The sequence below is a fragment of the Zingiber officinale genome, chromosome 1A (assembly GCF_018446385.1).
Source record: "Zingiber officinale cultivar Zhangliang chromosome 1A, Zo_v1.1, whole genome shotgun sequence".
Lineage (NCBI taxonomy): Eukaryota > Viridiplantae > Streptophyta > Magnoliopsida > Zingiberales > Zingiberaceae > Zingiber > Zingiber officinale.
This window is the reverse complement of record NC_055987.1, coordinates 160,180,155-160,252,243: the sequence shown is the minus strand read 5'-3', so window position 1 is coordinate 160,252,243 and position 72,089 is coordinate 160,180,155.

Genomic DNA, 72,089 nt, shown 5'->3' with positions numbered 1-72,089 from the left:
TTTAAAAATTATTCACATATTGTAAAATTAAAATTATGGAAATTTCTTTTTATCAACCATGAAGAGATTTTGAAGAGAAATTTTAATTTAAAAATTTCTGGAAACAAATTAGGAAGTTTTAATTGTTGATTGAAATTTGTCTAATTTGATTTCATGATGTGGCCGGCCATTAGAATTTAATTGGGAAAATTTTATTTTATTTTTCTCAATTAAATCATGTCAAGGAAATTAAGGAAATTTTATTGTAATTAAATTTTCTAATTTGCTTAGGCCAAGGAATATAAAAGAAGGGGTGAGGGTGCCTTCATGAGACACAACTCTCTATTATTTCTCTCCCTCTTTTGTTCCTTGGTGTGGCCAGCCATCATCATCATCCTCTCCCTCTCTTCCTCTTGTGGTGGCCGAACCTCTCTCTCCCCTTGGAGCTCTTGCGGTGGGCGGATACTACTTGGAGAAGAAGAAGAAGAAGGAGAGAAAGCTTGCATCTCTTGGAGCTTGGTTGGTGTTTTGTTCTTCATCCTTGGTAAAGCTTCTTTGTGGCCGAACCTAGCTAGGAGGAGAAGAAGGTGGTTGGTGGTTTCTCATCTCGGAAGATCGTTGCCCACACAACGTCCGAGGTTAGAAGAGGAATACGGTAGAAGATCAAGAGGTCTTTCTAGAAGGTATAACTAGTAGTTTTTCCTTTTCCGCATCATGCTAGTTATTTATGGAAATAATACCAAATACAAGAGGCTTACGATTCTAGTATTTCGAATATGTTTTTCGATGTTGTGTTCTTTTGTTTTATTTTTCCTTGTGATTTGATTGTTCTTTTCGGTCAACCTAAAGTTATTTTAGGAAATTAAATATTAGCTTTCTATAAAAGGTTTTGTCTAGTCGGTGGTGGTTGCTCCCATATCCAAGAAGGTCATGTGCCTCGCCACGTCAGTACTGGGAACCAATTATGAAAATTAATATTTAATGGAATTAATAACTTAAGGTGATTTGGGTCGAACGTGTTAAGTTCCGCAGGAGACCCAAGTCAAAACCTAAAAGAACGAATAGATTAAGTTTTCGATCAAACGTGTTAAGTTCCGCAGGTGATCCAAAATTTAATTTAAAAGAACACATGGTAGCTAGGAAAAGATTCAGACCTTTGTACAAAATTTTTGTACAGTGGAACCTCTAGGTTTTCCGAGTAGCAACCAACATTACATGGACCTGCACACCACGTGACCACTGCATGGGTAGTGGCACAGCACACAGGGTGTGTAGGTTCTCGGTGGTACTCCGCTGGGGTGCTCATGGGTAGTACGATGACAGCGTGGTAGCACGCCGGGGTCCCTCCCCGTCATCGTGTATCGGGAAATGAGAGCATTACGCGCCCTCACTATATTTGAGGTAGGAGGATAGGTGTACTCCGACAGCATCCCGTCCACTCGGTCACTCATCAGGGGTAGTGACGGCAGAGTGCATGGTGTCACAGCCCTACCCACTCGGTCTTACCATCGCGTGTGAGATGGTTAACTGGCGTAAGGGGTGACCATATCATATTTGCATCATATGCACAGATTGCATTATTTGTGATTGATGCATTTTGGTGATTGCATATGATTGACATGCATACAGGTTATATACTTTTTCTCTTACTATTTTTATTTGTGTATGTTCATAGACAGTTGCAAAAGCCTCGCAGGTGAGTACAGTTTATTTCAGTTATGCTTTTCTTATTATTCTTGCAGTAGATTGTATTACATTCTTAGTGGTGGTTACTGCTGTTTATTCAGTTATGCATACCTGTTATACTGTTAGTGTTGGTGCAATCGACCTCCAAGGTTTTAATGTCAGACAAATATGTTTAAGTATGTTTAAGTATGAAGCTTGATCTAGGGCAGTCCTAGTTGTAGGCTAGGCAAGGGAAGTCCTAGTTGGAGGCTAGGCAAGAAGAGAAATATCAGTATATCGTGGAAGCCAGGTGGATAGGTCTGGAGGACTTGATCCCTGGGTAGCCGAATACTGAGTCCTAATTGTAAGCTAGGTAAGGGAAATCTCTGTATGTCGTGGAAGCCAGGTGGATAGGTCTGGAGGTCTTGATCCTTGGGTAGCCGAATACTGAGTCTTGGTGAGTGAAGCCAAGTGGAGAAAATCCTAGGGGGGGGGGGTAACCTTAGGTAATGAGAAGTCTTGGAGGAGTGAACTCTAAGTAAGGTTGATCGGATGGTTTCCGGTTGACCGCGCGCGGTCGACCGGACCAGCGGATTTCGGTAAATCTAGGTTTAGGTTTACCATTGTTTTCTGTATTACTATTATTGTTGTTGGCTAATCTGGTATTGCAGGAAAAGTCTTAGTGGATCAGGCGATCAGACACTGAGCAGACAAAAGACCAAACATGTCTGGAGGATTATGTTTGGAAGGTAAGTTGAGGTATGCAACTGGAAGAGCGACAGTGAGGTCGAGTTCCTAAAGGGAACAACCTAAGGTCGTTGATCCAACTAAAAAAACCGGGAAGGTTTCCAAGTTGAGATCAAGACAGTCCTAACTGTCATACTCATGCATTATATATTACTGTACTAACCTTTGTGTTGCCGGGATACTTTGCTTAATACTGTGTTGCAGGTTTGGCCGGATCGGTCGACCGAACTAGAGGATCGGTCGACTGAACCAAGATGACTCAGCACATATCAGTTTAATCAGCAATGATTAGATGCAGAAGGAAAATACACTGATCGATCGACCGAATCATCAATATTAAAGGCACAGTAAATGCAGATCACAACAAATCTCAACGAATAGGGAAGGAGCCTGTTCGGTCGACCGAACAGAGGGATCGGTCGACCGAACTATTGAAGTCCAGTTAATGCTGAATATCGAGCCAACGTCAGACTCCAGCTGGAAGGGATCGGAGCTGGTTCAGTCGACCGAACAGAGGGATCGATCGACCGAACATCCATCATACCTATAAATTGAGGCTCGAAGTCAGAGGCCAGGGAGCATTTTTTGATCAATTCTTGTGCTACTCTGCAAGCTTCTCACGCTACTCATCTTCATCAGGTCAGCAAGCAACATCATCCGGAGTGCCGACCTAAGCTTCATCTGCAATTCATTTGTCGGTATATTTTAATTTAAGCTTGCACTGTAATTTTATTTAAGCAAGATAGTAGGGTGTTACTATCTTGCTCCATTGTACGATTCACTTCTTTCTGAGGATTTCGGAAAGAAGGATTATAGTGCTTTGCCCATCGGTGTGGTCAAAGACCGCGGGCCTTCGAGTAGGAGTCGAGCTAGGCTCCGAACGAAGTAACCGAATTGTGTCTCTTTCTTATTTCCACTGCACGACTTTGATTTCAAAAGGTTAAAAGAAAAAGTTTTAAACGCGCGATATTCACCCCCCCTCTATCGCTCCAAACGATCTATCAATTGGTATTAGAGCCTCGTTAGCTCTGAAATAACTTAACCGTTTTTCAAAGCATTTTAAAACTTTTTTCTTTTAGTATATTCTTTTTTCTTCTTATCTTTATCTTTCAAGCACTACTAATCCCAATGCGAAAGTCTTGGAAATATTTTTTTTTAAATCTTTTCTTACAAGAATGTCGATATCATATCAAGAAGGACGAAGTATCTACGACCCTCCACCGTACGATCAAGTCTACTTCAATTCCTGGAGGCAAATGATGGAATGCTTCGTTGGAAGCAACAATTTCGACAACTGGATCACACTAAGACAACCTTCTCGAAACTCAGAATCGAACACAAAGGTAATGAATATGTTGATAGATATTTTGCCTAATGAAGTCTTGTGTTAATTAGAAGGTTACAAGAACGCATTCGAGATGTGGACCAAATTGATCAAGCTTCACGAGACTCCGTCGAGGCTAGAAGATCAAGACGAAAGTGAGTTCGAATCCGAGTCTGAATCCGCAGAGCTATCCTCAGAGCCAGATCTAGAAGAACAAGACCAAATCAACTTTATCGCACTAGTGGCTGAGGAGGAGGCTAATGGATCCGAACTCGAGTCAAAACAAGTGTCCAAACCTGAACCTAAGCCTAACCAAATGTTCGAGCCTAAATCCGAAGTGGCAATGATTAAGGGGGAGAATCCTAATGAGGATTCAAAAGGTAATATTTTAAATTCAAAATTTAAAGAACACATAACATGTTTCAAGTGCAGAGAAAAATGACACTACAAAAATAAATGCCCGATGAGTCGATCTGCACAACTAAAGGTAAAGGAGGAACTGATGCCTAGAGTCTGGAAAAGGAAGGATCACATCGAATGTTTCAAGTGCAAAAAGATGGGACACTACAAATCTCAATGCCCGGAGAGAAGACCCAAGGATTCAGGGGGAGCTAGTATGGTAAATAAATTTAAATTATATGAAAATTTGCATGCTTTAGATTCTTCTTGTTTGAATTGTAATATGAAATTCAAAATGCATGAAAATCTAACATTAAAATTACTTAACAAAAATAATCTAACTAATAAAAACTTAATTAATTCAAATATAACTAAAATTGACCAAATAAACCAAAAAATTAATCAAGACCCCGATTCAGTTAATCAAAGTTTATTTATTCAAGATAATTTGAATTTAAATCAAAATAATAATTATCTAGAATTAAATAACAATAAACATAATTTAACAAAAAATTTAAATAAAAATAAGAAACTAAACTATAAATCAAAGTTTAGAAAATTAGAAAAACAAAATTAATATATTATAAAACATTATTAATATTCTAGATTTAAGTTATAAATCAAAACCAAATCTAAAACAAAATTTCCACAAACCTAATTATAATCATGTACCTATTAATTATGGAACATAATAATAATAATAATAATAACAATAATAATAACAATAATAAAAACAAAACAACAACAACAACAACAATAATAATAACAATAACAATAACTTAATAAAAATAATAATATACAACAACAACATCAACAACACAAACAATTTGTATTATGCATGATTTGTTTGAATTGTATGACTTGCCATGTTCATGCATACTTATCTATTATTTAACATGTCATGTATCTTTTCTTAATTTAGAATGGTTAGATTAAAAAGGTTTACCAAACCCTAACAACATAGCACCGGAATGGATTGGGATGATAGTACGTCAAGGAAACTTTGTCGAAAGCATGTCTAGGCTGAATATGGAATTCTACCTGGTGCACTAGACTTAGTGGATCTGACCGAAGCTACCCCAGTCAAACATGGGCTAGTTAGATCAAAATTTAGTATTAAGTTTTTTGGACGGAAACAGTTTGGAAAGCCTTCAGCAATTGGCCTAATGATATCCAAGTAGGTCGTATGCCTCACCACTGAACTGAAAGCTTATCCTTAGGAAGTCTGCTTGATTAACCCAAAGCTAAGTTTGAATCTAACATGAGTTCAATAATCTTTCTCGAATAATTAAATCAAAACTTTAATTCAAAATTAATTATCAAACCTAATTCAAACTTTATTTCAAAATTAATTATATCAAACCTAATTCAAAATTAATTATCAAACCTAATTCAAACTTTAATACAAAATTAATTATATCAAACCTAATTCAAACTTTAATTCAAACTTTAATTCAAAATTAATTATCAAACCTAATTCAAACCTAATTAAATTAAATTATTAAAAACTTATTAAAAAATAATTTTAAAACTTAATCAAAATTATTTTTAAATTTAATTAAAACTTAAAATTAATCAAAATTATTTTTAAACATAAAATTAATCAAAATTATTTTTAAACATAAAATTAATCAAAATTATTTTAAATTAAAAAAAACTTAATTATTTTAAACTTAATTAAAAATCTTTTTAAACTTAATTAAAACTTTTTAAAACTTAATTAAAAATTATTTTATATTTTTTTAAAAAAACTTAATTAAAACTTATTTTAAAACTTTTAAAAACTTACTTATTTAAAAAAAAAACTTAATTAATATTATTTAAAGCTTAAATTATTAAATAATCTAAATTGATTAATTAACCCTAATCATTAACCCGTTTAACTTAAATAAATTAACTTAATACACTTAATTAATTCTTAATAAGTCTCAACTTGAAATCTTCACCTTAATCAACAAATAAAGTACTTTAACCTTAAACAAAATTAAATTTTTTAACTAATCCTAAAATCTTTACCTAATTTATTCCTAAGAAATTAATAATAATTCATAATCAATTAATTCGTAACTATTAATGATGAAACTTTAATCAACAATTTTTAACCTAATTAATAATAATACTAAATTAAATTGAAACTAACTTTTAAATTATGTTTAAACCAATCAATAATCTAGCAATCAACCTATAACCATAGCTATTAAAAACAATTCTTAACCAAATCCACTTAATAACTTTACAATTTCTAAATTAACATTAATTCAATTAATTCCCAAAATAAATATTACCAACTATTTAACTTACAATAATCAAAGTTTAACTAAAATTCAATTTAAGTTCCAACAAATTCAAAATCAATAAAGTCATCTCACACAATTATAGAATTACCATACTTGAAAATTTAGAATGGGTGAGATGCTAAGAAAATTAAAATTTAAAATATTTTTAAACATGTTTTGAAAATTTATATATCTTCTTAAGAAATATTTTTCAAATTTTGATTGATGATTGATTGGGTATATTATATAAAGTATTGTTATTCACTGTCTAAGTCTTTAAAACCTTAAGTCAATCGTGACCCTTAGACATACATAGAAAAGTTTTCCTTATGGGTAACAAAGATATCTAAAAATAGTGTCTGGTTAAGGAGGAGAGACTTGTTTGAAGGACATATTTTTTATTCAAAATCATGCTTTTGAAAATATATTCTGAAAAATATTTCAAAACACTCTTTGAAAAATACTTGATAATACTTCTTTGCAAATCTTTTTGAAATTATTTTTAAAATCTCTTAATCAAATACTTTTTGAAAATTACTTTTACAAACTTATTTAAAGAATTCTAGTTTTGACATTAACTTAAAATTTTTTTGAAAAATTGCTTACAAAACTCAAAATCATATTCTTCAAACTCATAGTTTTTAAAAAAAACTTTTAGAAAATACATTTTTTAAAATTTATTTGAAAATATTTTGAGCTCAACTTTGAAATAATCTTTGAAAGCTTAAAAAAAAAACTATTTTCAAATATTTTTGAATATATTCCTGAAAGGCATTACTTAGTGCATTTGACATTTACTCAAATCATGGACTGATGCTTTTTCAAAATATCTATGAATCATTTTTGAAAAGCCAAATATACATCTTATTGTTATCTTTCAAAAGGGTGAGGGAATACCTTAGGAATTTCTTGAAAATATTTACAAGTATTACATCATTGTTGGTGCAACACTTAGGGATCTTAGCAATGGAAGCCATTTATAAAGAGTTCTTTTTGTTGTACGACAAAAGGGGGAGAAGAAGGGTTTAAGTTATAAATCTAAATCTTTTTGAATTGACCTAACTTAAACATATTTGTCAAACATCAAAAAGGGAGAGATTGTTGGTGTAATCGACCTCCAAGGTTTTAATGTCAGACAAATATGTTTAAGTATGAAGCTTGATCTAGGGAAGTCCTAGTTGTAGGCTAGGCAAGGGAAGTCCTAGTTGGAGGCTAGGCAAGGAGAGAAATCTCGGTATATCGTGGAAGCCAGGTGGATAGGTCTGGAGGACTTGATCCCTGGGTAGTCGAATACTGAGTCCTAGTTGTAGGCTAGGTAAGGGAAATCTCTGTATGTCGTGGAAGCCAGGGGATAGGTCTGGAGGACTTGATCCCTAGGTAGCCGAATACTGAGTCTTGGTGAGTGAAGCCAAGTGGAGAAAATCCTAGGGGGTGGTAACATTAGGTAATGAGAAGTCTTGGAGGAGTGAACTCCAAGCAAGGTTGATCGGATGGTTTCCAGTTGACCGCGCGTGGTCAACCGGACCAGCGGATCTCGGTAAATCTAGGTTTAGGTTTACTATTATTTTCTGTATTACTATTATTACTGTTGGCTAATATGGTATTGCAGGAAAAGTCTTAGTCGATTAGGCGATCAGACACTGAGCAGACAAAAGACCAAACATGTCTGGAGGATCATGTTTGGCAGGTAAGTTGAGGTATGCAACTGGAAGAGTGACAGTGAGGTCGGGTTCCTAAAGGGAACAACCTAAGGTCGCTGATCCAACTAAAGAAACCGGGAAGGTTTCCAAGTTGAGATCAAGACAGTCCTAACTGTCATACTCATGCATTATATATTACTGTGCTAACCTTTGTGTTGCAGGGATACTTTGCTTAATACTGTGTTGCAGGTTTGGCTGGATCGGTCGATCGAACCAGAGGATCGGTCGACCAAACCAAGATAACTCAGCACAGATCAGTTAATCAGCAATGATCAGATGCAGAAGGAAAATACACTGATCGGTCGACCGAACCCGAGGATCAGTCAACCAAACCATCAATATTAAAAGCAAAGTAAATACAGATCACGACAAATCTCGATGAACAGGGAAGGAGCCTGTTTGGTCGACTGAACAGAGGGATTGGTCTGTTGGAATGTATACTGAAAGCCTAAGCTTTGTAAACATTTATTATGAATAAAGAATCACATTTGGTCTAATTGTCTACATTTGTTTGTTGTTGTTCATTTAATTTATATTGTAGATAACATAGTATGTGGTGTCACATACAGAAGATGATGTTATCAGTACCTTATAAATTATAAACAGTAGCTCACGACCAAAATGGAAAAGGAACAAACCATTAGAAGGTCGTAGTGTAATTAGGTATTAGTATATCTTGACTATATAATTACACTAGTACACTCAGAGTGTATTGAGTAGGACCATTTGAGGTCGTTTCTTTTATACTGACTTTATAAAGGAACAAAGACCTCAATTATTATGGAAGTGTGTGCTCTTAATCCTAATATAATAACAAGCACATATATTTGATATTTATTTCTTTAATTTATCAATGGGTGAGATTTAGTTCGTTGAATCAATAAACCCGATAAGTTGGGAAATGGTATCACTTTTAGTGTGTGTTGTTGATTATAGAAGGAAACTGTGTCCTAGAGATATTAGGTTGATAATGTCCTCAAGAGGAGCTCATAAAGATTGCCATGTTAAACCCTGCAGGTGGACTTAGTCCGACATGACAATAAGGTTGAGTGGTACTACTCTTGGACTTAGATATTAATTAAATGAGTTGTCAGTAACTCACTTAATTAGTGGACATTCGATATCTTAAACACAGGGAGACTAACACACTCATAATAAGAAGGAGCCCAAAAATGTAATTGGTGCGGTAGTTCAATGATAGTTCTCTAGTGGAATGAATTATCATTGATAAAATTAAGTTGTGTGTTCGGGGCGAACACGGGATGCTTAATTTTATCGGGAGACCAAAACCAATTCCTCCTCTCGGTCCCTATCGTAGCCTCTTATTTATAGAGTTCTATACCCACCTATACCCACCTTCTATACCTACCAATAAGGGGCCGGCCAAGCTAGCTTGGGAACCAAGCTAGGGCCGGCCTAGGTATATTATTGGGTGGCCGGCCCTAGCTTGAACCCAAGCTAGTGGGGGCCGGCCAAATTAAATTAAAAAGGGATTTTAATTTTAATTTTTATTATTATGTGGAAGATATAATTTAAAGAGAATTAAAATTAAAATATCTCTCTTGTAAAGGATCTACAAAAGATTAAAGAAAGAGATTAGATCTCTTTCCTTATTTGTAGATTGGAGAGATGTTTTATTTTTTCTTTAATTATTCACATGTTGATAAAATTAAAATTATAGAAATTTCCTTTTATCAACCATGAAGAGATTTTAAAGAGAAATTTTATTTTTTAAAATTTCCGGAAACAAATTAGGAAGTTTTAATTGTTGATTAAAACTTGTCCAATTTGTTCTCCAATGATGTGGCCGGCCATTGAAGATTGATTTGGAAAATTTATTTTATTTTTCTAAATTAAATCATGTCAAGGAAATTGAGGAAATTTTATTGTAATTAAATTTCCTAATTTGCCTAGGCCAAGGAATATAAAAGAAGGGGTGAGGGTGCCTTCATTAGATACAACCTCTATTGTTTTCTCTCCCTTTTTTCCTTGGTGTTGTGGCCGGCCATCATCCTCTCCCTCTCTTCCTCTTGTGGTGGCCGAATACTTCATCTCTCTTGGAGTTCTTGTGGTGGCCGGATACTACTTGGAGAAGAAGAAGAAGAAGGAGAGAAAGCTAGCATCTCTTGGAGCTTGGTTAGTATTTTGGTTTTCTTCTTTGGTGAAGTTCTTCCTTTGTGGCCGAACCTTGCTTGGAGGAGAAGAAGGTGGTTGGTGGTTTCTCATCTCGGTAGATCGTTGCCCACACAACGTCCGAGGTTAGAAGAGGAATACGGTAGAAGATCAAGAGGTTTTTCTACAAGGTATAACTAGTAATTTTTATTTCCGCATCATGCTAGTTATTTATGGAAATAATACCAAATACAAGAGGCTTACGTTCTAGTATTTCGAATATATTTTTTGATGTTGTGTTCTTTTGTTTTCTTTCTTTTCCTTGTGATTTGATTGTTCTCTTTGGTTAACCTAAAGTTATTTTAGGAAATTAAATATTAGCTTTCTATTAAAGGTTTTGTCTAGTCGGTGGTGGTTGCTCCCATATCCAAGAAGGCCATGTGCCTCGCCACGTCAGTACTGGGAACCTTTTATGGAAATTAATATTTAATGGAATTAATAACTTAAGGAGACTTGGGTCGAACGTGTTAAGTTCTGCAGGAGATCCAAGTCAAAACCTAAAAGAACAAATAGATTAAGTTTTGGATCAAACGTGTTAAGTTCCGCAGGCGATCCAAAATTTAATTTAAAAGAACACATGGTAGCTAGGAAAAGGTTCAGACCTTTGTACAAAATTTTTGTACAGTGGAACCTCTAGGTTTTCCGAGTAGCAACCAACATGGTCGACCGAACTATTGAAGTCCAGTTAATGCAGAATATCGAGCCAGCGTCAGACTCCAGCTGGAATGGATCGGAGCTGGTTCGGTCGACCGAACAGAGCGATCGGTCGACCGAACATCCATCATACCTATAAATCGAGGCTCGAAGTCAGAGGCTAGGGAGCATTTTCTGATCAATTCTTGTGCTACTCATCTTCATCAGCTCAGCAAGCAACATCATCCGGAGTGTGACCTAAGCTTCATCTGCAATTCATTTGTCGGTATATTTTAATTTAAGCTTGCACTGTAATTTTATTTAAGCAAGAAAGTAGGGTGTTACTATCTTGCTCCATTGTACGATTCACTTCTTTCCGAGGATTTCGGAAAGAAGGATTATAGTGCTTTGCCCATCGGCGCGGTCAAGGACCGCGGGCCTTCGAATAGGAGTCGAGCTAGTCTCCAAACGAAGTAACCGAATTGTGTCTCTTTCTTTTTTTGGCTGTACGACTTTGATTTCGAAAGGTTAAAAGAAAAAGTTTTAAACACACGATATTCACCCCCCCCCTCTATCGCTCCAAATGATCTATCAGTTAGGAGACTGTACTATATGTTATACTGTTAGGATACTGTATCATAGGATTGTTGCTGATAGTTATATGTTGTTGTACATATCTATTGGATTACATGCTGAGTTCTTTGGACTCACACCGTTATATTACTACCTTTCAGGTTGATGCCATCGGGAGATATTCCAGTCGCTAGCCCCCTTGTCGCGAGGATTTCTAGTTGTCGATTTCTGTTTTCGCCTCTATGTATATACCGGTGTTGTGGGTTTTGTATTGTGGACTTTATGTTGAATATTTGGGTTTGCTACTTTTGTTTTCCGCTGCGGATATTTTCATTACTTTGTGAATATATTTTCTTCGTTGTAGTGGAGTAGGATGTTATACATATATCTGCAATGATTTTTATATTGGCTTTTCTTTATATTAAACTGCGTGGATTGTTCATATTAAACTGTGTGGAATGTTGATATAAACTACGTGGTTTGGTTATTATTTGTAAAGTATTGTTCTGGCCGTGTGGGCCGATGTATGTATATATGTATTCTGGATTCATATTATCACCTGTACAGGGGAGATGCTGCGGAAATTTCTTCTTCTAGGGACTACCTGGGGCGTGACAATTTATTTGGTATCAGAGTTTATCGGATACTAGTTCTTACGAGTTTTATGAGTTTATCTGGGTGTTTTCGGATTGTACGGATTTCCGTCGATTTTTCTCGTTTCGGAATTCCGAGGTATATTTTGACGAGGTTCTATTTGGGGGACTAAGCATTGACAAGATATCTCCAGATGGCAAATAGGTAAATGAGGTAATTTTATAGTTTTCATACTTGTAGTGATATCTGGGTAACATTTTGTTTACAAATATGACACATACACGTGTTCCGGTACCGAGACATGGGCGTCCACATAAGAGGCCGATAGATTCTCCTGAGACAGAGTCTTCAGAGAGGTCTGCTAGGGTTGAGCCTGCCCGTCAAGGGCAGGCTCCTCAGGACATTGTGGGTACGTCTGCTATCAGACCCCGATAGTTCCGACGTCAGAGGTACATACCTCGACTGTACCACTAGTGGTATCACCTTCAGTATACCCGACACCCCCTCTAATCGTGCCTGCTACTACGTCCTTGGTACCACAGATACATGTGCCGGTTACTACATACCCGACACCAGTACCAGCAGTATCGGTTGCTCCTTATCTGGTATCACCCACTGTACCTTCAGTCGCCCCTACTCATGCATACTCAGTAGTTCCACCAGCAATACCCACCCCAGTTTATGCGGCAGCACCAATGGTACCCCTTCCGACCTATCCCTTAGTACCACCCATAGGATTAGCTCCGATGGTTCTACCCAGTTCCTCGGCGATTCCCATGGATATAGTTGCAGCACGAGCACGGATTCCAGCATTGGAAGAGTCGGTGACGAGCCGATTGACATTGTTCCATGGGGAGACTGATCCAAGCATAGGTTAGTCCTGGATAGAGACTATGGAGTGGATATTCTTTTATATGGCCTGCTCCGAGTGGGAGAAGGCTGAGCTGGCTGCTTACCACTTACGAGACGGGGCAGAGATTTGGTGGGACACACAGCACTCCATTATAGGTGAACAACATATTACATGGGTGAGATTTAGGGAGGCATTCGAGAGTCAGTATTTTCCCCAGGCGTATCAGATGACACGTCCACAGGATTTTCTGTGTCTTCGATAGAATAACCGCTCAGTGATGGAGTATAATGCCGAATTTAATCGGTTGGCCAGATTCTATCCTGAGTTGGTTGTCGATGACAGATCTCGTATGCTTCAGTTTGTCCAGGGGCAGGATGGACATCTTAAGGTGAAGATTGTCGATCTTGGTATAGTATCATACACAGAGGCACTGGATAGAGCTCTTATAATTGAGTCTGCTCATCAGAGAGTGAATGCAGACAAGAAGAGGAAGCAGACTGATCAGACTTCCGGACAGATCTAGCAGCCATAGGTTATCGGACAACAGCAGAGCAGTCATACTCAAACGGGTCAGGTACTTCTAGGTCATCTGGTTGACCCCAGAAGTCAGGACGATCTTCATCTGGACGTTCCCGGTCTTCTCAGCAGAATCGTGAATAGTCCACTGGTGACTCTCACTACACCCGATGTGGATCTTGAGATCACATCACCTCTGCCTGCACCCTGGGACAGTCAATTTGCTATTATTACAAACTTCCTGGGCACTTGAGCTGAGACTGTTCGTTGAAGGCTCAGCATGTAGCTTCCGAGATTTCTGTTCCGGGAGGATGGTTTGGTCAGTCCGGGACTCAGCGAGGTGGGCCAAAAGCCCAATCTTCGCAGCGTAGGCAGAGGATAACTCCTCCTGCAGAAGCTGCATATGGCATGCACGGACAAGAGCATTCCTGTGTCCTTGTGGAGAACCCCACGGTATTCTGCCTTAGGGTTCTCCTGTACTATTCGTCAAGAAGAAGGATGGTACTTTGAGGTTGTGCATCGATTATAGGCAGCTGAATGCAGTGACTATCAGAAATAAGTACCCCTTACCATGGATTGAGGATTTATTTGATTAGCTCAGAGATACATCAGTGTATTCTAAGATTGATCTGCGGTCTGGATATCATCAGCTGAGAGTTAGAGATTCTGATATTCAGAAGACAACATTTCGCAGCAGATACGGACATTACGAGTTTTTGGTAATGCCATTTGGGCTTACCAATGCTCCTACAGTATTTATGGATCTGATGAACCGTATCTTTCTGAAGTACCTAGATCAGTTTGTTGTTGTGTTTATCGATGATATATTGATCTATTCGCGTTCTGAGGAGGAGCACGCGCAACATCTTCGCATAGTCTTGGAGACTCTGCGACGACATCATCTGTATGCGAAGTTCAGTAAGTGTGTATTTTGGCTATCTTCAGTTGGTTTTCTGGGACACGTGGTGTCAAGCCGAGGTATTTCAGTTGTAACGACCCACCTTCTACTAACTAGGCTGTAAGGCTGATCGTCACATTAATCTGTGCTAACTATTCCCTGACCACCACTAAATCTAGATGCGGAAGCTGTACTAATTAAAATTTTGCTAAGCTGTTATCATTTCTTGGTTCTATACATGCTAAGGTAGGTAAACTAACTATTCATGACATGTTTTACCTTCCCCATGGTCAAGGAACTGAACTTAGACATTTTCCCGCTGATATCAGACCTCCCAATCGATCCATTGATCGATTGGAACGTCGGATCGATCCAGTGATCGATTCATAAGGCTACTGTATGCAAGACATAGGTTGGATCGATCCAGCGATCGATCCAGCACGCTACTGTGCTCGGGGCAATAATTTGGATCGATCGGCTGATCGATCCAGGCTGGTCAATCGATCCAGTGATCGATCCAAGAGCCCTCTGTTCGCGATGGAAATGGCTGGATCGATCGGCTGATCGATCCAGAGGCCTACTGTTTGCGGAACAGATTGCCCAATCGATCAGCTGATCGATTGGGAACCCTCGAATCGATCAGCTGATCGATTCGAGTTACTGATTTCGTGCCAAATGTCTGATTTCAGCACTGTTTCGTGCCTCAACCACATTACTAGTTCTAAAATGACTAGGAGACACTCTACCAATAACAAATAACATCCTAACATCATAAAGGAAGTGTTCTAAGCATAATAGAGTGCATAGTTACCTAATTCATGACAACTAACATACTAAAGTGCAAATGATAAAAACACTGAAAAGTTCTAATGTTTGAAACAAAGCCTGTTAAGGTTCCCTCTGATCTCTATTCCAAGTTCCTGCCCACACACATCTTCGTAGCATTGCCCTCCAGCCTCCGCTAATCCATCTTTCCTTTACCTTTATCTGCAGTATAAGGAAAAGAAAGTATCTATAAGCTTTCGCTTAGTAAGAAACCATCTACTCCCAAAAACATGCATATGATAAGTTCATGCTTTGAAAGATGCTGATTGAAAACATGATGGAGAGTGCTAGGCATGGCATACTATCATACAAGACATAAAAACCAAGAGCTACTCGTGGCAATAACTGAAGTATCAACAAGAAAGAACTAAACTGAAACATAACTGAGTTAACTAAAGCTGAACTAAAACTGATTTCAAACATAATCATATAACTGATTGTGAGTTTGGAAAGGTATTACCATAATAGATCAAAATACATAATCATACTGCTAATGGGCCCGGCAACTGTACATGCTATACGCGCATCCTTAACTAGACCCGAGGTTGCAAGTCCCGAATTTAGTAAGGTTTACTAGGTTATCTAAACCTAGGGATTGACTATGGGAGCCCAGCCCAATGGATATCTAATCCTGTACAGTGCCCCTACTGAAAGTAAAATACTGGATCATAGCTAACTAATTTATCTTTCTTTTACTAGGTTATCTGAACCTAGAGGCGACTATGGGTGCCCACCCATTGGACCGTAGTCCCATATATGCTGTAGCAAGACTAACTAAGCTATTTTAAATGCTTCTATTGCATTTACTGAGTTATTAAAAATGCCTACTGTAGCACTTTACTGAGCTAAGCATTTTATCGAACACTTAGTGTGCTCCAACTCTCCCCTCTATTAGGGAGGTCACCTCTAGGCACCCGACATCGTCTAGAATCTCCAACTGAAAGGAGAAAACGTGTCTGGCCCATCTAGAGGTGCTCAACTAGATCCCTAAATATGTGAGGAGGGTTAAATACACACTATGCGTCGAAAAATCTACGTATGGCTAAATTAAAAGCATTCTATCGTAAGAAAAGCTACTTATACTGCAGGTGAGTGGTTTCTTACCTCCTATTCGAAGTTTCTTACGATTCTAATCGCTAGATTTCCGGAGGAGACGATCCTTTCGACGACCTTCTCGCGTCTATGCGTTCTTCTCGCGGAGGGGAGCGTCCACGTGTCAAAGTCGTCATTGGAATTGCCCTTGGAATGGAACCCTTGCTTGTTCTTGTGGTTGGCGCCGAGAGGGGAAGAGAAGGGAGAGGGTCGGCGGAAACTAGGGTGAGGAGGAGCAAGTCACGTTAAAGAGAAAAATAACTCTTCACCCATTAATTCCCTATTTATATCAAGTGGGTATTTCGGCCCAACATAAACTTAAATATAAATGTTTCCCTTTCCTTTCAGCATGCCCCTGCTGGGTTCACTTGGTTACTATGGTTCACCATAAGGCATAGGACCCAATAGGTCTCGGGTTCAATCCCCGCTTAAGCTATTTCGTTTTCTATTTATTTTTGCTACTTCCGCTATTCTAAAAATTCCATAAAAATATCCTAAAATCCCAAAAAAATAGTAGAATATTTCTAAAATAAATTTTGAGAATTTTCGGGTGTTACATCAGTAGATCCTCAGAAGATCGAGGCTATCACTAGTTGGGAGCAGCCGAAGTCAGTCCAGGAGATCCACAGTTTCTTGGGACTGGCTAGATATTACAGACGATTCGTTGAGGGTTTCTCCAGTATTGCTATGCCATTGACACGTCTGACTAGGAAAGGCGTGAAGTTCACGTGGTCAGAGGCTTGCGAGACCAGCTTCCAGGAGCTGAAGCGGAGATTAGTATCAGCACCATTTTTGATTTTACCTTCTGGTGATGACAGATTCATACTTTACACAGACGCATCTCTTCAGGGTTTGAGCGCTGTTTTGATGTAGCATGATAGGGTAGTCTCCTATGCTTCTCATCAATTAAAGGAGCATGAGAAGAACTACCCAGTACATGATTTAGAGCTAGCCGCTATTATCTTTGCTTTGAAGATTTGGCGACATCATCTTTATGGTATTACTTTTGAGATTCTTACTGATCATAAGAGTCTCAAATATATTTTCACACAGAAGGAACTCAATCTCTGACAGAGGAGATGGATGGAGTTCCTGAAGGATTATGATTGTACTATTAGCTACCATTCGGGTAAAGCTAATGTGGTTGCTGATGCACTTAGCAGGAAGTCCAGAGGGACTTTAGCTTGTCACCGAGTTTTAGTCAAAGACTTGATTCAGGGATTCTCCGAGTTGGGCCTTGAGGAGCAGGGACGGACAAAGTAGGGTATTCTTGTTACCATGGTTGCTCAGTCGTCGATCAGGATGAGGATTTGAGAGGCCCAGGCCGGAGATCAACATTTACAGTTCATTGGCAGCCAGATAGCTTCCGGACAGCATACCGAGTTTACATGAGATGACGAGGGTATTATTTATTTCCGAGACAGATTATGTGTACCTCAGTCTCACCCGGTCATGGAGAAGTTACTTCAGGAGGCTCATCGTTCTAGATTTGCTATCCACCCAGGTGGGACCCGTATGTATCGTGATTTGAGGCATTCATATTGGTGGAACGGTATGAAGAAAGACATCACATATTTTGTAGCTAGATGTCTTGTCTGTCAGAAGGTGAAGGCTGAGCACCAGAGACCTACTGGTTTACTTCAGAGGATCCCTATCCCAGAGTGGAAGTGGGAGCATATTACTCTGGATTTTGTGGTAGGATTGCCTAGGACTCGACAAGGCCATGATGCGATTTGGGTAATCGTTGATCGATTAACCAAATCCACACACTTTTTAGCGATCCGAAAGACTGATTCTCTGGATCGATTAGCAAAGTTATACTGTCGAGAGATTATCAGATTGCATGGTGTTCCATTGAGCATTATATCGAATAGAGACCCACGGTTTACGTCCCGATTCTGGCAGAGTCTGCAGTAGGCCTTAGGTACGTAGCTCCGTTTCAGTACGGCATTCCATCCGCAGACAGATGGACAGTCAGAGCGGACCATTCAGACTTTGGAGGACTTACTGAGGTCTTGCGTTATGGATTTAAGAGGTAGTTAGGAGGACCACCTGCCATTGGTGGAGTTCGCCTACAACAACAACTATCATTCGGTTATCCAGATGGCACCGTTTTAGGCATTGTATGGTAGACCTTGTTGGACACCCACCCTCTGGGAAGAGGTTGGGGAGGCCCAGTTGGTAGGACCTCAGAGAGCTCAGCAAGAGGCAGAGTTAATTCGTACTATCAGACGGAGGATGTCAGAGGCTCAGGACTGTCAGAAGAGTTATGCTGATCGACGACGGAGACCCCTTGAGTTCTCTACTGGTGATCATGTATTTTTGAGAGCTTCACCTATGAAAGGGGTGAAGAGATTTGGTCTATGAGGTAAGTTAGCTCCACGATATATTGTGTCATTCTAGATCTTGGAGAGGATTGGAGCAGTAGCTTACCGTCTGGCGCTACCACCATCTCTAGTCGGCATTCACGATGTATTCCATGTATCTATGCTGAGGAGATACGTATCCGACCCAGTACATGTTCTGTCAAATATATCAGTTCTCATTCAGCCTGACGTTACTTATGAGGAGGTTCCGGTACAGATTCTGGACCATAGAGAGCGTCAGCTGCGGAACAAGACGGTCCTACTGGTTAAAGTCCGATGGCAGCATCATTCTGACGAGGAGGCTACTTGGGAGCTGGAGGATACGATCCTAGCTCGATACCCTCATCTTTTTACTTGAGGTATCTGTGTTAGAGTTTCTTTTAGCATTTTTACTGTTTGGTTATATTCTAGTGCTTGCTGTTGGTTATAGCAAAATTTGGGGACTAAATTTTTATTAGTAGGGGAGAATGAGAGATATCAAAAAATTTAAATAAATAGGGTTATTTGAGAAATAGCCTTATAAAATTTTTCCAAAATTTTTAGAAATTTTCTGAGAATTTTTCGGAGCTCGTACGGAGAGTTTTGAGGGGATTAATTTCGGGTTCGGATAAAGCCTGTTTGGGATACCCGTTAAGTGAGAAAATGTTTAATTATAAATTTCGTTTTCTTATTTCATTTTTCCCATATACGCCACCCGACTCCTCCTTCCCCGATCCCCTCTGCTCACGCTGCCTCTCGCTCGCGGACGAATCGACGCCGACAGGAACGGAGCTTCGACCTCCGGCGATCTTCTCCTGCCGGCATCGACGCCTAATAAGCCCAGATCCAGCCGAGGCCCTTCTTCTTTCTCCGATCTCTTCTCCTTGCCACTGGTTCTCTCACGGGGACGAACCGACGCTACTGGATCGAGCCAGATCCACTCGATCGCCGATATGGAGGAGGCAGTTAGGGCTCCGGTGGTAAGTAACCGATCATTCCTCTTTTCTTTTCTCTGATTTGTGCCCTAGATCGAGTCTTTTTCCCGATTCTTGCTCGTTTCCTCTCTGATTGTTGGCGATCCCAGATTAGGTCTTGGATCCCTTCTCGTTATTGCTGATTGAGGCCTCGGTCAAGTAGGGAAGGATTTTAGCAGGGAGGTCTTGCTGTGGTGTTGTGCAATCCAGCAATGTCTCCTTCCGGTAGCATCTATCCAGGTTGAGGTAAGATGAGTAGAGTTAGTGTTGGATTCTAATCTTGATCAGCTTAATTAATTCTTATTGATTCACAGATAAGTTCTCTGTTCTGGATTAGGAGGGAGATGTAGGATCCAATTGCTTGATGTGATCCCTAGATCAGTACTTGGACGTTCCATTTCTTTGCTGTGATTGAGGTCTCTGTTGAAGTGAGGAAGAATTTCAAGAGAGTTGCTGTGGTTTCTCTGATCCAGCAAGAAAATCTCCTCTCATTGTGCTGTTGACAAGGTTTTGGATTAGAGAGGTAAGTTCTATTCTTTGTGAGCTACTTGGTTGTGGATTTTGGTTAGATTTGATTAATTTAGATGGTGATACATGTTGTGATTAGTTGTTGAATTGTGATTAGGTTTATTTGCTTAGATTTAACCTAATGGAATGATTAGGGTTAAGACAATTAACCCTAATCAACCGTTGGATTTCTAATCTAATTGGTGATTAGGGATTAGATAACTAACCCTAATCCATTAGATTTAGTTAGGTAAGTTATGATTATGGTGATTAGGGGTTTTTGCCCTAATTTAGTTTTAGGAATTTCATTTAGCTATTTCATTTGGATTTAGCTAAATAAAATATATATATTATTTGTCACAGGACTCTGATTCGAGACAGGCGTCTTGACGTTGGATTTGGCGTGATTGTACCTTCTATTTAAGGCGGGTACCCTTTGACTTATCTCTTGATAGTGTCTTATGATATGTGCAGTTTATATATACTTACTAGTGTTGGTAGTTAGTACTTCCCTGGTTTATTTTAGTTGATACCTGATATATGCTTCTACTGATAGCTGCTATACCTTAGTCTAGAATGTTTTTCTTTCTGGCTATGTTTATCTGTGTTCATAGAGATAGAGGTGTTTATTGTGCTTTCCTCTATACTGGATTAGTTGATAGATATGTTGGATATGTGTTGTAGGATTCATGTTGTTTGTTATCCTTGTTATATATGTGTTTATCTTTTTGGCACCTACACATATGGAGGAGGATATGTTCAAGTATGACATACTGTAGTCGCATGCACCATATTGCATGATTGCATGTTGGGCGATTGATGACTCCATTATTGTTGAGGTCGTCGTCTGGTTACATGGACCTGCACACCACGTGACCACTGCATGGGTAGTGGCACAGAGCACAGGGTGTGTAGGTTGCTCTGTGGCGCTCCGCTGGGGTGCTCATGGGTAGTACGATGACAGCGTGGTAGCATGCCGGGTCCCTCCCCGTCATCGTGTACCGGGAGATGAGAGCGTTACACTCCCTTACTATGTTTGAGGTAGGATGATAGGTGTACTCCGACAGTATTTCGTCTACTCGGTCACTCATCAGGGGTTAGTGACGGCAGAGTGCATGGTGTCACAGCCCTACCCACTCGGTCTCACTATCGCATGTGAGATGGCTGACTGGCGTCAGGGGTGACCATGTCATATTTGTATCATATGCACAGATTGCATTATTTGTGATTGATGTATTTTGGTGATTGTGTCACGCCCCAGAGGAGTCCCTGTCCGAGAAAATTTCGGCAGCATCTCCCCTGTACGGTGGACAATCTGAAACTTTTCTACATCCTCATATACCTCAGCCACAGGCGGCTGGAATAATAACAATAAATAAAATCAATCACCACGTAGTTTATATAGATATTCAGCCTCTGGCTGTCACAACCTCGCAGTTAATAATAGTAATCATGAACAATAGTACTCTGACTCGAAATCCACCCTACTCAACTACACTCGTAAAGCTCAAATCCGATGAACTCACCTCTTCTGCCGTCCAGGCAGGCATGTAGTAGAATAAATCGAATAGAACATCTATCAATATCAAAAGAAAAACATACGATGTCCAAGTATCCAAATAACCAAGTACACACATAAGCAAATAAAAACCAAACCAAATGGTAAATAAATCCTCGAGGTCTGCAGGGATCTAACACTACGTGCAGTGAGGACTAGCGACTGGAACTCCCTCCAGACAGCATCAACCTGAAAATAACAACAATGGAGGCGGGGTGAGTCCAACACTCAGCAGGTACAATTGATATGCAAAGTAAAGAAATAACACCTAACACTAATCATGCGTACAGTCTCCTGATATAAGAAAGATAAAAATATGCATCTGAAGTAAACAGGAGAGGAACTGTACTAACCATAAGGACAAACAGTCCGAGTGGTATAGGAATCCTGTATGCATGTCAAACATAGGTATCCAAACAATATGCAGCATATAAATGCAGCAAGCACAAACACAAGCAATAAATGCATCATGCATATGATGCCAATGATGCGTCCTGGTCACCCCTGACGTCAGTCGAACATCTCACACACAATAGTGAGGCCGAGTGGGTAAGGCTGTGACAACCGTGCACTCTGTCGTCACTACTCCTGATGAGTGACCGAGTGGACGGGATGCTGTCAGAGTACACCTATCCTCCTACCCCAAATCATAAATGGGGGAGCGCAATGCTCTCATCTCTCGGTACTCAAAGACGGGGAGGAATCCCTGTCGGATAACACGTTGTGTCACACTACACATGAGCGGACCAACGGTGCCTAACAGAGTCCCTGCTGCAACACACTCAGCCTGAATCGACCACTAACCCATGAGTGGTGGTGTGTGCAGATCCATGTAACTGGCGATGTGCTCAACAATAATGGAGCGGACTATCGCACAGCATGCAATCATGCAAATGGTGCATGGCACTAACCACAAAATATCCTGACCTAATCCACATGTATATAAAAATGCATCATAAGTCAACGAATCAAAACAATCTAAAGTTACACAGAAGGTATAAAACCTAGGTCCTGAACATGGTAAAGCATGGTATATCACTACCCCTATAAGCATGTATAAACAGGTAAAATATACATGAGATGCAAACCAATCAATCAATCAAGCATGTACCAAGATTTGGGTAGTGATTAACCGAAACAGGTAAGAAACACAATTAATGCAACATGTTAATTTCATTACTAAGCATATCAAAGACAAAAAGTCAAAAGTACCCGCCTTCGGTAAAAGAAAGGTCCAATACCGACTCCAAGATACTCGTTTCGCGTCAAAGTCCTGCGGTATCAAACAAAATGTCTATTTTAGCTAATTCTATAATATAACAATTAGCCAAACTAATTTCTAATCCCACTAATCAATTAGGGTTAATTTCATTAACCCTAATTACACAATTAAATAAATTCTAAACCTTACCTCAAATTTACCGTCGTTACAAGAACCAATAGCCACTGTATGGAGTGACTGTCCAACCACAGCACAAAACTTCACCTCAAAGCTGGGATCACTGATGAAATCGGACTGATCAGAAAAAGGATCAATCAGTGGAGATCACAAATCCTACACAACCCAACTCACCTTATCTGCTCGGATTTAGGGCACAATGCAAGAACAGGGAGTCGACAGCACTCGGCAGAGAAGTTGTCGACTTGATCGGCACTGCTCAGGATGTGGCCGACGGCGGTTTCGGGACTAAGGTACGTGACTGGAGTTACCCAATCCAGGGTCGGCAGCAGCGCAGAGGGAAGGGAGAGCGTCAGTGTCGAAGAGGAGACCGGCTGGTGGCACTGTTTCGTGCGACGCCGGATACTAGCTAGGGCACAGCGGACAGAAGAGGGGATAGGCTCGGTGTCGGCAGTGCTCGGTCACAAGGGAAACACCGGCGGTGGTACTCAAGTGCCGGCGAGAAGGAAAACTAGGCTACGGTCAGCGCTGGGTCGAGAGGCGGTAGCGTCGGCAGGCACAATGGTGGTAGTCGGCGTTGGCTGTGATCGGCGGCGGAAGAAGGTGCGGCCAAGACAAAATCGCTGGGAAGAAGTAGAAGGAGGAGAAGAAATAGAGATCGGCTCACAAGAGGAGAGGAGAAGTGGCCCAGGGATTGTAGGTTCGGCGAAGATGAAAATCGCAGTGTAACGGCTAGGGCACGGGATCGCGACAAGGAAGAAGGGTGAGTGGGGGGGGGGGGAGGGTGTTCGGCGTCGAGGGAAACCGGAGAAAAAGAAAAAGAAGAAAAAAAAAGAAAAAGGGAAAAAAAATAAAATTTTTCCTCTTTAAAACAGGGTAGTCTAAACAGGCTTTTTCCCGGAACCCCGTTTTATCCCCGTTAACTCGTCCATACGAGCTCCGAAAAATTCCCGAAAAATTTCCAAAATTTTCGGAAAATTTCCCATATTCATATTCGCCTATTTCCGGTATTTTACATTCTCCCCGACTTATAATAATTTGGTCCCCAAATTTCATTATCTACCATCAGCAAGTACTAACAACAGATATAGAGTATAAATGCTGAACGGTAAATAAATCACATACCTCAAGTGAAAAGATGGGGATATCGAGCTCGGATCGTATCCTTGAGCTCACAAGTAGCCTCCTCGTCTGAATGATGCTGTCATCCGACTTTAACCAGCCGGATAGTCTTGTTCCGCAACTGACGCTCTTTCCGGTCGAGAATCTGTACCGGAACCTCCTTATATGTAATGTCAGGTTGAACTGGAACTGGAATATCTGCCAGCACATGCGTCGGATCAGGCACGTATCTCCTCAGCATCGATACGTGAAATACATCGTGAACGCCTGACAGGGACGGTGGTAGTGCCAGCCGGTAAGCTACCGCTCCGATCCTCTCCAAGATCTCAAAAGGACCAATATACCGCGGAGCTAGCTTACTCCTGAGACCAAATCTCTTCACCCCTTTCGTGGGTGAAACTCTCAGAAATACATGTTCGCCAACAGAGAACTCTAGTGGTCTGCGTCTCCGATCAGCATAACTCTTCTGACGGTCCTGCGCCTCTGACATCCTCCGTCTGATAGTACGGACCAACTTTGCATCCTGCTGAACTCTATGAGGTCCCAACAACTGGGCCTCTCCAACCTCATCTCAAAGGACGGGTGTCCGACAAGGTCTACCATACAACGCCTCAAACGGTGCCATCTGGATAGCCGAATGGAAGCTGTTGTTGTAAGCAAACTCTACTAACGACAGATGGTCCTCCCAACTGCCTCCGAAATCCATAACACATGACCTCAGCAGATCCTCTAAAGTCTGGATGGTCTGCTCTGACTGTCCATCTGTCTGTGGATGGAAAGCTGTACTAAAACGGAGCTGTGTGCCCAAGGCTTGCTGCAGACTCAACGGAAACGAGACGTGAACCGTGGATCTCTATCCGAAATGATACTCAACGGAACACCATGTAGCCTGATGATCTCCCGACAATACAGATCTGCCAATCGATCCAGGGGATCAGTCCTCCGAATCGCTAAGAAGTGCGCGGATTTGGTTAATCGATCAACGATTACCCAAATCGCGTCATGACCTCGTCGTGTCCTCGGCAACCCTACCACAAAGTCCATGGTAATGTGATCCCACTTCCACTCAGGAATAGGAATCCGCTGAAGTAATCCTGCAGGTCTCTGGTGTTCAGCCTTCACCTGCTGACAGACAAGACATCTAGCTACGAAATCCGCGATGTCTTTCTTCATACCGTTCCACCAATAGGAACGCCTCAAATCCTGATACATACGGGTCCCGCCTGGATGGATCGTAAATCGAGAACGGTGTGCCTCCTGGAGTAGCTCCTGTCTGACCGGATGAGACTGAGGTATGCATAACCTGCCTCGGAAGTATATAATACCCTCCTCATCTCGCGTGAACTCGGTCTGCAGCCCGGAAGCTATCTGACTGCTGATGAACTGCAAATGCTGATCACCAGCCTGTGCCTCTCGGATCCTCGTCCTGATAGACGACTGAGCAACCATGGTAACCAGAATACCCTGCTCTGTCGGTCCCTGCTCCTCAAGATCTAACTCAGAAAAACCCTGAATCAAATCCGTAACTGAAGTCCGTTGGCAAGCCAAAGTCCCTCTGGACTTCCTGCTGAGTGCATCGGCAACCACATTAGCTTTCCCCGGGTGGTAGCTAATGGTACAATCATAATCCTTTAGGAACTCCATCCATCTCCTCTGTCGGAGATTAAGCTCCTTCTGAGTGAAAATATATTTGAGACTCTTATGATCAGTGAGAATCTCAAATGTAATACCGTATAAATGATGCCGCCAAAGCTTCAGAGCAAAGATGATGGCAGCTAACTCCAAGTCATGAACTGGGTAGTTCTTCTCATGCTCCTTCAACTGACGAGAAGCATAAGAGACTACTCTGCCATGCAGCATCAGAACAGCGCCCAAACCCTGTAGAGACGCGTCGGTGTAGAGTACAAATCCATCCTCTCCAGAAGGTAAAACCAAAACTGGAGCCGACACTAATCTCCGCTTCAGCTCCTGAAAGTTGATCTCGCAATCCTCGGACCATATGAACTTCATGCCTTTCCTGGTAAGACATGTCAGCGGCATAGCAATACGCGAGAAACCCTCGACAAAACGTCGGTAATATCCGGCCAATCCCAGAAAACTACGGATCTCCTGAACTGACTTCGGCTGCTCCCAACCGGTGACAGCCTCGATCTTCTGAGGATCAACTGAAATACCCCTGCTAGAAACCACGTGTCCCAGAAAACCGACTGAGGATAGCCAGAATGCACACTTGCTGAACTTCGCGTATAGCTGATGTCGTCTAAGAATCTCCAAGACTATACGAAGATGTTGTGCATGCTCCTCCTCGGAATGTGAGTAGACCAATATGTCATCAATGAAAACGATAACAAACTGATCCAGATACTCAAGAAAAATGCGCTTCATCAAGTCCATAAACACCGCTGGAGCATTGGTAAGCCCAAATGGCATTACCAAAAACTCATAATGACCATATCTGGTACGGAAAGCTGTCTTCTGGATATCTGAGTCTCTGACCCTCAACTGATGATATCCGGATCGCAGATCAATCTTAGAATACACTGATGTACCTCTGAGCTGATCAAACAAATCCTTGATCCGTGGTAAAGGATATTTATTTCTGACGGTCACTGTATTTAGCTGTCTGTAGTCAATACATAACCTCATGGTGCCGTCTTTTTTCTTGACAAATAATACTAGAGAACCCCATGGTGAAACACTAGGGCGTATAAATCCCCTATCCAAAAGCTCCTGGAGTTGAACCTTCATCTCGTTCAACTCTTTCAGTGCCATACGATACAGAGCTTTCGATGTCGCTGAAGTTCCCGGAATCAGCTCAATAGTGAACTCCACTGGCCTTCTGGGAGGCAAACCAGGAAGCTCCTCAGGGAATACATCTGGATACTCTCGGACTACAGAAACGTCAGAGAGCTGTGAACTGCTGCTGTCCTCAGTACTGATCAAAGATAACAGAAAACCATGACAGCCGTGAGACAGCAGCTTCTGCGCCTGAATCGCTGAAATAATCGAGATGCCGTCGTCTCTAATGCCAGTGAAACTCCACGAGGGTTGGTTCGGAGGCTGGAAGGTGACCACCCTCGTCTGGCAATCAACGGTAGCATGATATACTGACAGCCAATCCATGCCAAGTATGATATCAAACTCGATCATCTCCAATACTAGAAGATCTACCGTAAGTATCATGTTGCCAAAGTCTAACGGGCAACCTCTGATCTCCTGGGTGACGTCTAATGTATCACCGGACGGTAGGGAGACAGTCAATCGCTGCAATCTAACAGTAGGTAATCTACCAATCTCCCGCATAAAGGTACGGGATATAAAAGAGTGCGAGCTACCAATATCAATCAATATATCAGCGGAAAATGCATAAATAGAAATCATACTGCGGAAAATGGATCCGTCGGCCCGCTGAGCATCCTCCCTGGTAATCGCATGAACGTAACGCTGCCAGCGGCTGCTGCGGCTGGGCAGAAGCCTGCCACTGAGGTGCTGCTGGACTATGTGCCAGATAAGACTGAGAGGATGGTGACTGATACTGTGCAGCTAGTTGGGACTGAGTCTGGTACTGCCCCTGAGTCGGATAATAAGGTCCTGGAACAAAACTCTGGGGTGCTATAGAAGCACTGGAGTACTCCTGTCCAAGCATGCCAAATGATGCTGCTGAGGGAGCTGCTCCCTGCTGACGCTGTGAGGAATGGGCTTTCTGCCCTCCTCGATATGCCCCTGACTGACTAGACTGTCCCCTCTGACCTAACCCTCCGGAAGCCGTGTGCTGAGCCTTCAGCTGACAATCTCGGCTCTGGTGCCCGGGCAATTTGCAATTAAAGCAAACTGGCTATCTCAGAGAGCAAGCTGAGGTGAGGTGATCTCTGGATCCACATCTGAAACAATGAGTATCATCGGAAGCTGGTTGCCGGTTCTGCTGAGAAAACCGAGAACGTCCTGAAGAAGACCGCCCTGACTTCTGAGGCCTACGAGACGCCCCAGAAGTACTCTGACCTGACCGTCTGTGACTACTCTGATGCTGTCCTGTCGCCTGTGACTGCTGGATCTGCCCTGATGTCTGACCCGTATACTTTCTTTTCCTGTCCGGATATGTTGTCTGCTGAGCTAACTCTATCATCAAAGCTCGAGCCAGTGCATCAGAGTAAGATGTGATCCCTAAATCGGCAAGCCGTACATGTAGATAACCATCCAGTCCCTGAATAAATTGCATCATGCGAGTTCTGTCCTCCGCAACTAGCTCTGGACAAAACTGAGCCAACCGGAGGAATTCAGTATTATACTCGGTCACTGAGCGGTTATTCTGCCTCAGACTCATAAAATCCTGTCGGCGAGCCATCTGATAAGACAGTGGAAAGAAGCGGCTCTCAAAAGCCTCTCTGAACCTAGTCCACGTGACATTGCGCTCACCAATAATAGAACGCTGAGTAATCCACCAGGCATTAGCTTCATCCCGTAAATGATAGGCAGCCAGCTCTGCTTTCTCCCACTCGGAGCAAGCCATATAGAAGAAAGTCTGCTCCATAGTCTCTATCCATGACAGAGCCATACTCGGATCGAGATCTCCGCGGAAAAGAGTGAAACGAGTCTTCATCGACTCAGCCAATGCTGGAATCCTAGCCCGTGCAGCGACAATATCAGTGAGCTGTGTCGGGACGGCTGCAGGAACTGGCGGAAACACTGGAGCTGATACTACAGGTGGTACCGCGGAATAAACCGGAGGAGGAACTCCCGGTGCTGCTGTATATACTGGAGCATAAGCCGTCGGTGGTACTGCTGGGGGAATAAAAGTGGCCACAGCTGGAGGTACGGTAGGTAATGGTACCGGATGCGGAGAAGCCGGTATCCCTAATGCAGGTGCTGCTGGGTACACCGTATGTACTGGGGGCACAGGGGCTGCTGGTGCCGGATACACTGTAGATCCAAGTGGCGGTGGTACTGAATACGCTGTAGGCTGCGCTGGAGCAGATGTCGGGTACGTCAATGGTACCCCTGATGGTACCGGAACTACTGTAGGAATAGGTACGCTCGGCACAACCGAGGTGGGTACCTCTATAGGAGCCTTCGGGGTCTGAAAGCCCAACGTGCCCGCAGCATGCTGAGTCAGTCCCTGACTGACAGACTCACTAATAGTGGGCATCTCTGGCATATCCAGAGATCCCGTGGTCCTCCCACGTGGTCGTCCAGCACCACGTCTCGCAGCAATACGAGTAGATCGTCTCATATCTGTTAAATTAAATTACAGATATTACTACAAGTATAAAAATCATAAAAATAAACATCATACCTATTTGCTGTCTGGAGATGTTCCGTCGCTGTCTAGTCCCCAACTTTTGACCTCAAATTCCAAACGAGAATATCGTCGGAAATCCAAATAAATCCGAAACGGAAATCCGAAACATAACCATATCGAAAATCCGAAAATGCCTAGTTTGACTCGCAAACCTGGCTAACCAAATACCCAGAATACCAACAACAGGTATCCGATAAATCTCCAGAACACCAAAAGCAGGTATCATAACCCGCTCTGATACCAATAAATTGGTATCAGATAAATCTTGAAAATCCATAATACAAAAATCCAACAAGTATCGCAAAACTTAGCGCACTGATACCAAGTAAATAAATTGGTATCAGGTTATCCCAAACATCCAAAATACGAAAATAAAAGATCGTATAACTGTGCTCTGATACCACTAAATTGTCACGCCCCATCTCCCCTGTACGGTGGACAATCTGAAACTTTTCTACATCGTCATATACCTCAGCCACAGGCGGCTGGAATAATAACAATAAATAAAATCAATCACCACGCAGTTTATAAGGATATTCAGCCTCTGGCTGTCACAACCACGTAGTTAATAATAGTAATCACGAATAATAGTACTCTGACTCGAAATCCACCCTACTCAACTACACTCGTAAAGCTCAAATCCGATGAACTCACCTCTTCTGCCGTCCAGGCAGGCATGTAGTAGAATAAATCGAATAGAAGATCCATCAATATGAAAAGAAAAACATTATGTCCAAGTATCCAAATAACCAAGTACACACATAAGCAAATAAAAACCAAACCAAATGGTAAATAAATCCTCGAGGTCTGCAGGGATCTAACACTACGTGCAGTGAGGACTAGCGACTGGAACTCCCTCCGGACAGCATCAACCTGAAAATAACAACAAAGGAGGCGGGGTGAGTCCAACACTCAGCAGGTACAATTGATATGCAAAGTAAAGAAATAACACCTAACACTAATCATGCGTACAGTCTCCTGATATAAGAAAGATAAAAATATGCATCTGAAGTAAATAGGAGAGGAACTGTACTAACCAGGACCTGAGTATAAGGATAAACAGTTCGAGTGGTATAGGAATCCTGTATGCATGTCAAACATAGGTATCCAAACAATATGCAGCATATAAATGCAGCAAGCATAAACACAAGCAATAAATGCATCATGCAAATGATGCCAATGATGCGTCCTGGTCACCCCTGACGCCAGTCGATCATCTCACACACAATAGTGAGGCCGAGTGGGTAGGGCTGTGACAACCGTGCACTCTGTCGTCACTACTCCTGATGAGTGACCGAGTGGACGGGATGCTGTCGGAGTACACCTATCCTCCTACCCCAAATCATAAATGGGGGAGCGCAATGCTCTCATCTCCCGGTACTCAAAGACGGGGAGGAATCCCTGCCGGATAACACGTTGTGTCACACTACACATGAGCGGACCAACGGTGCCTAACAGAGTCCCTGCTGCAACACACTCAGCCTGAATCGACCACTAACCCATGAGTGGTGGTGTGTGCAGATCCATGTAACTGGCGATGTGCTCAACAATAATGGAGCGGACTATCGCACAGCATGCAATCATGCAAATGGTGCATGGCACTAACCACAAAATATCCTGACCTAATCCACATGTATATAAAAATGCATCATAGGTCAACGAACCAAAACAATCTAAAGGTACACAGAAGGTATAAAACCTAGGTCCTGAACATGGTAAAGCATGGTATATCACTACCCCTATAAGCATGTATAAACAGGTAAAATATACATGAGATGTAAACTAATCAATCAATCAAGCATGTACCAAGATTTGGGTAGTGATTAACCGAAACAGGTAAGAAACACAATTAATGCAACATGTTAATTTCATTACTAAGCATATCAAAGACAAAAAGTCAAAAGTACCCGCCTCCGGTAAAAGAAAGGTCCAATACCGACTCCGAGATACTCGTCTCGCGTCAAAGTCCTGCGGTATCAAACAAAATGTCTATTTTAGCTAATTCTATAATATAACAATTAGCCAAACTAATTTCTAATCCCACTAATCAATTAGGGTTAATTTCATTAACCCTAATTACACAATTAAATAAATTCTAAACCTTACCTCAAATTCACCGTCGTTACAAGAACCAATAGCCACTGTATGGAGTGACTGTCCAACCACAACACAAAACTTCACCTCAAAGCTGGGATCACTGCTGAAATCGGACTGATCAGAAAAAGGATCAATCAGTGGAGATCACAAATCCTACACAACCCAACTCACCTTATCTGCTCGGATTTAGGGCACAATGCAAGAACAGGGAGTCGACAGCACTCGGCAGAGAAGTTGTCGACTTGATCGGCACTGCTCGGGATGTGGCCGACGGCGGTTTCGGGACTAAGGTACGCGACTGGAGTTACCCAATCCAGGGTCGGCAGCAGCGCAGAGGGAAGGGAGAGCGGCAGTGTCGAAGAGGAGACCAGCTGGTGGCACTGTTTCGTGCGACGTCGGATACTAGCTAGGGCACAGCGGACAGAAGAGGGGATAGGCTCGGTGTCGGCAGTGCTCGGTCACAAGGGAAACACCGGCGGTGGTACTCAAGTGCCGGTGAGAAGGAAAACTAGGCCACGGTCGGCGCTGGGTCAAGAGGCGGTAGCGTCGGCAGGCACAATGGTGGCAGTTGGCGTTGGCTGTGATCGGCGGCTGAAGAAGGTGCGGCCAAGACAAAATCGGCTGGGAAGAAGTAGAAGGAGGAGAAGAAATAGAGATCGGCTCACAAGAGGAGAGGAGAAGTGGCCCAGGGATTGTAGGTTCGGCGAAGATGAAAACCGTAGTGTAACGGCTAGGGCACGGGATCGCGACAAGGAAGAAGGGTGAGCGGGGGGGGGGGGGGGGGGGGGGTCGGCGCCGGGGGAAACCGGAGAAAAAGAAAAAGAAGAAAAAAAAAGAAAAAGGGAAAAAGAAATAAAACTTTTCCTCTTTAAAAGAGGGTAGTCTAAACAGGCTTTTTCCCGGAACCCCGTTTTATCCCCGTTAACTCGTCCATACGAGCTCCGAAAAATTCCTGAAAAATTTCCAAAAATTCTGGAAAATTTCCCTTATTCATATTCGCCTATTTCCGGTATTTTACAAATTGCATATGATTGACATGCATACAGGTTATATGCTTTTGCTCTGACTATTTTTATCTGTGTATGTTCACAGTCAGTTGCACAAGCCTCGCAGGTGAGTACAGTTTATTTCAGTTATGCATTTCTTATTATTCTTGCAGTAGATTGTATTACATGCTTAGTGTTGGTTACTGCAGTTTATTCAGTTATGCATACCTGTTATACTGTCAGGAGACTGTACTATATGTTATACTGTTAGGATACTGTATCATAGGATTGTTGCAAGTAGTTATATGTTGCTGTACATATCTATTGGATTACCTGCTGAGTTCTTTGGACTCACACCGTTATATTACTACCTTTCAGGTTGATGCCGTTGGGAGATATTCCAGTCGCTAGCCCCCTTTTCGCGAGGATTTCTAGATGTCGATTTCTGTTTTCGCCTCTATGTATACACCGGTGATGTGGGTTTTGTATTGTGGATTTTATGTTGAACATATGGGTTTGCTAATTTTGCTTTCCGCTGCGGATATTTTCATTACTTCGTGGATTTCGTTTTCTTCGTTGTAGTGGAGTAGGATGTTATACATATATCTGCGATGATTTTTATATCGTCTTTTCTTTATATTAAACTGTGTGGATTGTTCATATTAAACTGTGAGGAATGTTGATATAAACTGCGTTGTTTGGTTATTATTTGTATAGTATTGTTCCGGCCATATGGGCGGATGTATGGATATATGTATTCTGGATTCATATTGTCACCCGTACAGGGGAGATGCTGCCGAAATTTCTTCTGGCAGGGTCTACCTGGGGCGTGACACGAATGCTAATAAAAATAATAATACCGACAAAAGGAAAAGAAAACAGTGCGTAGTCGGAGTAGATTAGCAGTGTCGCAAGAGCACAAGAGAGCAGTCTGAGAGTTCTAAGTTGTATTTTAAAGCTCCACCCTTGACCCTTCTTTTATAGGATGCTCGGGGCGCCCGGATCCCTTCTAGGTGCCCTGGTGTGACGTAGCAGGCCCAACCAGAGCACTCCACGTGTCGATGACGCGCTGGGAATAAAACTTGCCTCCGGGCGCCCGGATCCCCTCTGGGCGCCCGGACCACCTTTCTCCAGAAACTCCTTCTCCTACAAGACAAGGTTAGTCTGAGGCAAATATATAATGTATATCCTGCAAACCAAAGTATTAGCACAATTTATAATTTTAACATAAAGAGTATGACTTAGATTCCATCTTTCCAAGACCGAAATCTAGTCACGATCTCAACTTAGATTTCTGAAATGGATCTAAATTGGATCGACGCTTAAGTTCCCTTCTCAGGAATGCGTCCTCACAGTCACTCCCCTCCAGTGAATTACCTTTACTTACTTGCCAGACGTCCGGTCAGCCCTTCGACCCGTCTGGACTTCGTACTAGCTATCCGGTCAGCCTGTCGACCTAGCTGGACTTCGTGCCAAGCGTCCGGTCAGCCCGTCGACCCGCTTGGACTTCGTGCCAGCTATCCGGTCGGCTTGTTGACCTAGCTGGGCTTCGTGCCAAACATCCGGTCATCCCGTTGACCTGTCTGGACTTCTCCTGCACACTCGATCAGAGTGTTAGACAACGACAAACCTAACTTAACCTAATTTGTCATTCATCAAAATCTGAGTTAGACCATTAGTGCTAACCACACCAACAATCTCCCCCTTTTTGATGGAATTGAATGACAACCTGGTTAAGTTAGTGAAAAAATATGCAAGTAAAAACAAGCATTTATAGGGGTTTTTAAGTTAGATTTTAAATTTGATATTTTGTTGCACTAACTTAACCACCTATCCCTCCTCCTTTGGCATTCATCAAACATGAACATAGATAAAAAATGCAAATAAAAGAATATAGCCAATGTAAACATTGCACGAAATAAGGTCAAGTTGACTTGGGAGAGTTTAAATTTTAAAACATTATAACGACCCACCTTCCTTACTACTTTCTAAGGTGACCATTACTTAACTATTAACTCTACTCACTAGAGTTACTTATGCTAATATTAGCAACACTTAAATTTATCATGCCCCCAGAGAAGTTCCTACCGAAAAATTTCCGGCAGCATCTCCCCTGTACCGGTGACAATATAAGCATATATACACAAGCAAAATAACATCATCCACGCAGTTTAATAAATCAGATCATGCAAGTAATGAATAGCGGAAACATAATGACATACAACTTCTTACTCCAAAATTTTCTTATCAACCTAAATAAAGAATTAATCTAAATAAATTCTTAAACTAAGTCCCAAGGCTTCTATAGTCCAGGCATCACACATTCATCCGCACCTCCTTGTCGCCTTCCTTGACTATAGCTTTTCCTTTCCTTTATCTACAGTAAGAGGAAATGCAATCTATAAGCAAAATTGCTTAGTAAGCGCTCTCTAACTCACAAAATTTCGATATGCATATACATATATCTATAACATAAACTAACTGAATGTTTACTGAAAACTACTCATGCTCATCTAATAGTAAAGGAATCATAACAAACTGAAATGCTAAACATGTAAAGCGACTCATGCTCACCTACTAGCAAATAACAGTAAGCTAATCTAAATAACATGCTAGCATAAAAGAAAACTAAACTTGTTGATTTTAAAACAAAGTGAAACTTATTTCATTTGTTCTAAACTTATTCTTTTATTTCACTTGTTTAAAACTTATTCTTTTATTTCACTTGTTTAAAACTTATACTTTAATACTTCAAAATAATAATCAACTTCTCTTGGGCCCAGGCGTAGTATCATCTTATGCGCATTCCCTAATAGGTTGGGGTAGCGAGCCACCAATCCTAAAAGAGCAGACCTTGGTCTACCAGGGCTAAGACCTTGGAATTGGACACCTGGATTTGTTTAACGACAACCTTGGAAGTCGGGTACTAGCCTCTTCAAAGTAAAATATCTTTTTATCTTAATTATTTCTTCTTTAAATGCCTTGGCATTTTAACAAGCACCTTGTGTGCCAAAATCCCTAAAGTCTTGACTTTGAGATCTACTTAAGGCCTTGGCCTTTTTTTTTCTTTTCTTTATCTCTCTTTTACTTGTTAATACCTCTAACAAAAGAATGTCTCTTACAAAACTGCACTAAAATGTTTATTAACATTGCACTGAAATGCTTAACAGAATTGCATGGAAATACTTAATAAAACTGTACTGAAATGCTCAATAAAACTACATACTATGCTAATCAAAATTCTACATACTTTGCTGATAAAATTCTGCATACTGTGATAAATAAAATTCTGCATATTAAGTTAACAGAAATCTGCATACTGTGCTAAACAAAACTGCACTATGAGCTTAACGAAACTGCACTTGAATGTTAACTAAATTCTGCACTTGAAATGTTAACTAAAATCTGCACTTGAAACTCTAAAGGAAACTGCACTATAAGCTTAATCAAATCTGCCTACAAACTTAAGCAAAATTCTGCACTATAAGCTTAATCAAAATTCTGCACTACAAGTTTAATCAAATATGCACTATAAGCTTAATCAAATCTGCCTACAAACTTAATCAAAATCTGCTATAAGATTGGAGTTCGACATATAATACTTATCAAAATCTGCAAGCAATACTTATAAAAATCTGCATACCATACAAGCTTAAACTAAATCTAAAACTTATTGGAATTAAAACCAATATTGCATGCTTCGAATTAAGAGAACTAAACTAGCTGACTCTAAACATATGTGAAGCTTGCTGGAATAAACGGTAGCAAGGAAGCATATCTAAACCTCATGTTAGAATAGAGAAACTCAAATCTGTATCCTAGAATGAGTGTAACATGAAAACATATCTAAACCTCATGCTAGAATAAAGAACCTCAAATCCATATACTTGAATGGAAGTAGCATATCTCAACCTCATGCTATAGCAGCCCTAAAGAACTACTATTAATACACGGCAGCCCTAAACCAAGATCAAAGGGTATTAACTTAGCCCTTTTGTATATTCAATTTAAGCTAGAGTAGTTGAGATACATGGTAGCCCTATAGAACTACTAATAATACATGGCAGCCCTAAACCAAAATCAAAGGGTATTAACTTATCCCTTTTGCATATTCAATTTAAGCTAGAGTAGTTGAGATACACGACAGCCACTAAAAACCAAGCTCCTTAAAACATGCTTCAACATATTTGCAAGCAAAGAACGAAATCTTGAATCTATTCTAATAATCCCTAAAATCACAATTCTCTACAACCAAATCCGAAAGCCAAAGGTAACAACTCCTGTTCAGTGGCATGACAGGAAACCAAAAGAAATGAAATACTCCACACACTTAATTTGCTTCCATGTTCTCAAATATAAACCAATCCAAACATGTCTAAATCTGATGTACTAATCATAAAGATGAAAGGATTCAAACTACATGCTCAAGCTATACAAATCATCCTCTTTCTTCCTTTGAAATACACGGCAGCAAGCACAAAACATAGCTCCTTAAAAAAATATGCTTCGAAATCAAAAACAAGAAGCCAACACGAATCCGAAGCTACTCTACTACAGGTGAGGAAGCACTTACAATGTGTTCTTGAACTCACAGCCGGAAAGAAAGCTTCTAGGTTTGGATAACTCAAGTTTTCTGGCTCCTCTTCGTGCTCACAGCTTCTCCTCGACGAGAAGATCTTAAGGAGGTGGAGAAAACCCCTCGGAGAACCTTGGCCGGCCGTCGGAAGACAATGCCCTAACTCCCCTTTCATTTTCGCCCGAAGAGAGGTCGCCGTCGTGCACGAGAGGAAGACGAGAGGAATTAGGTCTCAGAAATTATCCCTAAGTTCTCCCTTTATAACTCAAGTATTCTGTTATTAACTATTGCTTAAATATATTTCGCTTCCCTTCTTATCAAGAAACATTCGCTTGAGCACTTGGTCAGCCGGTTTCACTTAAGGTTTGGTTATGGTTGGAGTCGCGGGTTCGAATCCTCAGCGAAGCCTTTTTATACCCAATTATTTTCTGTTTAACTACTACTTAAATTAATTTCGTCCCTTATTTGATCAGCAACGGCTGCTTGGGAACTTGGCTAGCCGGATTCGCTTAAGGTTTGGGTCGGGCTGGAGTTCGTGGGTTCGAATCTCGGCTTGGATATTTTTTTTTAAACTTCTTTCGTTTAGTAAAAATACCAAACGACCTCCAAAAATTACATAAAAATACTCTAAAAATTTCTAAAAATCTCTAGAATATTTCTATAGCATTTTGAAATATTTTTAACTACTATTAGAACTCATAATGAGGAATTTTGGGTCATTACAATTCTCCATATCTTATAAAAAGTTCGTCCTCGAAGTTAGAATAATTCTGGGCAGTGGGTACTCATTGAGTTTGGCCAAAAGAATTTGACACAAAAGAGTGGGTATCCCCAATATCAAATAAGAAGGTAGCTAAATGCCAAAGGGTAGGCATTTTACTTGTGACTACCGTGGAGGCACCGGCAGCTTCTTCCTTAGTAAGAGAAAATACTCTGGCATCGGTTGGAACGGGTGGGGCTTCCAACCTTCCCTGACTGAGATAGAGTCCCTCTAGTGATGTTGTCATGTGGTGTAATGAGCAGGCTTGCCTCCATATTGCACTGACTGTTGTTGAGGTGCCTTAAACTTGTTAGGACATGCTCTAGCTAGATGTCCTTCTTGGCCACATGAATAACATCCGATTGTACCCAAAGATAGGTTCCTGGATGTGCTCTCCCACACTTAGGACAGGGAGGAAACTTGGTCTGCTTGTTTGCTGGACCTTCCTCTTGGCTACCTCGAAAATTCCATTGTTTCCTTTTGTTACCCTTGCCCTTCCAATTCTGATCACTTGACTGGGGTCTCTGATTCCCCACTGTCTTGTCTTCTATCTTGGCTGACTTGTGTTGCTCTTGTTGTGCCTTGATGCTAACAGATAATGCTCAGCGACTAATGCTCTGCTGACCAGCTCTTCGCCAGTCTGAGGCTGGTGAGTTCCACTACTCACATTAAGTGCTATCACTGGTCTCAGCATCCTGAGCATCAGTCTGACTCGTTCCTTCTCCGTACTTACTAGCTCTGGGCAGAGGCGAGCTAGCCTGTTGAACCTCTTGACTGCTTCTTCCACTGACAAATCACCTTGTCTGAATTCTATAAACTCCTCATAATGCTTGTTGGTGATTCGTTGACGGAAGAATTCTTCATAAAACTCCGTCTCGAAGTCAACCCATGTAACAACTCAAATTTCCTCATTTTGAGTCCTAATAGTACTTAAAAAATATTTAGAAATGCTTTAGAAAAATTCTAGAGATTTTTAGAAATTTTTAGAGTATTTTTATGTAATTTTTGGAGTTCGTTTGGTATTTTTACCAAAAGAAACAAGTTACAAAAAATAAAGCAAATTTGCCGAGATTCAAACCTGCAACCTCCGGCCGAACCAAGCCTTGAGCAAATCCGGCTGACCAAGTGGTCAAGCAGGCGGTTCTGTTTAGAAAAGGTAGCAAAATTTATTAAAGATAGTTAACAGAATATTGGATTATAAAAGGGATAAGTTGATGTTGGATTTGTCTGTTTAGAAAAGGTAGTGAATTTATTTAAGATAGTTAACAGAATATTGGATTATAAAAGGGATAAGTTGATGTTGGATTTGTCTGTTTAGAAAAGGTAGCGAATTTATTTAAGATAGTTAACAGAATATTGGATTATAAAAGGGATAAGTTAATGTTGGATTTGTCTGTTTAGAAAAGGTAGCGAATTTATTTAAGGAGTTAACAGAAATATTAAGTTATAAAAAGGGATAAGTTGATGCTCTGTTTTCCCGTGACTTAAACTATTCTCTCCTTCTCTTCTGCGTATGATGGCGGAGCTCAGGCAGAAAATGAAAGGGAGTTAGGGCATCATCTCCGGCGGCTGGCCAAGGTCCTAGAAGCCCTTTTTGTTCGGTTGTGAGTCCAAGAAGCAAGGTAAGTGCTTCTCACTTGCAGTAGGAATAGTTTCGGACCTTTGTTCTTCTTGAATTCGAAGCATGAGATGCGCTTATAGTGCAGATTTTTAATTAAGCCTATAGTGCAGATTTTAAATAAGCTTATAATGCAGATTTTCATGTAAGCTTATAGTGCAGATTTTAATTAAGCTTATAGTGCAGATTTTAATTAAGCTTATAGTGTAGATTTTTAATTAAGCTTATAGTGCAGATTTTTATTTAAGCTTATAGTGCAGATTTTAATTAAGCCTATAGTACAGATTTTAATTAAGCTTATAGTGCAGATTTTTATGTAAGCTTATAGTGCATATTTTAATTAAGCTTGTAGCGCAGATTTCTTAGAGCTTAAAATGCAGATTTCTTTAGAGCAGATTTCTTTAGAGCTTGTAGTGCAGATTTCTTAAGAGCTTATGGTGCAGATTTCTTTAAAGTTTATAGTGTATATTTTTGGTGGAACTTGTAGTGCAGATTTTTGGTGGAATTTATAATGCAGATTTTTTGTGGAACTTATAGTGCAGATTTTTGATGGAACTTATAGTGCAGTTTTTAAAGAAAAAGATTATAGTGCAGTTTGGTTAAGTATTATAGTGCAGAATTTATGTTTGCATAGTATGCGGAAATAGTGAAGCATAGAATACAGAATCTTGATTAGTATAGTATGCAGAATTTTGATTAGCATAGTATGCAGATTTTTGTTTATGCATTTCAAAGTTAAAATTTGTTTAAACATTTTAGTTTTTAAAGAAGCATTCTTTTATTATAGGTATTAACAAGTATAAGAAAGATAAAGAAAAGAAAGAAAAAGGCCAAGGCCTTAAGTAGATCCCAAAATCAAGACTTTAGGGATTTTTGGCACACAAGGTGCTTGTTAAAATGCCGAGACATTATATATTAGAAATATTAAAAGATAACAAGTATTTTACTTTTATCAGTGGCACTGTGCTGGACTCTCAGTTGTCCTTGGGTTGGGCTCCCATAGTCGTCCCTAGGTTTAGATAACCTAGTAGTAACGGCACGGCCGACGGTCGACGACCCGAGGGTGGCCAAATGGGCCGCCAAATGGGTCGGGTCGTTACAATAGTAAACCCTACTAGATTCGGGACTAGCTACCTTGGGTCTAGTTAGGGATGCGCACATAGCAAGTACAGTTGTCGGGCCCAAGAAGAAAGTTGATTATTATTTTGAAGTATTAAAGTATAAGTTTTCAAACAAAATAAATAAGCTTCACATAAGTTTAAAATTCAGCAAGTTTAGCTTTCTTATATACTGACATGTTGTTTAGATTTGCTTACATGTTTAGTATTTCAGTATGCTATGTTTCGTTTGCTATTAGATGAGCATTCAGTTTCTAGATTTCTTTCAGCTTGCATGCATACTCGAGTTTTGTAAGTTAGATAGCGCTTACTAAGCAATTTTGCTTATAGATGCATTTCCTCTTACTGCAGATAAAGGAAAGGAAAAGCTATAGTAAAGGAAGGCGATAAGGAGGTGCGGATGGATGTGTGATGCCTGGATTATAGAAGCCTTGGGATTTAGCATAAGAATTTATTAACAAAGAGGTGAGTAGAATGTATTAGATGAGTCATTTAGTCTTCCACTGCTAGTTAATTGTATGTTTTGAGTTCTCTGAGAGTTTTAGGAATTTCTATCAACATGTGAACAAGGATAGTTAAGATAAGTTAGTAGTCCAGTAGCGCTCCGCCCTCACAGTCCAGTAGTGAGGAGGGTAGGGTGTTATAGCCCAGTTCATCTGATTGACTACTCTCTTGCTCTTAACTCTCTCCCACCACATACGAGCATCTCCTGATAGGCAGAAAGAGGCACACTTGACCTTCTCGATCAGGCCAGTCAAGAAGCTCCATGGTGCTCTCCAGTGTCTTGAACCAAGCCTGAGCATCCCAGGGCTCAGTCGTGCCTGAGAAACTTTCTGGCTTCAGCTTCAGCCACTGTATCAGGTATGCTTCTTGTCTTCTAGGTGTTGTGGGGACTTCCAGGGTGGCTGGTGGAACCTCAGTCACCACTGGAGTCTCCACATTGACAGTTTGAGGAGTGGGAGGGACTGGCTGCTGATTCGCCATCAGATTGGCGATCACTTGTTGCTGCTCCGCCACTTGTCTCTGGAGCTGAGCAACAACTTCAGAGAGATCTAGTTCAGTTGTTCTGGGCTCTTCGTTCTCCTGTGCTCGGTCCTCAGTACGAACGGTACGGGGACGTCCTCTTCTTGACATCTAGTTATGTAGAAAGAAACTAAACAGAATTTTTAACTTTATAAGCACTTTTAAACATCTCCCTATTCTATACATATAATCTAATACTTCTAAGGATTTCTCTTTACTATAAAGAATAAAGAAAGCATACAAAAAAAAAATTTAAATACTTTCTTACTTGAAGACGGCAAGGATGGTGCTGATGTGTGATGCTGGAGAATAGGAACTGCTCTGATACCTACTGTAACGACCCACCTCCCTTACTACTCTCTAAGGTGACCGTTACTTAACTATTAACTCTACTCACTAGTGTTACTTATGCTAATATTAGCAACACTTAAATTTGTCACGCCCCCAAAGAAGTTCCTACCGAAAAATTTTCGGCAATATCTCCCCTGTACCGGTGACAATATAAGCATATATACATAAGCAAAATAACACCATCCATGCAGTTTAATAAATCAGATCATGCAAGTAATGAATAGCGGAAACATAATGACATACAACTTCTTACTCCAAAATTTTCTTATCAACCTAAATAAAGAATTAATCTAAACAAATTCTTAAACTAAGTCCCAAGGCTTCTATAGTCCAGGCATCGCACATCCATCCGCACCTCCTTGTCGCCTTCCTTGACTATAACTTTTCTTTTCCTTTATCTGCAGTAAGAGGAAATGCAATCTATAAGCAAAATTACTTAGTAAGCGCTATCTAACTCACAAAATCTCGATATGCATGTACATATATCTATAACATAAACTAACTGAATGCTTACTGAAAACTACTCATGCTCATCTAATAGTAAAGGAATCATAACAAACTGAAATGCTAAACATGTAAAGCTGCTCATGCTCACCTACTAGCAAATAACAGTAAGCTAATCTAAATAACATGCTAGCATAAAAGAAAACTAAACTTGTTGATTTTAAAACAAAGTGAAACTTATTTCATTTGTTCTAAACTTCTTCTTTTATTTCACTTGTTTAAAACTTATTCTTTTATTTCACTTGTTTAAAACTTATACTTTAATACTTCAAAATAATAATCAACTTCTCTTGGGCCCAGGCGTAGTACCATCTTATGCGCGTTCCCTAATAGGTTGGGGTAGCGAGCCACCAATCCTAAAAGAGCAGACCTTGGTCTACCAGGACCAAGACCTTGGAATTGGACACATGGATTTGTTTAACGACAACCTTGGAAGTCGGGTACTAGCCTCTTCAAAGTAAAATATCTTATTATCTTAATTATTTCTTCTTTAAATGCCTTGGCATTTTAACAAGCACCTTGTGTGCCAAAATCCCTAAAATCTTGACTTTGGGATCTACTTAAGGCCTTGGCCTTTTTTCTTTCTTTTCTTTATCTCTCTTATACTTGTTAATACCTCTAATAAAAGAATGTCTCATACAAAACTGCACTAAAATGTATAATAACATTGCACTGAAATGCTTAACAGAATTGCATGGAAATACTTAATAAAACTGTACTGAAATGCTCAATAAAACTGCATACTATGCTAATCAAAATTCTACATACTTTGCTAACAAAATTCTGCACACTGTGCTAAATAAAATTCTGCATATTAAGCTAACAGAAATCTGTATACTGTGCTAAACAAAACTGCACTATGAGCTTAACGAAATTGCACTTAAATGTTAACAAAATTCTGCACTTGAAATGTTAATTAAAATCTGCACTTGAAACTCTAAAGAAAACTGCACTATAAGCTTAATCAAATCTGCCTACAAACTTAATCAAAATTCTGCACTATAAGCTTAATCAAAATTCTGCACTATAAGCTTAATCAAATCTGCCTACAAACTTAATCAAAATCTGCTCTAAGATTGGAGTTCTGCATATAATACTTATCAAAATCTACAAGCAATACTTATAAAAATCTGCATACCATACAAGCTTAAACTAAATCTAAAACTTGTTGGAATTAAAACCTATACTGCATGCTTCGAATTAAGAGAACTAAACAAGCTGACTCTAAACATATGTGAAGCTTGCTGGAATAAACGGTAGCAAGAAAATATATCTAAACCTCATGTTAGAATAGAGAAACTCAAATCTGTATCCTAGAATGAGTGTAACAAGAAAACATATCTAAACCTCATGCTAGAATAAAGAACCTCAAATCCATATACTTGAATGGAAGTAGCATATCTCAACCTCATGCTATAGTAGCCCTAAAGAACTACTATTAATACACGGCAGCCCTAAACCAAGATCAAAGGGTATTAACTTATCCCTTTTGCATATTCAATTTAAGCTAGAGTAGTTGAGATACACGGCAGCCCTATAGAACTACTATTAATACACGGCAGCCCTAAACCAAAATCAAAGGGTATTAACTTATCCCTTTTGCATATTCAATTTAAGCTAGAGTAGTTGAGATACACGACAGCCACTAAAAACCAAGCTCTTTAAAACATGCTTCAACAGATTTGCAAGCAAAGAACGAAATCTTGAATCTATTCTAATAATCCCTAAAATCACAATTCTCTACAACCAAATTCGAAAGCCAAAGGTAACAACTCCTGTTCAGTGGCACGGCAGGAAACCAAAAGAAATGAAATACTCCACACACTTAATTTGCTTCCATGTTCTCAAATATAAACCAATCCAAACATGTCTAGATCTGATGTACTAATCATAAAGGTGAAAGGATTAAAACTACATGCTCAAGCTATACAAATCATCCTCTTTCTTCCTTTGAAATACACGGCAGCAAGCATAAAACATAGCTCCTTAAAAAAATATGCTTCGAAATCAAAAACAAGAAGCCAACACGAATCCAAAGCTACTCTACTGCAGGTGAGGAAGCACTTACAATGTGTTCTTGAACTCACAGTCGGAAAGAAAGCTTCTAGGGTTTGGATAACTCGAGTTTTTCGGCTCCTCTTCGTGCTCACAGCTTCTCCTCGACGAGAAGATCTTAAGGAGGTGGAGAAAACCCCTCGGAGTGTAACACCCCTAGAAAGCCTAGATAAAGTAAGGGCAATGAGAGTACGAATGTAATGAAAAGAATGTGTAGATAGTCTACGTTGAATGTTACGATGGGAAGGATTTAGATGATTAAAAACTTTATGAAAGAAAATAAAGTTGAGAATATAAAGTTCTATACATGATTTATAATGCAAGGAATTAATGTAAACAAAAGAGATATGAGATATTATATATGCATGTATGAAATATTTATGCATAATGCATATAGATGAATTATTTTGTACAAAAATATGTTAGGAGAAGGATTTGATCCTTGGTTCTCTTGTGGATGCATGCATGTGTTAACCAAGTGTGATAGGAGTGAATATTGTAAGAGGAGAGATGGGAATTATAATTAAAGGAAAGAAAGGAGAGAAATTAAGAGAAAGAAAAGAGAGAAACTCAAGAAGCATTTCTCTAGCATATTCTTTCTCATTAAGAGGAGAAGTAAATAAGGAGGATGAATCAAGTCAAGTTTTCCTCCCCTCACTTTAGTATAAATAGGCATTGGGGGGAGGGGGCTTCATCCTCAACTCACTCTCCTCCTCTCCTCCATTTGTGCCGAGCACTCTCCCTCCCTCTTTCCTCTTGTTGCCGAGAGCAACAACTCTCCCCCTTCTTTCTTTCTTTTTGTTGTCGAGCAACACAAGAGGAAGAAGCCTCCTCTTCTTCCTCCTCCTCTCCACCAAAAGACCTAGCCACTTCTTCCTCCATTGGTGCCGAGCAAAGCAAGCAAGGAAGAAAGGTCCACAAGCAAGTTCTCAACTCTAGGAAACTTAAGCAAAGAAGGTAAGCTTCCTCTCACCTGCGGTACAAGGCTTTCATGTGATTTTCGGATTCTTTTTCTATGCCTTGAAAGAAAGTTTTCCCCTATGTTTGTATACATATATGATGCATGATCAGAGGTGTATGTAACCCTAGAATTTCAATCAAAAATATTGTAAATAGGTTAGGAAAATTATTGTCTAACCAAACTAGTGCAAGGTTCCCTCTATGAAATGCTAAGGACCTTCCTATGGTTTTCTTGCTTGGAAGTTGATTGGAACCAAAAGAACCCCACTCTCATGTTTCGGCCAAGAAAGAATTTAGGGTTAGGAGGACCTTGAATTTAAAATAACTATGCTTATATGACATGATATAAAGTTCTTAAGAGTTGTATACTTGTATGTTGAAAGAAACTCATGAACCTTACTCTTAATATTTCGGCCATGGTAAGGTGATAGTTTAGAGAAGCTTAAACAAAATTCTAATACGCTCAATGACCTTTGTGATATTATGTTATGAAAGATGATTAATGCTCTCATGTTTAATTGGAATGTAGAAAATTAGTTACATGATTTATGACATGTAAGATCACAAGAGTCCTAACTTGTTTATGATCCAACCTTGTGTATGATGTTCTTAGTAAATCTTGCTATGAAATTTACTTAGGTTTCCCATGCTTTAGGCCACTTAAAGGAAGTTTATATTCTATGAATTTCGGCCAAGTAAGGTTTAAAGGACCTAGAGGCCTTGGAAATGAAACCTAAGGGGTTAAAAGTACTTCTTATGAAAACTTGATAATGTGTGAATGTGATACATGTTTGTATGACCTAAATGAATCATTATGTGTTCGGCCATGAAGGGATAGATGCCCTAGAAACCCTAGAACAAAAATTAAATATGTCTATGCCATGCTGTATGAAAATGATATGATAATAAGTTAGAATGCATGATTGCTTTAGTTACGAAATGATATGCATAATGAAGTTATATTATGAAATATGCCATGATGTGTTATAGCATAGAAAATGCTATACATAATGAAAAGAAATGAAGTTATGTTATGATATGTGATAGCATAGAAAATGCTATACATAATGAAAAGAAATGAAAAGAATAAATGCATGAAAGATTGTTAAGGACATGATATGATAGTTATGCATGATAAGTTATTTTTATGGTTTGTACCAAGGGTGGGCTCCGTAAACGCCCCGGGGTCGATGGAGTAAGACTCGGGCCTCGTCAGTAATGGGCCTTTGAGTGCCCTAGGTCGATGGAGTAAGACTCGGGCCTAGTATGTATGCATGGTAGGGCTCAAGACTTGCTACCTTGGACCTACGCATTAAGTATGTGGTACAAACCGGGATCCCAAATGATGATGATATTAATTTCAAGTACTATTAAGTATAAGTTTTCAAATTCACGATGCATTGCCTACATTCATATGTGCTTGAATTATATGATGATATGATATAATGTCATGTGATATTATGATATGAATATGATGCCCTTGTATGTCTCATGCTTGTGATTTATTTGTTTTATGATATGATATTCATGCTTCTATGAAATGATATGTGAATAAGAAATATGCATGATATGTTTGAATAGAATGATATGTTATGTTATGATTAGTTGAGACGATGATATGTTGATCCATTCTTGATATACGATGATTCTCGGTTTTAGTGAGTAGGAAAGGAACTTACTGAGCCATGAGTGCTCATAGCTTACTTTCCTTGTACCGCAGATAAAAGAGAAAGCTGGATGTACAACGGAGCAGCAGGAGGAGCAGATAGTGATGTGTGTGGTGGTGGCTCGGCAAGAACGATTCGGACAAATTAATATTTTTAGTTATATGATCAATATATGCACATTTGAACAAATCAGAATATGTGATATCATGCTTAATAAATTAAATTCTTTAAAGTTTTTATTCTTCCGCTGTTATAACTAAAGCATGTACGTAAGTAGTATAAGAACGTAGCGCCACCTTTGGTTGGGTAAGAAGGGTGGGCGTTACATGGAGAACCTTGGCCGGTCGTTGGAAGACAATGCCCTAACTCCCCTTTCGTTTTCGCCCGAAGAGAGGCCGTCGTCGCGCACGAGAGGAAGAAGAGAGGAATTAGGTCTCGAAAATTATCCCTAAGTTCTCCCTTTATAACTCAAGTATTCTATTATTAACTATTGCTTAAATATATTTTGCTTCCCTTCTTATCAAGAAACACCTGCTTGAGCACTTGGTCAACCGGATTCGCTTAAAATTTGGTTCTATTTGGAGTTGCGGGTTCGAATCCTCAGCCGAGCCTTTTTATACCCAATTATTTTCTGTTTAACTACTACTACTTAACTACTACTTAAATTAATTTCATCCCTTATTTGATCAGCAATGCCTGCTTGGGCACTTGGCTAGCCGGATTCGCTTAAGGTTTGGGTCGGGCTGGAGTTCGTGGATTCGAATCTCGGCTTGGACATTTTTTTTTTGAAACTTCTTTAGTTTAGTAAAAATACTAAACGACCTCCAAAAATTACATAAAAATACTCTAAAAATTTCTAAAAATATCTAGAATATTTCTATAGCATTTTCAAATATTTTTAACCACTATTAGAAATTGTAATGAGGAATTTTGGGTCGTAACAAACATAGTCAATTTAGCTTTTAATTCTTAACTTTTGTAAAATAACTAAGTTTTGAAAGATAGCTAATTTAGCAACATAACTTAGTATTAAGTTTTCCAATTAATTTTCAAAAGATAATTTTTTGAAATATAAAAGCTAATTTTTCAAGTATAAGTTTAAAGTTAACCAGGTTTTACAATTTCAAACTTTCAAAACATAAGTTTATATGTTCCAAAATTTAATTTTTCAAAATAAACTTGAATTGAAACTTTTGAATATAAGTTCTATAAAGATAATTTTACACAAGTAAAGTTTTCAAAAACCAGGTAAAATTCAATATTCAAAATTAAGTAAAATCCAATTTTCAATGTTAAGTAAGTTTTTTTTAAAAAAAAAAATTTAAAACCGAATGAAATCTATTTTTCAAACCTAAGTTTGTAACGTTCAATTTTCAAGACTAAGTTGTTAAATCAAATTTTCAAAATTAATTTCTTATACATAAAAGACTTGATTTTATAAAGCTAGTTTTCAAAAAATAGGCATATAAAAAAAAACAAAAAGAAGTCAGATTTAAAGGCTAAGTTTTGAAACACAATAGCTAAGTTTTATGAAAAATAGCTAATTTGGTAAAATAGCCGAGTTTTGAAAAATAGCTAATTTATAAAGATAACTTTGGAAAGTATAATTTTTCAAACTTAAGAGTTAATTTTTAAATAGCAGTTTTACAAAATTAACTTAATTTTCCAAAATCTAGTTTGTAGACTGGAATTTTCAAAAACAAGAAAATCTAATTTTGAGAAATTTAATTTCTAAAATAATTTTTCAAAGATAACTTAGAGAGGAATTTTCAAAATCACAGCTTGCAAACTTAAAACATTTTAAAATATTTAAAACAGAGTAGAGTTCAACATTCAAATTAGATTTTCAAAAGCAAGTAAACTCTGATTTTCAAAACCAAGAAAAAGAATTTAATTTGCAAAATTAAGTTTGTAAAATCTAGTTTACATAACTTAGTTTGTAAAATTTAATTTTCAATTTTAATTTTGAAAGAAACTAAGTAAAAACATTTAAAATTTAAAAGCAACTTAGTTTTTAAAAGTAACAGACTTAGAATAAGAGAATGTTTTTCAAATACTGAGTTTAAAATAAATAATTAAGTCCTCCCCCTGAATTCGAAAATTATTTAAAAAAAAGCTTTTGTAAATTTTTTCTAAAAATAAGATTTTTGAAGTAATTTTTTTTTAAATAAATTGAGGTAGAATTTTCTAAAGAGATTTTAAAGACAAATTTGAAAACACTTAAGGAGATAATTTTTTAAGAAAAAAAATGAACCCCTGAATTTGATACTTCTTAAATTTATTAATCTTCCTTATTTTTGTGTGATACGGCAAAGTAAATAACCTATAATAATTTACAAAAATTTTTAGACATTTTTCTGGATTTATTTGGAGGACGTATGACCGTGTTTAAGGGGATAAATTATTGGGCTTAAGATGGTATTGGAAATCATCATTATAGGAGGGCTAATTAAGGGTTGGGAAGAACTTAAACCCTACCTTTATAAGAAGCTACAGTACCCCCACCGAAGCCCGAAAGCGCCAACCCTTTCTTTCTTCATGTCTTCTTCTCCCGAAATCGCCGACCAGCGTCGCGACGGCATCTCCGCATGCGAGATCACGGCGATGGTTAGTCCGCCGATCATCGAAGCTTCTTAGCCTCCACCCCTTGTCGACAGCATCACCGGAGGCTCTCCTCTTCGGATTTGCTGCTTCGTGCGAGGACCGTCTGGCAGGAGGAGCAGAGCTGAAGACCGGAGACACTGAGGGTCGAATCTCCGGAACCCCGAGCTCGATCTCAGCGGAGGGTGCATTCCAATCGGTGGTCACAACGTCCCCTAGCCCTAACGCCAAGCTACCGCAGTCAGATGCTCCTCGCCACTTGAGAGGAGGCTGACACAGAGGTAAGTGAGATGTGGATTGTTGGATTAGGGTTTTCTATTAGCTATGGAGGCTGTGATTGGAAGTCAGGATGCAAGCATATGTTGATTTAGATGTTGTTTTGGCAGTGATACACGGTAGCAGTCCCGGCTACAATTCCCAACTGCTGTGCTTCATCCGGGGATTAGTAGGTAAGGTTTCTATCACTTCAATTGTTAGGTTTGTGGAACTAAAGGTTGGTTTCAGATTGAATATGACACTGAGTTTGTATTGATTGAAGTGATTATGTATAGTTGCAGCTCCGTGGTAGCTCAAGTTGTGAATCTGGGCATGTGTTTCAGTTGGTTGACGTACTGATTAGAGGAGTTTCCACTGTTCTAGCTTTGTAGAGGTTGCGGTTGTGGATTCATGCCAGCGGGCAGCTTCACTGTGCTAGTGCCGGGGGTTTCATTTGCTGGCAGAGAGCAAACAGAAACAAATTTGGTGCTAAGGTAAGATTTTGGAATTTAGATATCAATTATAGCTTAAATCGTATTCATTTATTAGTAATTGGGGGTTAAATCATGATGGGTAATCCTAATTGTGATGGTTTGAGTTAGAGGTTGGAATTGTTTTGAGTAGAGCAATGTGGATATATGTGAGTAATTGATGAGCTCAGATTAATTATCTATCTCGTATATTGGATTGGTTAAAATTGGCACGTTGACGCAGGACATTGATCGAGGGGGGTGTCGTGACGAAGTGACAACGGATTCAGCCTACATTTAGAGGTGGGTACTTCTTGACTTGATTCTTTAGTTATTGATCTTAGTGCATGAGTTAGTTTCAGATATGTAGTATTTATCTTGACTCCACTCGTCTTGTTTTCTTGTGCTTGATACTTTATCCACTCAATCTTTGAGATACTCGTTTCTGTATCTATACAGTCTCTCGTTGCTATTCATGATATTTAGCAGATACCGGACACCAGATAGTAGATATTAGAGACTGGATAGATAGATACTAGATACCATGTTTACTTGCCTTGACTGCTATCTAATCATATTTCTTATTGAGCATGCTGGCTTCATGTAGCATACCTGATTTCTGTTATATATTTATGGTGACTGTTGCGTTGTTTGCATCATGTCATTGCATGCATCGCCGATGACCTTGGCTCCCTTGTGGTTGAGACGGTCATTGGCTTGGGCCGCACGCTCGGTCACTCATGGGTAGTGGTAGCTGGAGCGTGCCGCTTGTCCTGTCGTGCCCCCACTCGCACACTCATGGGTAGTGGTAGCTGGAGTCGCGGGCAGCAGGGACCCCCGTCGCAGACGTACCTATTTAGCTACTATGCAACTGTCCATCCGGTCACTCGAGAGTGGTGGCGGCCTTTGGGTGGTACAGCTGTCATCGATCCGGCCTCTCGACCATACAGGGGTCGTGGTGCAGAGAGGTGGGCGGGGTGACCATCCGTGCATACGCTATTTTCTGTTATATTTGCTTATGTTGATATATGCTTACTTATACTATTCTGTTATCTCATACTTGTTGTGTATATGCTTGGACACTGATTACTCTGACAGTATACCTTACATGTGATCGGGGTAGTTGTGAGCAGTACTATAGCAGTTTATGTTACCTCAGACCTTATACTAGCTTAGGTTATGAAATCAGGTATGGATATGTAATTTGATTAAACAGTAGTATCTGCTATTTATCTTTCCGAGACTGTATCATATTGTATTTCTGACTATTTATATTACTCATGCACTATCTATTTCCTTACCCGCTGAGTCTTTATACTCACCACCCTATACGTTGGTAATTTCACCAGGTAGCTGTTAGTTGACGCCGTATATTTGGAGGAGGATCCCGACTGCCAGTCCCACGTCGCTTCCTAGGATGGATTTCCGATTTTGTTTAGATTTCTAGTTGTGAGTTGAACTTTTGAATTTGGTATTGTAATAACCCTTCTTGGGACTTGATGTTATTCTGCGATTTGTTTTGTTTTGTCGAGGAGTCAAGCCGGGCCGGCCCGCGGTGAGTTTTCGTTACCTTATACTTGTTATTTTTTGTTTTCCGCTGTGTTTGATTTTTCAGCCGTGCGGGCTGCATATTATCTGCGTGGTTGTGATTTAATTTGCATATGTATTATTTGTTGGTGATGTATACCGGTTTCATTTGTCACTGCTACAGGGGAGGTGCTGTCCGATTTTCGTCGGACAACCTTACTCGCGGGGCGTGACAATTTATTGGTATCAGAGCCACCGGGTTTACGATGCCGAATTCGTACGTTTTGGATTTTTTCCGTGATTTTATTCCTCGAAGTGACTTTTTATGATTTGGGACCAGGCAGTAGCGGAACACCTCCAAGTTATAGGCTGTAAGATTTATAAGTATAGTTATGAATTGTTGGTAGTACTTATTAATTGTTGCTATCTGGTATGAGACGAGGTCGGTCAGCAGTCGGTTCTCGTCATGGTCCGGGACGACCACGGAAACAACCCATTGAGGCTGAGGAACCAGAACTAGTGACTCAGGAGGCGGATTCTTCTAGGGATCCAACTGATGTTGAGACGGTTAGTCGAGGACAGGCTCATCAGCCTCCTTATAGAGATCAGGGACATCAGCCTCAGGAGATCCCTTCGGTAGTACCACCGTTGAGAGATCAGGGATATCAGACACAGGGGATTCCTTCTGTGATACCATCAGGGGTACCTGCACCTGCTACTACAGATTGGATGCGAGATAGAGCTCGTATACCGTTGCTGGCGAGGTCCGTCAAGGATAGAGTGACTTTATACTCAGGCGGAGCTGACCCTTGGGCTGCACGTAGTTGGTTGAGGAATTTAGAAAGCACTTTCGGGTACATGAGCTGTACAGACGAAGAGAAGGTGGAATTGTGTAAAGACCACCCTTCTTACAACTCTACTACTATACTCTAAGGATGATTGTTACTTAACTACTAACTCTAATTAACCGGTGTGATCGAAACCACGCGGAATCCCTACCGAAAAATTTCGGCAGAGTCTCCCCTGTACCGGTGACCATGAACATCAATACATTCACAGTATACACAGCCACAGGCGGCTGGAATTATACAAACACCCACGCAGTTTAATAAGTGACAAAAACTAATCACAACCACGCAGTAATAAGACACAACAACTTAAAAAAAAAACTAATTTAGCAATGGTAAATGAATAAAACTCCAACAGTGGAAACAACCAAACAAACAATGCGGAATAGACTCAATAGCAACATCAGAAAAATAGAAACAACTCTTTATCAATCTCTATTGACATAAAACATAAAGTGTGACTCAATTCCCCTAATCTCTCCCACAGTCCACGCATCACACACCATCTGCACCACCTTATCGCCTTCCTTGCTAGATCTTTACCTTTCCTTTATCTGCAGTAAGAGGAAGTGCAATCTATAAGAAAAATTTACTTAGTAAGCGCTATCTAACTCACAAAAACACGAATATGCATGTTTACAGAAAGAACTAGAAACTATATGCTCTAAAAGAAAGTAAAGCATATACATAACTGCTCATGTCAAACTAATAGCAAAGAAAAGCTAAGGAATCTACTCATGTAATTCTAATAGCTAATCATGCTACACAAGGATAAAACTGCATGCTGGAAGATAAAGCTAATCATGCTAAATATCAAATCAGGAAACAAACAAAACTAATACTGCATGCTTGAATTCAAAAGAACTAAACTTACTAATTCTAAGCATATGTGAAACTTGTTTCATTTGTTCCAAATCTTATACTTTATTACTTCAAAACAATAATCAAGTTCTTCTTGGTTAAAAACTTATACTTTAATACTTAAAAATAATAATCAACTTCTTTCTTGGGCCCAGGCTTAGTACCAATGCGCGCTCCCTAATAGAGACTGTGGTAGCTAGTCATTAGTCCTACAAGGGTAAAGACCTTGGTCTTACCAGGGCCAAGACCTTGGAATTGGTCACCTAGATTTGTTTAACAACAACCTTGGAAGTCGGGTACTAACCTTTTCAAAGTAAAATATCTTAATTACTTTTCTTTAAATGTCTTGACATTTTATCAAACACCTTGTGTGCTAAAATCCCTAAGTCTTGACTTTGGGATCTACTTAAGGCATTGACCTTTTTCTTTCTTTTCTTTATCTTTCTTATACTTGTTATCTTTTAATATTCTTATAATAAAATGCCTTGGCATTCCTTCTAGCACTTGGTGTGCTGCAGATTCTAATTCCAGAATTCCTAAACTCATAGAACCCTGAATCTTGTTTTTCTTACAGCACACATTATAGCAAGGAAAGTCTAAACTAAATGCTATGTATATATATGTATGCTATTTCTGCTCATCCACATTTAAAAGCAAAAGGGAACAAAATCAGCATACTATACTTATAAAAATCTTCACTTAAGCTCAATAAAAATGCTTAATAAAATTCTGCATTATAACTTAATAAAATCTGCATGTCATACAAAACTGAAGTGCCTAAAAATAACATAGTACAACAGTTAAAACCTCATAATAATTAACTCTTAAAACAGAAATTAAACATACTCTTATGCATCTGGTATTTACTAGTTTTGTAAGTTGAGTTAAGCATGGATAAGCTTCGAAACTTCTAAGGAAAAACAAACTAGAACTAGAGACATAAACCTCATACCAAAACTGAAATACATTTAACAGAACTTAAACTAAATGCTAAAAGAAAATCTGAAACTATACAGCAAGTTCCAACTCAAGCTAAAACCTGCTGGGATGTTCTCTTCAAACCTATGTAAAGCTTGTTTTGTTTCATGGTATACTAGTACAAGAACTTAATGGATCTCTTCTCCTCTTCTTTATCAAACTCATGGCAGCAAGGGGAAATTAACCAAGCTATGGCAGCAAAAGGGAAATTAACCAGGAAAGTAGAATTTTATAGCAAAGAGGTAGAGTCTAAACAACATATCACATAACTCAAACTTTTCCATTCTCAATTTCAGAAGTCTGGCAGAATGTACAGGGGTATAGAATTTAGTATCAATATGATAGCAAAACTCAAAGTCTAAGTATTTGAAAATGGGATGAACCTAAAGGGAAGAGTTGTAAAGCAGCTGATCCATCATTTAGAAAATATAACCTAGCTAAACATAACACGGGCTGCTTAATATGCTAATGCACTGAGAATTCCATGGGTACTAGTCACAACACAATTACAATGTTGCATAAAAATAAAAATGGATCTTCCAGAACTAGAAAAACAATTACCATCAATGAATGTGAGAGATTGCAAGGGGAAGTTATATCAGTGATAGGAGAAAGAAACCTTTAACTGGATAAGTGACAACTCTATGGAAAGGATTTCACTAGAATTGTAATCAAGCATGCTTATCACGGTCACACAGAAAAATCCAAATCAAAAGCTACAAATGCCAATTTCAAAGCTTGAAAGGAATCTTTCCACATACTTAACCTCTACCGTTCTTCCCCTTTCTTCCCTTGGGACTTACGGCAGCAACACAAAACAAACCATCCTTACAACATGCTATGAAATCATGGAAAACAAGAAATCCGAGAGCTACTCTTACCGCAGGTGAGTAAGCGTCTTACCTAGCATTCTTGGACTTACAACCGAAGGAGGAAGGAGGCTCTAGGGTTTCGGAGAGATGGAGATCTTGGCTTCTCCTTCGTGCTCACGGCGCTCCTTGTCGAGGTGATCCCAATTCCGTGAAGCTCTTTCGGAAAGAGTCCCTCGTCGACCGCCAAAGTGAAGACCTAGGCCCCATCGTCGCCCCTTTCTGCCCGAACAGAAACGCGCTGTCGCAAGAAAGGGGAAGGAAGGATTTTGGTTTTCGGCGAGATAGGGAAAACCTAATCTCTTTATAACTAGGTTTAATTCAGTTCATTATAACTTAACTATATTACAGTTTCTTATCTGTTCACGAAATAGCCGCGGAGCAGTTGGTTGGCTGGGTTTTGACCGAGCCAAGGGTCTGGGCTTCGATTCCTCAGCCGCGCACTTTTTATTTCAATGTTTATTTTCAGTTTCTAAAACATTGCTTAACTACTATTGGTTTCAGTTTTCTTCAAGAAACAATTGCTTGCTCACTTGGTCAGCCTGGGCAGATAAAGGCTTGGCTGAGTCGGAGATCGTTAGTTCGAATCTTGCCTCAGCCCCTTATTTTGGTATTTCCGTTTCCTTTTATGGCTTAAGGTTAATTCTGACTTAAGATCAATTGAGTTCCTATTTGTTCACAAAAAGGTCGTTGATCAGTTGGCTGGCCAGATTTGGTTCAGGTCCGAGGTCCACGGTTCGAATCTCAGCTTTGACAATTTTTTTGTCAAAACTTCCTTCATTTTGTAAAAATACCAAACGACCTCCAAAAATTACATAAAAATACTTTAAAAATTTATAAAAATCTCTAGAATATTTTACAAGCATTTCCAAATATTTTTAAGGACATTTAGAACTTGAAATAGGAAATTTTGGGTCGTTACAATTCTCTATACCTTATAAAAAGTTCGTCCTCAAACTTAGAATAACTATGGATATTTCTGTCTCATACTGTCCTCACGCTCCCAAGTGACTTCCTCGTGCTTCTGGTTCTGCCAGATGACCTTCACTAGTGGCACTTCTTTGTTTCTTAGTCGCTTAACTTCTCTGTCCACTATCTATGTAGGTCTGCTCTCGTAGCTAAGATCCTCTTGGATCTGCACTGTCTGAGGCTGAATCACTTGTCTAGGGTCGTGAATACACTTCTTTAGCATAGAGACGTGAAATACATTATGTATTGCCGACATGTCCTGTGGTAAGTCCAGCTTGTATGCTACTTTCCCAATCTTTTCTGTGATCAGGTAAGGTCCTACATAGCGAGGACTTAATTTGCCCTTCTTGCCAAATCTCATCACTCCCTTCATAGGAGCAACCTTGAGAAAGACTGAATCCCCTACTTGGAATTGAAGTGGCCTACGGCGTGTGTCAGCATAACTCTTCTGTCTACTCTAGGCAGTCTCAATCCTCTGTCTGATTTTCTGGATAGCCTGAGTAGTCTCATCTATCAACTCTGTCTGAATGGCCAATTCCACTTCCATTTCTTTTCTTTCACCTGCTTCTTGCCCGCAAATGGGTGATCTGTACTTCCTGCCATACAACGCCTCATATGGTGCCATCTTGATGGTGGCCTGATAGCTATTGTTGTAGGCAAACTTAGCTAAGCACAGATACTTGCACCAACTTCCCTTGAAATCTAGCGCACAAGCTTTGAGCATATCTTCTAAAATCTGATTTACTCGCTCTGTCTGTCCATCAGTCTGAGGATGAAAGGCTGTGCTAAACTTGAGTTTGGTGCCTAATGTATTCTGAACACACTCCCAAAAATGAGAGGTGAAGCTCCCATCCCTATCGGAAACAATCGACTTCGGAATTCCATGAAGTCTAATCACCTCTTTAACATATAGCTGTGCTAACTGCTCTATAGAGTGGGACACCTTGATGGCTAGAAAATGAGCAAACTTGGTCAATCGGTCTACTATTACCCATATCGCATCATATCCATTTGTGGTTCTTGGGAGACCTGTTATGAAGTCCATGGATATGTCTTCCCACTTCCACTCTGGGGTTGGGAGAGGCTGTAGGACTCCTCTTGGTCCCTGGTGTTCTGCCTTGACCCTATAACATGTCAGGCATGTACTGACATATTTAGTTACATCTCTTTTGGGTCCAGAACACCAGAACCTCTGCTTCACGTCTTGGTACATCTTAGTAGAACCAAGATGCATGGAGTATTGTGTACTATGTGCTTCTTCTAGAATCTTCTTTCTCAGTTCTTCATCTTTGGGGACACAAAGGCGACTCCTCTGATAAAGAATTTCATTGTCTGATACTTGAAACTCTGTATCTTCTTCTTGTATCTCCTGCTTGATCTTCTGGATATCTGGATCTTCACCTTGCTTTCTCTGTATATCCTCAAGCAGGGTTGACTCTAAGGTCAATGCAGAGAGTTGCCCATAAATAACTTCAAGTCCGAAATCTGACAACTCCTTCTGCAGTGGCAGGGCTAATGATGACAAAGACATCAGGGATGCACTGGATTTTCTGCTTAGTGCATCTGCTAGTTTATTAGCTTTGCCTGGAAGCATAAGCTATAACTTTTCCTTCTTGCATGAGTACAGCTCCTAGACCCATCTTAGAAGCATCACTATAGATGTCAAAACTCTTGTCACTTTCTGGGACTATCAGAATGGGAGCACTAGTCAGTCTCTTCTTTAGTTCTTGGAAACTCTGCTCACATTTATCTGACCATTCAAACTTCTTGTTCTTCCTAGTTAAGGTCGTTAGTGGAGAGGCTACCCTGGAAAAGTCCTCCACAAATTTTCTGTAGTATCCAGCTAAACCAAGGAAGCTTCTGATCTCCCTGGCATTCTTGGGTCTACTCTAGTTATTGACCGCTTCTATTTTGGCTGGATCCACTTGGATACCTTCTTTAGAAATTATGTGGCCTAGAAACGCCACCTGATCTAACCAGAATTAGCACTTTGAGAATTTAGCATACAGCTGCTTTTGCTGAAGGGTCTGCAGTACTATCCTCAAGTACGTATCATGCTCCTCTGGGGTTCTTGAATAGACTAGAATGTTGTCGATGAATATGATGATAACTTTGTCAAGGTATTCTCTGAACACTCTGTTCATTAAGTCCATGAAGACCGCTGGTGCATTAGTCACACCAAAAGGCATGACTACAAACTCGTAATGTCCGTATCTGGTCCTGAATGTCGTTCTGGGTATATCCCTTTCTTTCACTTTCAGCTGATGGTACCCAGAGCGCAGGTCTATCTTTGAGAACACTGTTGCCCCTCTCAACTGATCAAATAAATCATCGATCCTGGGAAGGGGGTACTTGTTCTTGATTGTCACTTGATTCAGAGCTCTATAATCTATGCACATCCGCATAGATCCATCCTTCTTCTTGACAAACAACTCTGGAGCTCCCCAGGGTGAATGACTAGGGCGGATGAAACCCTTGTCAAGTAGCTCCTGAAGTTGTTCTTGTAACTCTTTTCAGCTATGCTGAAAACATTCAGTACGGAGCTTTTGAAATTAAACCAGTACCAGGAACCAATTCAATTTCAACTCCACTTCTCTATTGGGAGGTAGTCCAGGTAGCCCTTTTGGAAATACCTTTGGATACTCACAAACTACCCGAACATCTTCCTGCTTGGGTCTTTCTTGTTATCTCTATCCTTCCAGTTCTGATTACTTGACTGGGGTCTCTGTTTCCCCACTGTCTTGTCTTCGATCTTGATTGACTTGTGTTGCGTTTGTTGTGCCTTGATGCTGTTCAGATAGTGCTCACTAATACCCTACTGACCAGCTCTTCACCAATCTGTGGTCGGTGAGTTTCATTACTCATATTAAGTGTTATTTCTGGTCTCAGCCTTCAGAGCATCAGTCTGACTCATTCTTTCTCTGTACTTACTAACTCTAGGCAAGGCAAGCTAGCCTGTTGAATCTTTTGACCGCTTCTTCTACTGGTAGGTCACCTTGTCTGAATTCTATAAACTCCTCATAGTATTTATTGGTGATCCGTTGGCGGAAGAACTCTTCGTAAAACTCTGTCTCAAAGTCAACCCAGCTCATCTGGTTGACTGCTCTCTTACTCCTAACTCGCTCCCACCACATACAAGCATCTCCAGATAAGTAGAAAGAGACACACTTAACCTTCTCGACTTCTGGCCAGTCAAGAAGCTCCATTGTGTTATCAAGTGTCTTGAACCAAGCCTGGGCATCCCAGGGTCAGTCGTGCCTGAGAAACTTTCTGGCTTCAGCTTCAGCCACTGTATCAAGGATGCTTCTTGTCTTCTAGGTGTTGTGGCAACTTCCAGGGCAACTGATGGGACTTCAGTCACCACTGGGGTCTCCACATTGATGGTTAGGGGAGTGGGAGGAATTGACTATTGATTGGTCATCAAGTTGGCAATCACTTGTTGCTGCTCTACTACTTGTCTCTGGAGTTGGGCAACAACTTCAGAGGGATTGGGCTCAGTTGATCTAAGCTCTTCATTCTCCTGATCTTGGTTCTCAGTACGAACGGTACGGGGATGTTCTCTTCTTGCCATCTAATTATGCAAAGAAGAAGACTTGATATTTTCTCTACCCTTTCTAAACATACATATTTGTATATGAATAAAGACAGCAAAAACTCTTATCTGACTTAAGCACTTATAAACAATTACTCTATACTGCAAATAATAATAAAGGAAAGCAATAAAGAAAGAACATAAATACTTTTTTACTTGAAGACGGCAAGGCTGGTGCTGATGTGTGATGCTGGAGAATGGGCACTGCTCTGATACCAACTGTAAAGACCACCCTTCTTACAACTCTACTACTACACTCTAAGGATGACCGTTACTTAACTACTAACTCTACTTAACCAGTGTGATCGAAACCACGAGGAATCCCTACCAAAAAATTTCGGCAGAGTCTCCCTTGTACCGGTGACTATGAACATCAATACATTCACAGTATACACAGCCACAAGCGGCTGGAATTATACAAACACCCACGCAGTTTAATAAGTGACAAAAACTAATCATAACCACGCAGTAATAAGACACAACAACATAAAAAAAAAACTAATTTAGCAATGGTAAATGAATAAAACTCCAACAGTGGAAACGACCAAACAAACAATGCGGAATAGACTCAAAAGCAACATCAGAAAAATAGAAACAACTCTTTATCAATCTCTATTGACATAAAACATAAAGTGTGACTCAATTCCCCAGATCTCTCCCACAGTCCACGCATCACACACCATCCGCACCACCTTGTCGCCTTCCTTGCTAGATCTTTACCTTTCCTTTATCTGCAGTAAGAGGAAGTGCAATCTATAAGCAAAATTTGCTTAGTAAGCGCTATCTAACTCACAAAAACACGAATATGCATATTTACAGAAACAACTAGAAACTATATGCTCTAAAAGCAAGTAAAGCATATACATAACTGCTCATGTCAAACTAATAGCAAAGAAAAGCTAAGGAATCTACTCATGTAATTCTAATAGCTAATCATGCTACACAAGGATAAAACTGCATGCTGGAAGATAAAGCTAATCATGCTAAATATCAAATTAGGAAACAAACAAAACTAATACTGCATGTTAGAATTCAAAAGAACTAAACTTACTGATTCTAAGCATGTGTGAAACTTGTTTCATTTGTTCCAAATCTTATACTTTATTACTTCAAAACAATAATCAAGTTCTTCTTGGTTAAAAACTTATACTTTAATACTTAAAAATAATAATCAACTTCTTTCTTGGGCCCAGGCTTAGTACCATTGGCTTGGGCCGCACGCTCGGTCACTCATGGGTAGTGGTAGCTGGAGCGTGCCGCTTGTCCTGTCGTGCCCCCACTCGCACACTCATGGGTAGTGGTAGCTGGAGTCGTGGGCAGCAGGGACCCCCGTCGTAGACGTAGCTATTCAGCTACTATGCAACTGTCCATCCGGTCACTCGAGAGTGGTGGCGGCCTTTGGGTGGTACAATTGTCATCGATCCGGCCTCTCGACCATACAGGGGTCGTGGTGCAGAGAGCTGGGCGGGGTGACCATCCGTGCATACGCTATTTTCTGTTATATTTGTTTAGGCTGATATATGCTTACTTATACTATTCTGTTATCTCATACTTGTTGTATATATGCTTGGACACTGATTACTCTGACAGTATACCTTACATGTGATCGGGGTAGTTGTGAGCAGTACTATAGCAGTTTATGTTACCTCAGACCTTATACTAGCCAAGGTTATGAAATCAGGTATGGATATGTAATTTGATTACACATTAGTATCTGCTATTTATCTTTCCGAGACTGTATCCTGTTGTATTTCTGACTATTTATGTTACTCATGCACTATCTATTTCCTTACCCGCTGAGTCTTTATACTCACCACCCTATACGTTGGTAATTTCACCAGGTAGCCGTTAGTTGACGCCGTATATTTGGAGGAGGATCCCGACTGCCAGTTCCACGTCGCTTCCGAGGATGGATTTCCGGTTTTGTTTAGATTTCTAGTTGTGAGTTGAACTTTTGAATTTGGTATTGTAATAACCCTTCTTGGGACTTGATGTTATTCTATGATTTGTTTTGTTTTGTCGAGGAGTCAAGCCGGGCCGGCCCGCGGTGAGTTTTCGTTACCTTATACTTGTTATTTTTTGTTTTCCTCTGTGTTTGATTTTCCAACCGTGTGGGCTGCATATTATCTATGTGGTTGTGATTTAATTTGCATATGTATTATCTGTTGGTGATGTATACCAGTTTCATTTGTCACTGCTCTAGGGGAGGTGCTGTCCGATTTTCGTCGGACAACCTTACTCGCGGGGCGTGACAATTTTATTTCTCCTCCTTAATATAATGCTAAGGTTTGGTTGTAAAATTTCAAAGCTCTAATACATTTTTCTAATTTAGAAACACTTATATTATTTACATAATTATCTCTGTACCCTTGGTATAATTATTTATTTGAGTTTGATTAATAATTTATTTTAGATTTAGACGTTTAAACTTTAGTTTAAGGTTAAATAAGATAAAATTTTATTAATTCAATAACAATTAATCGTTATCACTAATTGGTTAACTTTTACTTGATTCAACAATTTAATACTTATTTAAAATGATTTAACTTTTGTATTAATTAATTGAATTGATTAATGAAAGTATTAGTTATAATTTAACTTTTTATTTCCTTCCTTTTAAGTGGGATTAATATAAGGCTAATTAAGTACATTAAAGTACAGTTAATGTATAAAATTTTTACTTTAATTATTTACTTATTAATTATTTAATCAAATTTTAATTTTTTGTTAAAATTTTAATTAGTTTAATCTAGTTTAATTTATTTTAGGTGGAGTTTCAGGATTAAGTTTGAAATATTTTTTTAAAACAAATATTTAAAATGATTTTTAAAAGCTTTTAAAATAATTTTTAAAAGAATTTTTAGAATGATTTATAAAGTTTCAAAAAGAATTTTTAAAAAGAATTTTTAAAATGATTTTAAAATGTTTTTGAAATAATTTTTAAAAGAATTTTAAAAATGATTTATATAGTTTTTAAAATAATTTTTAAAAGATTTTTTAAAATGATTTTTAAAAGAAATTTAAAATGATTTTTAAGTTAAAATAATTTTTAAAATGATTTTTAAAAGTTTTTAAAATAATTTTTAAAAGAATTTTTAAAATGATATTTAAGTTAAAATAATTTTTAAAAATGATTTTAAAAGTTTTTAAAATAATTTTTAAAAGAAATTTTAAAATGATTTTAAGTTAAAATAATTTTTAAAAGAATTTTAAAAATGATTTTTAAATATTTTTAAAACAATTTTTAAATAAATTTTCAAAATGATTTTTAAAAGTTTTTTAAAATATTTTTTTTAAAAAAAATTAAATTAATTTTTAAAATAATTTTTAAATAAATTATAATGAATTTTTTAAATTATTTTTAAAAGTTTTTTAAAATGATTTTTAATAGTTTTTTAAAAGAATTTTTAAAAGAATTTTTAAAATGATTTTTAAAGTTTTTAAAAGAATATGTAAAACGATTTTTAAAATTTTTAAAAGAATTTTTAAAAGAATTTTTAAAACCATTTTATAAAATGATTTTAAAGTTTTTAAAAGAATTTTTTAAATTATTTTAAAATAATTTTTTTAAAGAATTTTTAAAATGATTTTTAAAGTTTATAAAATAATTTCTGATATAATTTTTAAAATTATTTTTAAGTTAAAATAATTTTTTAAATAATTTTTAATTATTTTTAAAATAATTTTTAAAGGAATTTTTAAAATTATTTATGTAACGACCCAATTTTTTTCCTATTTCAAGTTCTAAAAGTCGATAAAAATATTTGGAAATACCTTTAAAATATTCTAGAGATTTTTAGAAATTTTTAGAATATTTTTACGTAATTTTTGGAGTTCGTTTGGTATTTTTACCCAGAGGAAGAAGTTTTAAAAAAATAAAAGAAAATAAAAGAAAAATAAGTTTGTAGAAGCTAGGGTTCGAACCCAACTCCTCGGACCCAAGCACAACCGAACCATGCCCGACCAGTTGAGCTATGCTCGTTCTATTAACTAGGTATGGAGAGAAAAATATCTAAAGTAAAGTTATATGGAAACCCTAGAGATAATAAGAGGGAAAAAACTTAAGTGGGTTTTCGGAAAAGGGATCTTTTTCTCCCGAAATTCTTTCTCTCCTCATCTCTCTCGCGCGACAGCGGCGGCTCGGGCGGAAAACACTTCGAGGCGACGGCGCTAGGGTTCCTCTCCGGTGCCGGCGAAAGGATTCTCTCGGCCGGTCTTCACCCGTACGTGGTCACCGTGACGAAGGGAGCTCGGGAACTCAAGGGAGCCGCCGAGATCTTCAAGCTTCACCCGAAACCCTAGAATTTGCTCTCCTCCGGTTGTAAGTTCAAAACAGCGAGGTGAGTTGCTACTCACCTGCAGTAGGATAGCTCCGAGTTTTGTTTTCCTTGCTGCCGTGATATAGGATTTTGGTTTTATGATTTTGCCGTGAGATAGATTTCTGAAGCATGTGGTAGGAGGGGATTTCAGATTTGTTCTTCTTGATTTTGAATCATGCTGTAAAGATTATGCTTGTGTCTTTTGAATTTCGAAGTATTCTGTGAAATCACTTGGGTGTTTGCTGCCGTGCACTTTAAAGAAGGGAAATAATTGTATGAACTAGGCATTCTTGTTCCTTTAGATATAGGGCAGTTGACATTGAATAAGGGAAGAGTGTAGTTTCGGGTTGCTTGTGTTAGGTGCTGCCATGACCATTAATTCCGGCCAAGTTGTTCCCTTTTGATTAGGGTTCTGTTTAATTGAAGTTTAGTAGCATGCATTCTTGGTTTTCTTCCTTTTAAATTCTGTGGCAGCTAGAATCAGTATCCTATTGCTAGATATGGGTTTTGATTTTGGGAACGAAACAAGCTTTATATAGGTTTCAACTTACCAACAGGTTTAGTTTGGTTTGTGTTAGGAAAGGGGCACCAACAGTCCCATTTCTCTGTGGTATTTGCAGTAGTTAAGAGTAGCTTCAATTGTAGTAGTGAACAACCTCCTTCTTTGTGCATTTTTACAGACAAGAACAACTCCATTTGGAGTTTAGAACAACCCCCTTTGGAGCCTATTCCAGTTCAAGCTTTCTTTGTGTTCTCTGCAGAAACGTACAGCTCTATTAGAGCATAGGACAGCCTTTCTTTTTGATAATTCAGCAAGTTTAATTTTTAAAGTTTCAATTCAGCAAGCTTGATTCCTTTATTTTGCAATTTATTGTGCAGAATGGTTGCTAGGGATTTAGCTGAGTAGTTAGTGAACATCGAGTTTAAGTAGAAGCAATATCCATTTTTCTCTAGCTCATTAGGCATGATTTTGGTATAGAATTCAGCCTACTTTTCTTAGGTGCATATATGCCTCAATAGTTTCCTCTCGAGGTAGGAATGTTTGTAGAATTTTGTAACATTCACAGTGCAGATTTGTATTAGTCTTATATGCAGATTTTCTAGTTTTCATTTGCTATTATTGAGTATGTGCAGTTTTTAATTGCTATAAGTTGAGCATGATCAGTTTTCTTTATTACTAGATACACATGAGCAGTTTCTTTAGTTTTCATTTGCTATTTTAATAAGCATGAACAACTATGTATTCTAGTGGGGAAATGAGAGTTCTACCAAATTCTTTTAGAAGCATTAACAAGTAAAAAGAAAGAAAAAGAAAAGAAAGAAAAGGCCAATGCCTTAGGTAAATCCCAAAGTCAAGACTTTAGGGATTTTGGCACATAGGATGCTATTAAAATGCCAAGGCATTTAAAGAAGAAGTATTTAAGATAAAAAGTATTTTACTTTTAAGAAGAGGCTAGTACCCGACTTCCAAGGTTGTCGTTAAACAAATCCAGGTGTCCAATTCCAAGGTCTTGGCCCTGGTAGACCAAGGTCTGCTCTTTTAGGATTGGCGGCTCGCTACCCCAACCTATTAGGGAACGCGCATAATTGGTACTAAGCCTGGGCCCAAGAGAAGTTGATTATTATTTTCAAGTATTAAAGTATAAATTTTAAACAAGTGAAATAAAAGAATAAGATTAGAGTAAAAGAAGTAAGTTTCACTTTGTTTTAAAGATTAGCAAGTTTAGCTTTCTTTTATGCTAGCAGCTTTTACATGTTTAGTTTCTTACATGTTATTTATTTGCTAGTTGATGAACATGTTTTGCTTTATATGTTGGCATTCCAGTTAGTTGCTTTCTTTATTAGTTTATGAGCATGAGTAGTTATACATGTTATCTTTTCTGTTGGTTGATTTCTTTGCTATTTATGAGCATGAGTAGCTTTACATATTAGCATTCAGTTTTAGCATGTTTTTATTTGTATACATGCATATCGAGTTTTTGTGAGTTAGATAGCGCTCACTAAGCTTTATGCTTATAGACTGCACTTTCTCCTACTGCAGATAAAGAAAAAGGAAAGCTAATATGAAGGAAGGCGACAAGGAGATGCAAGAGGGGTGTGTGATGTCTGCACTATGGAAGTTCTAGGGATCCTTGCAAATAAGATGAATTATGATTTGTTCTTTGAGTTAATTAAGTTTTTATGTGTTAAGGAAATTTGATAACTGTTTATAAGGACACTTGATACTGTGTTTGCTATTCAGTTGTGGTTGTGGATTAGTTTTCCTTTAATGTTGCTGAGTTAGATTTATTATACTGCGTGGTTGTTAGTTATGTGTTCCAGCCGCTTGTGGCTGAGTATATATACTGCATGTATTGTTGAATATGGTCACCGGTACAGGGGAGACTCTGTCGAAATTTTTCGGTAGAGTTTCCATGTGGTTTTTAATCACACCGGTTAAGTAGAGTTAGTAGATAAGTAACGGTCATCTTTAGAGAATAGTAGTAGTAAGAATGGTGGTCGTTACAATTTATAAATGTTTTTAAAAGAATTTTTAAAATGATTTTTATGTTAAAATAATTTTTTAAAAAATTTCTAAAATGATTTTTTAAAGTTTTTAAAATAATTTTTAAAATGATTTTTAATAGGTTTTTAAAATAATTTTTTTAAAAAAATTAAAATGATTTTTAAGTTAAAATAATTTTTAAAAAATTTCAAAATGATTTTTAAATGTTTTTAAAATAATTTTTAAAGGATTTTTTAAAAGTTTTTTTATATAATTTTTAAAAGAATTTTTAAAATGATTTTTAAGTTAAAATAATTTTTAAAGGAATTTTAAAATTATTTTTAAAGTTTTTAGAATAATTTTTAAAAGAATTTTTAAAATGATTTTTAAAATTTTTTTAAAAGAATTTTTAAAATGATTTTTAAGTTAAAATAATTTTAAAGATAAAATGATTTTTAAAATAATTTTTTAGTTAAAATTATTTTTAAAATAAATTTTTTTAAGTTAAAATTATTTTGAAAATAATATTTTTTGAAGTTAAAATTATTTTTAAAATAATTTTTAAGTTAAAATTATTTTTAAAATAATTTTTAAGTTAAAATAATTTTTAAAATAATTTTTAAGTTAAAACAATTTTTAAAATAATTTTTATGTTAAAATAATTTTTTAGATATTTTTTAAGTTTAAAGTTAGTTTTAATTATAATTAATTTTAAGTTTAAAGTTAAAAAGAATTTTTATGTTTAAAGTTAATTTGAATTATAATTAATTTTAATTTTAATTTAATTTAATTTAAATTTTGATTCGAAATTCTATTTTAATTTTAATTTTAATTTTAAAATTAATCCTTAGTTATCTCACCCGATCTAAATTTTCATTCAGAGAATCATATAATTTTGTGAGATGAATTAGGTTCAATTTTAGGGTTTAGTTTAACTTTGTGTTAGATTCAGGTTTAGCTTTGGGTGCAACAAACAGGCATTCTCTGGATAAACTTCTAGGCTATGGTGAGTCACCTGGACATCATTAGAGTAACCATGCCTTCGATGTTTTCCAAATAGTCCTATCCACTGAACTTATTACAAAACCTTGGTCTAACTAGTTAGGATCCATAAGGGGTAGCTTTAGCTAGTTTCACTTAGGCAAATGCACCAGGTCAAAGCCATATCTTCTTAGACATGCATAGCCTAAGCTTCCCTAACGTACTATCACCCAAAACTTCACCAATACCGTATGTCAAGTTAAACTTTTGTCCCTTTTTATTCTAGTCCTAATTACCCAACCGGGTAGGTTGGTTTCGGTTAACCTGCCGGATAAATTATTTTTGGAGATGTCAGCTATTCTGGAGCCTCCCCTTGAATTATTGGCCTTTATTTTAAGATTTTTGTATAATTAGAGTTGGTTTTAGTTAAGTTTTAACGTTTAATTTTTTAATTTAAATTTAAGTTTTTAATTTTGAATTAATTAAATTGGTCAAATTATCTTTCTTTAAAAGAATATATTTAATATTTAAATTTTCTTTCAATTTCAATTTTATTGTATTAATTGAATTATCTTTCTTTAATAGCTTATTTTTAAAGTTTAAGTTTTTATTTATTTTTAAATTTGAATTAATTAAATTGTTTGAATTATATTTCTTTAAAGGTTTATCTTTTAGATTTTTATTAATTGTTAATTTTGAATTTTCTAGATTATATTTGTTTAATATGTTATCTTTAACATTCAATTTTAAGTTTGTTAAAGTGTTTGATTTTATCCTTATATTTTCTTTGCCTTTTAAATTGAAATGATTAATTGAATTTATTAGATTAGTTTTATCTTTAAAATTTAATTTTTTTATTAATTATATTATCTTGGTTTTGGATAGCATTTTCTAGACTGATTTTATCTTGATTATTAAATACTTTATTAAGGTAATTATTGATTTTATCTATTTTCTCATTTTTAACTTCTAAATTTGAATTTATTTTAATGTTTGACTTATTTATGTTTAAATGCTCACTTAATTTTAAATTTTCTAAATTAATTAAATTATTTGAATTGATTTAGTCATTGTTCTGTTTGACCAAGTCAAGGTTGATGTCAAATTGATTAGAGTCTTGATTGACTTTGATCAGAGTCTAGATTATTTTGTGATTTTGAATTTAAATAATTTATATCTAGATTATCATGCACCATACTTGGAATAATTTCATACTTATTTGAATCATCATGCTAGTTATTTAAACTACTATTAGAAGGGGTATTTTGGTAAATATTACTAACCTTAAGCGTACCCCCTAATTCAGTAGACTTTTCTGTTGGATCTGACTCAAGTTTAAATTCTATTTCAACTTGATCCTCTAACTCCAACGGCTCCTCGTGAATTTTGATTAACTGGGTCTAAAGCTCATATGCATTCTTGTACTTTCCTAGTCTGTATAAAATATTGTTATGTAAAGCACTACAAATAAATTTACTTATATTTTCGTTCAATTTTGATTCATGAGAAGGTTTTCTCAAAATTAGCACATTGTCGAAATCTAAGCTTCCTAAGAAACATTCCATTCTTCTCTTCCAGTAGTTGAAATCTTCTTGATCGTATGGTAGTGGTTCGTGGAGGTTCCATCCTTCTTGAAGAGACATTATTCTTGCACACAGAGAAACAAACAAAAAATCCCAAAACTTGGTCTTGGATTAGTAGTGCTAAAAAAATAGTATTTCACTATTTTTGAAAAAATATTAAAATATTAATAAAAAAATATTATTTTGAATTTTTGAAATTGTAATATTTTGTCAATACTAAGCAATGATGAAGAGATGACGATGTATTTTTCAAAAACAGTTTAGGAGGGAAAAAATGAAGGCATAGAAATATCTTTTAAAAGACAAACTGAAGTATTACTACATACAAAATATACCTCAGCCACACTCGGCTGAAATATATATACCAAATATAAATAACAAAACACGCAATTTAATATACTCAGCCTACCCGGCTGGACAAAACTGAAATAAACACAACCACGCAGTTTATATCATCAGCCCACTCAGCTGGAACAAAATAAATACAACCACGCAGTTTAATAAGCCTACATGGCTGAACGTAAACACACAGCAGCGGAAGACATAAAACGATACGAACGTAAAACCAATAACGACACTAACAAAAATACCTGTCATCACAGACTTGACCCAAAATTCACATCGACTTGTTGAAAAACAGAATACACAAAATCAATATACCACCCCAAACGATAACAAAACCAAAACGAAAACTATCCTCGAGTGTGACGTAGGACCCAGGACTGGCAGTCGACATCTCTCCAAACATCCATGACTCATCTACCTGTTACCTAGTGAAAGAAAAATCATTTTGTGGGGTGGTGAGTATTGGAACTCAGTGGGTAAAAGAAAGAGATAGTGCATGAACATAATAAACCAATAGAGAATACCCAAAAGGAATACAGTCTCATAAGAGAATAGGAGATAAAAAAATAAACCATGATAAAGGTTCATACCTGGAACCATATCCTAGGCTAGATATAGAAAGTCAGAAATGGTACTAATCTGCTACAGTACTGCTCATAACTACAGAGGTAATGTGTTAGGTATATAAACATTTCCAATTAATAAACTAAGGTTTAACCACCTACAACGTGAGCATATCTCAACATAAGACAACATATCAGCATAAGGGAACAACAGCAAGAAGCAACGACAACATAAATATACCACAACAGCATAAGTAAGCAATAACAACATAAGTAAACAGTAGCAGCCAAAGCAGGCATAATAACAGCGTATGCACGGATGGTCACCCCGCCCACCTCTCTGCACCATGACCCCGGTATGGTCGAGTGGGCGGATCAATGACAACTGTACCACCCAAAGGCCGCCACTCCCGCGAGTGACCGGATGGACAGGTGCTGAGTAGCTAACTAGCTACACAGCGAAGGGGGTCCCTGCTGCTCGCAACTCCAGCTACCACTACCCACGCGTGGCCAAGTGCGGCACGACAGGACAAGCGACATCAACTCCAGCTACCACTCTCTCGAGTGGTCGAGGGTGCGGCTCTGGTCAACGACTCTCTCGACCGTAAGGGAGAATTGATCGTTGACATACATGCCATGATATGATGCGCCAAATGCAACAGTCATCATACAAATATAACTAGAAAATTAGGTATGCTATATGAAGCCAGCATGTTCAATATAATACATGAATAAACAACAATCAAAGCACACAAACATGGTGTCTAATATCTGCTACTTATGATGGACAACAACAAGAGACTGTATAGATATGGAAACGAATATCTCAAAGATCACATGGAAGTATCAAGCGCAGGACAAATACGAGTAGAGTCAAGGTAAAACAGTCCTTATCCAAAATAGTTCATGCACCAAGGTCAAAGTACTAAAAGAAAACAAAGCAAGAAGTGCCCGCCTTATAAGAAGATCGTGACCAGAAATCTTACATCGAGACGCTCGTCCCGAATCAACGTCCTGCAAATCACATAACATACACAATATAGCTAAGATTTATTATAAACCACATAGCTAATCATAATCCTAATCCGATTAGGAATATTATCTAAGGTATACCACAGATTAATCCATTAATCAACCTATTTACTAATTAATTAAGCAATCCATTAATTAATTAATCCATCAATCTATTCCTTAATTGATTAAGCATTAATTTTGTGTATTTCATCAATTAACCTCAATTAATCAACTAATCCATCTATTAATCTCACCTAATCAACCGTTTAATCCTTCTAATCAATTCTATTTGTTCATCCTATAAGTACGTAACTCATAACTAAATTATAAATAATTCATTTAAACCAAACCTTCAATTAACCTTGCATAAATATTTAATTAATCTAATTAAATCAAAATCATAAATTTGGATTTTAGTTAAAACCACTGTTTTGATAATTCCTTAATCCGTTAGATGATCCACCAATTTTAATTAAATGTATAATTGCATTAATCACATCCTTACCTTAATTACTCATCGTTGTTACCTTCCGTTTCACTTCTTCTCCGACAGCATAACTACCTGCATTCCACGAGAAGTCAGCGATGGTGATCTGTTGTCCAAGACATGGAGGGAGTAGTGCGGCGATGGCTAGTCGCAACCAGCGTTTCAAGCTCGATAAAGGCG